A 72,089-nucleotide genomic window follows, 5' to 3' on the forward strand; every position below is an offset into this window, starting at 1 on the left:
GGTCATGGGAAAAGCAGATGTACAAAAAGTCTGCCATATGTGCCAAGGTTCCTACAGCCAACACTTCCCTGGCTCCACCATGATGACCACTCCCCTTTTCCTCCTCCTCCTCTATCTCTTACTCCTCATTCCACTTCCAGCCAATCCACATAGGACAGAGGGGACGAAGTTTGTGTAATAGCCTCTTTTGCGCTATCAGCCAGCTCCTGTTCCTCCTTCTCTTTTTCAGTCTCCACCTCCTCATTGTTACCCAATCCGCGCTGAGCAGATGAGATGAGGCTTGACTGGGTAACATCTCCCTGTCTCATGTTTTCCTTCATCTCCACCTTGTCCGCATGTGAAGCTTCATGTTTAATGCCAATCATCAGCGCGAGCAGGGGAAAATGATGAGAGTTGTATTCAAGCAATAACAATGACAGTAGGTGGCGGCTGATGGGATGATTAATCCCATCAGCCTTCACCTGTTGCAGCTAATAACAGTGAAAGCAGGAGCGGCTGATGTCAGTATTCCTCACCCGCCACCTGCTCTATAAATAAATTTAAAAAATGGTGTGGATTCCCCTGTATTTTTGACAACCAGCCTTATTAAAGCTGTCAGCTGGGGGTTGGTATTCTCAGACTGGTAAGGTGCCATGGATATTGACCCCCCAGCCTAAAAATAGCAGCCCGCAGCTGCCCAGAAAAGGCACATTTATTAGATTAGCGAATTCTGGTGCTTTGCCCGCTCTTCCCATTTGCCCTGTAGTGGTGGCAAGTGGGATTCATATTCGTGGGGTTGATGTCACCTTTGTATTGTCAAGTGACATCAAGCCCACGACTTAGTAATGGAGATGCATCTATAAGACACCCATCCATTACTAATCCTATAGTTATATTGTAAATACACAGCCACAATAAAGTCTTTCAATAGAAATAAAACAAAACACAGTTTTCAATTTTTATTTAAAAATAACAAACACAGTTATACCCACCTAATGTCTAATTCCATTGAATCCCTTTTCTCCTGTAATAAAACTGAAATAAAAAACAACAATATCCCTCAACTGTCCGTCATTCTGTCCCATGCTGTAATCCTTGTCTGGGGGATGAATAGTTTTCAACCTGGATGGTTGCACCCATCCTGGCTGAGAACTACTGGTGAATGAGCTGCTGCGAGTGCAGCATCATTGACCAGCGGTCACATTATCGTGATTACCATGAAAATGTTATTCTCACGTTGATCTACTCACTGAGCTGAACTGCTTACTGTACCGCTTCTTCCCTGGCCACCTTCCATGTGCTATTGATGCGGCACATGGGCGGGACACAGTTGCCACACATGTGCTGCAAGTGTTACACACACGGACACTCCGGTAGCGGTTTTACACGGCCGTCATGGTACAGTGCCTCATATTCAATTTTTTTAAATTTAATTCACTTCACAAAATTTTTAAATCCATACCAAAATGTGTCCTTTTTGGGTGGATTCTATGTTATTTTAACCCCTTTCTGCCATTGGACGTACTATTCCGTCCATGTGGGGTGGGCCCTAATTCCCAAGGATGGAACAGTACATCCAGCGCGATCGGCCGCGCTCACGGGGGGATGTCAGCCTATCGCAGCTGACATCCGGCACTATGTGCCAGTAGCGGTCACGGACCGCCCCCGGCACATTAACCCCCGCCACACCGCGATCAAACATGATCGCGGTGTGCCGGCGGTATAGGGAAGCATTGCGCAGGGAGGGGGCTCCCTGTGTGCTTCCCTGAGACCCCCGGAGCAACGCGATGTGATCATGTTGCTGCTAGGGTCTCTTACCTCCTATCCCTGCAGGCCCCGGATCCAAAATGGCCGCGGGGCTGCATCCGGGTCCTGCAGGGATTACTTCCGGGTGCAGACCAGGCTCTGTTAAGCCTGCAGCACTGGAACTCAGATCGGTGATCTGACAGAGTGCTGTGCAAACTGTCAGATCAGCGATCTGTGATGTCCCCCCTGGGACAAAGTAAAAAAGTTAAAAAAAAAAATTTCCACATGTGTAAAAAAAAAAAGAAAAAAAAAATCCTAAATAAAGAAAAAAAAATATTATTCCCATAAATACATATCTTTATCTAAATTAAAAAAAATAAAAAATCAAACAATAAAAGTACACATATGTAGTATCGCCGCGTCCGTAACGACCCCACCTATAAAACTATATCACTAGTTAACCCCTTCAGTGAACACTGTAAAAAAAAATAAAAAAAACGGGGCAAAAAACAACGCTTTATTCTCATACTGCTGAACAAAAAGTGGAATAACACGCGATCAAAAAGACAGATATAAATAACCATGGTACCGCTAAAAACGTCATCTTGTCCCGCAAAAAACGAGCCATGATACAGCATCATGAGCAAAAAAATAAAAAAGTTATAGTCCTCAGAATAAAGCAATGCCAAAATTATTATTTTTTCTATAAAATAGTTTTTATCGTATAAAAGCGCCAAAACATAAAAAAATTATATAAATGAGGTATCGCTGTAATTATACTGACCCGAAGAATAAAACTGCTTTATCAATTTTACCAAACGCGGAACGGTGTAAACGCCTCCCCCAAAAGAAATTAATGAATAGCTGGTTTTTGGTCATTCTGCCTCACAAAAATCGGAATAAAAAGCGATCAAAAAATCTCCTGTGCCTGAACATGTTACCAATAAAAACGTCAACTTGTCCCGCAAAAAACAAGACCTCACATGACTCTGTGGACTCAAATATGGAAAAATTATAGCTCTCAAAATGTGGTAATGCGAAATATATTTTTTGCAATAAAAAGCATCTTTCAGTGTGTGACGGCTGCCAATCATAAAAATCCGCTTAAAAAACCCACTATAAAAGTAAATCAAACCCCCCTTCATCACCCGCTTAGTTAGGGAAAAATAAAAAAATAAAAAAATGTATTTATTTCCATTTTCCCATTAGGGCTAGGGTTAGGGCTAGGGTTAGGGCTAGGGTTAGGGCTAGGGCTAAGGCTAGGGTTAGGGCTAGGGTTAGAATAGGGTTGGGGCTAGGGTTAAGGCTACAGTTAGGGTTGGGGCTAAAGCTAGGGTTAGGGTTGGGGCTAAAGTTAGGGTTACGGTTTGGATTACATTTACGGTTGGGAATAGGGTTGGGATTAGGGTTAGGGGTGTGTTTGGATTAGGGTTTCAGTTATAATTGGGGAGTTTCCACTGTTTAGGCACATCAGGGGCTCTCCAAATGCGACATGGCGTCCGATCTCAATTCCAGCCAATTCTGCGTTGAAAAAGTAAAACAGTGCTCCTTCCCTTCCGAGCTCTCCCGTGCGCCCAAATGGGTTTACCCCAACATATGGGGTATCAGCGTACTTGGAACACATTGGAGAACAACTTTTGGGGTCCAATTTCTCTTGTTACCCTTGGGAAAATACAAAACTGGGGGCTAAAAAATAATTTTTGTGGGAAAAAAAATATTTTTTATTTGCACGGCTCTGCGTTATAAACTGTAGTGAAACACTTGGGGGTTTAAAGCTCTCACAACACATCTAGATGAGTTCCTTAGGGGGTCTATTTTCCAAAATGGTGTCACTTGTGTTTTTTTTTTACTGTTTAGGTACATTAGGGGCTCTGCAAACGCAATGTGATGCCTGCAGACCATTCCATCTAAGTCTGCATTCCAAATGGCGGTCCATCCCTTCCGAGCCCTCCCATGCGCCCAAACGGTGGTTCCCCCCACATATGGGGTATCAGCGTACTCAGGACAAATTGGACAACAACTTTTGGGGTCCAATTTCTCCTGTTACCCTCGGAAAAATATAAAACTGGGGGCAAAAAAATAATTTTTGTGTGAAAAATTTTTTGTTTTATTTTTACGGCTCTGCATTATAAACTTCTGTGAAGCACTTGGTGGGTCAAAGTGCTCACCACTCCACTAGATAAGTTCCTTAGGAGGTCTACTTTCCAAAATGGTGTCACTTGTGGGAGGTTTCAATGTTTAGGCACATCAGGGGCTCTCCAAACGCAACATGGCGTCCCATCTCAATTCCAGTCAATTTTGCATTGAAAAGTCAAATGGCGCTCCTTCGCTTCCGAGCTCTGTCATGCGCCCAAACAGTGGTTTACCCCCACATATCGGGTATCAGCGTACTCAGCACAAATTGTACAACATCTTTTGTGGTCCATTTTCTCCTGTTACCCTTGGTAAAATAAAACAAATTGGAGCTGAAGTAAATTTTGTGTGAAAAAAAGTTAAATGTTCATTTTTATTTAAACATTCCAAAAATTCCTGTGAAACACCTGAAGGGTTAATAAACTTCTTGAATGTGGTTTTGAGCACCTTGAGGGGTGCAGTTTTTAGAATGGTGTCACACTTGGGTATTTTCTATCATATAGACCCCTCAAAATGACTTCAAATGAGATGTGGTCCCTAAATAAAAATGGTGTTGTAAAAATGAGAAATTGCTGGTCAACTTTTAAACCTTATAACTCCCTAGAAAAAAAAATTTTGGTTCCAAAATTGTGCTGATGTAAAGTAGACATGTGGGAAATGTTACTTATTAAGTATTTTGTGTGACATATCACTGTAATTTAATTGCATAAAAATTCAAAGTTGGAAAATTGCAAAATTTTCAAAATTTTTGCCAAATTTCTGTTTTTTTCACAAGTAAACGCAGGTAATATCAAAGAAATTTTACCACTATCATGAAGTACAATATGTCATGAGAAAACATTGTCAGAATCACCAGGATCCGTTGAAGCGTTCCAGAGTTATAACCTCATAAAGGGACAGTGGTCAGAATTGTAAAAATTGGCCTGGTCATTAACGTGCAAACCACCCTTGGGGGTGAAGGGGTTAAGTAGTTTCTCTATTCAATTTTTTTTGCAAGTCACTTGTCTTACTCTTACCCTTGGTCACCTTCCTTTTTCAGCCCCCTATACCACATTAGGACCATTTTACAGCCATTTTAAAGCACCAAAGTTTGGGTCCCAATTGACTTCTATGGGGCTTGGGGTCACGTTCAGATGCCAAACCGAACTTTGATCTATAGTTCGGCAGAACCTGAAGATCCCGAACATCTATGGGTTCACTCATCCCTAGACATAATGAGTTCACGTTTTACAGGCCAAGTGGGTGCTATCAGACAGTTTTCACATGGGGCGTGTACTTCTCCCTGTATGATGTATGATGCTGACCAATTATAAGCAGACAGCAACACTCAAAGGAATTAAGAAAATGCCCCACCATAGTTTAGAGCAGGTGTCTCAGTGATAGATGTAATGATACAGCTCTGATCTCCTGGTCTAACCTCCTGGAGGAATCAGTGTGTGTGGGGGGAGGGGGAAGCTGTGCAGCTGAGTTAAGTTGTGACACAATACATACCCTTGTATCAGCTCTAATGGTTACTGAGACTGTCAGTATCTCACTTATGTTTGCTGTGCTCATGCAACTTGCATTCGCTCTGCAGTGAGATCAGGACTGTCATTACACTTCACACAGGTACAGTCTACCCCTTCTGAACTACTCCTCTGTGAGATGTAATGAGACCCTGCTCTCCACTCACTGCAGAATGACTACAAGTTGAGCATCAAAAGTGATCAGCGCTGTCTTTTGGTAACCACATTTGAATCAAGAACAAGGTCTGGTAGTTTGCTTCCATAAGCATTTACTTGAAACAAAGGATAAAATGATTTTTTTAATAAAAACATTAGTTCCCACAGAACGCATTTGATCCTGGTTCTCACTTTTGATTTTTTTTGCCATGGGAGACTCCTGGAAGCGATTTGCCCATGACATTGATGCAGCCTATTCATTTGAATCTAAAACTGAAATGGGAGTTGTGCCTCAATTAGCATAACTACACCAGGTGAGAAGGATTTTCTTACTACTCACTTTTTACTGTTGGACACAAACTTACTACACACAGCTAAACTCAGCTGTGCTGCCTCTCCTCCTATAGTGTTGGTGTGCTCTTTTTCTGATGTGTTGCTACATGCTTATGATTGGTCAACTCTTACATAAAAAAGAAGTACACACCCCAGTGAAAAATATCTGGTAACAACTGTGGCACCCCAGAGTCTGGTTGCCATGGTGACATTGCCTCCCTCTAAGGAGTGATGTCATGCCTGGAGGCAAGAAGGAAGGTCCCCATGCCAGGTAACTGTCATGTTGGATGCTGTTCAGACCAGGTCGTCTGACAGACAGCGGTAGTTCCGCTTTTGACCACTATTTACTCATTGGCGTCTGCTAGATTTTGTCTAGCTTTTCCGGGGTTAATTTACCTGATCCTCGGATTGGAAGCTGGGCCATTTCCATGGCCTTTAAGTAGTTCTACTGATCATTGGGCGTTGCCGATTATAGCTTCTGTCTTGCGTTGTTATCTCGGTCTGGAGTGGAGAGCTGGTGGTTGGAGATTCGTTGCTGGTGGTGTATATTCCTTCGTCTTATTTACTCCTTCCTATATTTGTGTTTATTTTGCCCTGCACATTTATAGTGTATTCCTGAGTGTCTGCGGCGTGGTGTATATTTTCCTTTACCCTTGTCTGTGCTAACTGTGGGTATTTAAGTATTACCTCTTCACTGGGTGGTGAGTGGAGGTTTCAACCTAGGGCTGAGCTCAGGAGTTAGGGTGAGGTTCGAGGCCTGAACATGCACACCATCAGTGTAAACTTCAGGTAGAGGGTCAGTCAGGATTTCCCTAGTCTTAGGGAAATTGCAGGAGCCCGGGTTATTAGCTCTCGCTCACCAAGTCTCCCCCTGACAGTAACACAGTGTACATGTCAATTCCTGCTCCAGGCCAGAAAAGGGAGCTTCATTATAAATTCTGGCCTGCAGGTGGGGTTAGTGAGTCAGAAAGAAGTCTGCTGAGAGAGTAAATAGAGTTGTCATGGAAACAGGAGCCAGCTGGAGCTTGTGACAGGACAGTGAAAGAGAAGAGTTGGCAGTTGGTCTGTGGAGAGGGAAGGGACAGGAGCAGAGGCAAGAGCTAGGGGGAATAAAAACTGTGTATAGCTGACCCCAGAGCAGAGCGCTGATAAAAAGGGATGCCAGAATCCTTGGCTGGGCGGGTGCTGTACACCCTGACAGCTGAATCTGGAGGTCAGGGGACTGCAAGTTCCTTGGCCACACCAAACACCTGAAAGTACGGTAGCAGACCAACAGCCCAGGGCTGACAGTGAAAAGGACAGTGCCCGTGAAATAGGCTCACGCTGTCTGCCATACAGGTTAAAAATCATCACGCAAGAGAGGGCCACAGCTTAGCTACAAGCAGCAGGGAGCCTAAAAGAGAGTACAGAAGGAAAGTCCCCAACCCCACCTGGCAGGGTGGATCCCTGAAAGGTTCCACGCAAGCCAGACTCAATGTGTCATCTGTAATTGGTACCCCAGATTGCATCTACTTTCAAGTAAAAGGTAAATAAAACTGCACCTCTCTGTATCCTTCACTTATTCTCTGCACCCCAACGTTCACCACCATCTGAACAATCAAATATATTTGCCCTGGGGCCCCGCTCCGCCCATGGGAAGCTGAACCATCTTTGCTGTGTCACCACCAGCCCCACTGGACCTAAACCACAGTGTCGGCAACCCATTGCCGAACACCACGGGTGGGGTCATGATCAAACACTACATAATTATCCTCCATTTTATGACACGGCCAGGGCCACGGAAATGGATCACGGCCCCGTGACCTCCCCCATAGAACTGTTCGGTCCGATTCTGAGTACACCACGGCCCTGGCGGACGCATCAGAACCGCTTGGGCTGTAAAAAAAATTAACTCATTAAGTGCCAAATACTTTCTTTGGAGCCAAAATTACATTATAAGTCCTGTTCAAAATGACAAAATTTGGTGAATGGTCCTCTTTAACCCTTCACTGTAAATTTACAATAGCACATGGTTAACACTCAGGACAGTAAATTTACAATGGCGCTTGATTGTTATTTGGTTAAATTTAAAGAGCATTAGGGCACAAGCTAAATATAGTGGTGGCAATAAGCAGGTGTTCCAGGAGCCGAATAGCTATCCATTATCGAATTGCAATAAAATGTGCACAATGAAAATTATTAAAGAGAAATGTGTCTGTATGGTAATTTGATTATACAGTAAGAATAAAAAAAACCTTTCACTATCTGTAACATGAAAACACCAGGATATTTTCTACATAGTATAAGAAAATGTGACCAAATCCTTTATCAGATCTAGTGTCTGTCGAAACTGTAATAGAAGAAGCTTCACTATTACTCTTCCAGAACTGAACTCATCATCTTTCCCCCATCTCGGGTATCCCTCTACCTGATCTATCTATTATGGTAAATGGCATCACGCTCTCTCCCACACCTGAAATCCGCTGCTTTGGGGTAACTCTCGACCCTGCTCTGTCTTTCAAACCGCCTTCAACTCAAAAATATTGCCAAAATCCGTCCCTTCCTCAGCCCACAATCTACTAAAACTCTTGTGCATGCCCTCATCATCTCCCGCCTCGATTACTGCAACACCCTCCTCTGTGGCCGCCCCGCTAACTCTCTTGCACCGCTCCAGTCTGCCCTCAACTCTGCTGCCCGGCTAATCCACCTCTCTCCTTGCTACTCCCATTTCTCCCCTCTGCAAATGCCTCCGCTGGCTCCCAATTCCTACTTTCCTCCACACTTATTCGTTCCTCACACAACCGCCTCCAAGATTTCTCCCAAATATCCCCCTCCTCTGGAATTCCACGCCTCAACACGTCCAATTATCCACCACCCTCGGATCCTTGAGACGGAACCTGAAAACTTATCTCTCCAGGAAAGCCTACAGCCTGCAATAACCATTCTGCTGCCTCACCACCACCCGAGCTGCCGCCTCACCACCACCAGAGCTGCTGCCTCACCACCACCCGAGCTGCCGCTTCACCACCACCAGAGCTGCTGCATCACCACCACCAGAGCTGCTGCCTCACAACCACCAGAGCTGCCGCCTCACCACCACCAGAGCTGCCGCCTCACCACCAACAAAATTGCTGCCTCAGCAACACCAGAGCTGCCGCCTCACCACCAGAGCTGCCGCCTCACCATCACCAGAGCTGCCGTCTCACCACCACCAGAGCTGCCGCCTCACCACCAGAGCTGCCGCCTCACCATCACCAGAGCTGCCGTCTCACCACCACCAGAGCTGCCAGACCCCCGACCTTCTGTCTCTTCCCCATTATCCCGTAGAATGTAAGTCCACAAGGACAGGGTCCTCTCCCCTCTGTACCAGTCTGTCATTGTAAATTTATTTGCTGCAAGCGATATCTATAACTCTGTACGTAACCCCTTTCTCATGTACAGCACCATGGAATTAATGGAGCTATATAAATAAATAATAATAATAATAACCTTTCGCACAGTGATGTTGCAAATTAGCAGTTCACTGTTTCTATGGCATCACAGTCAGAAGTTGCAGACCTAGACAAACTTACATCTGTATGTGGTTTAAATGGTTAACGATAAAAATATCACTTATTTTTAATCTGGTGGTGAACATTGCTAATTTATTCTTTGAAACATTAGATTTGTTAACTTAATCGCATTTATTTCTCCATTTAAATAGGAAAGTATCCTACATTTTCTGAGCACTAGCCAATAAATGAACTTGATAGAAATGCATAAATCAGCTATTGTTACTAATTAAAGTGAACCTGTGATGTTAACAATCACTATTAAGTTTCAGATATGGGGCTAATCTGCAGGCTAAGAGCAAGCCGTGTGACAGTGAGAGCCCCACTGCCGGGAGGAAATTAACTTTATCCCTTTCAGAAGCCTCCGGCTTTCACTTATAGAGGCGACTGTAACTACGCCCCCAACACTGATTGACAGCCAGCTCAGCAGTACATCGGTACAGAACCCAGTGTCAGTCAGTGCCTGGTCGTGCCTACTGCCGTTGCTTACTATGTATTGAGAAGTGACAGAAGCTGCTCCGACTGTGCCTCTGTGACTAAAAGCCCTAGGATGCCAGGAGGAATAAAGTTAATTTCCTCCTGGTATCCAGGCTATAACTGGAGTGCCCGCATGGCTTTAGAATGCTATTAACCTGCAGATTAACCCCATATATCTGTCAATGTGACCTGGTGTCTGATTGGGGTAACAATGTCCTGTCAATGCTATGGAAGGCAATCTCTTTAGAAACATGCTAATTTTACCTGACCCCTTTTCACAATTTTTTTGCTGACAAATTCACCATACCTTTGAATATGTTATAGGTTAACCTTGATGGATTTATGTCTACCATCAATCATAAAAACTATAAAACTATGAATGGAAATGTGGCTGTGTTTGCTGCAGTTTATCCGAAAATATTTTCATATTTTTAATCACTGTATGTTTTTGCAAATAAACTGCAGTTTTACCCACAATCTTAGATGCCAATTAACCAATTTGAAAACTATGGCGCTTGGGTTTAAAAATGCACTATGGTGCTTGGGCTTTGGTTTCTGGCCATGTAGGGTTTGTGTTGAGACCACTACATGTGAACTCTCTCTCATAACAGTTATTATGTGGAATGTAAGATGATTGGTGAAAACAGGGCCCCTGTGGTGATATTGAGTTGACACGGCCTGGGGACAGAGGAAACAAAGTAATTTGATACTGCTCTTTTATACGATCTCAGCCTATGTTTTCATATAATCAGAAACTGGGTAGTTTGCTAAATAAAGGATGAGATGCCATACAGTTGTGCTCAAAAGTTTACATACCCTGGCCGAATTTTTGCTTTCATGGCCTTTTTTCAGAAAATATGAATAACACTAAAACTTTACTCCACTCATGGTTAGGCTGGTTTCACATTTGCGTTTTTTGCAGCTGCGTTTTAGCGCAAAAAAAGCATGCGGTTTTTTTCCTATATTTAACATTTAAAACGCATGCGTTTTTTTTGTATGCGTTTTGCCGCGTTTGACGATGCATGCGTCGTTTCTATGCTTGCGTTTGGTTGCAGAAATGCAACATGTAGTAATTTCTAGAGTCGTTGAATGCTTTTTTTTGCGGCAAAAAAAGTATTGCTGTCTATGTAAATGCATGCGTTTTTAAGCACATGCGTTTGGTTGCGTTTTAAATGCATGCGTTTCAATAGAAAAAAACAAGAATACACACTGATAAGCCACCCCCCACCATCAAGGTGATAAAGGGATCCAAACCCTAACCCTACCCCTAACCCTAACCCTAGGGATCCTAACCCTAACCCTAACCCTAACCCTAGGGATCCTAACCCTAACCCTAACCCTACCCCTAACCCTAACCCTAGGGATCCTAACCCTAACCCTAACCCTACCCCTAACCCTAACCCCAACCCTAGCTATTTCTATTTATAGTGGGTTTTCTAGATGATTTTGATGATTGGCAGCTGTCACACACTTCTCAGCATGCGTTTCAAAAACGCAAACGCAGGAAAAAACGCATGTAAACGCGTCAAAACGCCGTGTTTTTTTACCGCATGAGAAAACGCATGCGTCTAAAAAAACGCAGCGTTTTCACGCGTTTACATGCATTTTTTTCACCACCTGCGTTTGCGTTTTAAACGCTGCGTTTTTAAATGCAAATGTGAAACTAGCCTTAGTGGTTGGGTGAAGCCATTTATTGTCAAACTACTGTGTTTTCTCTTTTTATATCATAATGACAACCCAAAACATCCAAATGACCCTGATCACAAGTTTAAATACCCTGGTGATTTTGGCCTGATAACATACACAGAAGTTGAAACAAATGGGTTTGAATGGCTACTAAAGGTAACATCCTCACCTGTGACCTGTTTGCTTGTAATCAGTATATGTGCATAAAAGCTGAATTAGTTTCTGTGACAGACAGACTCTTGGATCTTTCATCCAGCCACTGACATTTCTGCATTGTGAGTCATTGGGAAAGCTAAAGATTTGTTAACGGATCTACTGGAACAGGTATTTGAACTGTATAAAACAGGGAAGGGATACAAAAAGATATCCAAGGAATTTATAATGCCAGTCAGCAGCATTCAAACAGTGATTAACAAATGGAAAATCAGGGGCTCTGTGAAAATAAAACCACGGTCCGGTAGACCAACAAAAATGTCGTCCACAATTGCCAGGAAAATGGTTCGGGATGCAAAGAAAAACCCACAAATAACATCAGCTGAAATACTGGACTCTCTGAAAACTAGCTGTGTGGCTGTTTCAAGATGCACAATAAGGAGGCACTTGAACAAAAATGGGCTGCATGGTCAAGTCACCAGAAGAAAACCATTACTGCGCAAATGCCACAAAGTATCTTGCCTACAATACACAAAACAGCACAGAGACAGGCCTCAAAACTTCTGGAACAAGGTAATTTGGAGGGATGAGACCAAAATTGAACTTTTTGGCCACAACCATAAATGTTACATTTGGAGAGGTCAACAAGGCCTATTATGAAAGGAACACCATTCCTACTGTAAAGCACAGAGATGGATCGCTGATGTTTTGGGGATGTGTGAGCTATAAAGGCACAGAAAACTTGGTCAAAGTTGAAGGAAAGATGAATGCAGCATGTTATTATCAAATACTGCAGGCAAATTTGCACTCATCATCCCGGAAGCTGCGCATGGGACGTACTTGGATATTCCAACAAGACAACGATCCAAAGCACAATTCCAAGTCGACCTGTCATTGGCTACAGCAGAACAAAGTGAAGGTTCTGGAGTGGCCATCTCAGTCTCCTGACCTCAATATCATTGAGCCACTCTGGGGAGATCTCAAGCGCGCAGTTCAAACTAGACAGCTCAGGAATTTACAGGAACTGGAGACTTTTTGTCAAGAAGAGTGGGCAGCTTTACCTTCTGAGAAAATAAAGAACCTCATCCACAACTAGCACAAAGTACTTCAAGCTATCATTGATGTTAGATGGGGCAATACACGGTATTAAGAAATGGGGTATGTGAATTTTTGATCAGGGTCATTTGGATGTTTTGGGTTCTCATTATGATTTAAAATGAGAAAACGCAGTAGTTTGACAATAAACGGCTTCACCCAACCACTATCCATGAGTGGAGAAAAAGTTTTAGTGTTATCATTCATATTATCTGAAAAAAGGCCAAGAAAGCAAAAATTCTGCTGGGGTATGTAAACTTCTGAGCACAACTGTATACTGCATCTGTCAGTACATCAGTTGTATCATGCTCAAATGGGGTTAGGGTCCCATTTCTGCAAAAATTCTGACTGGGGATTCACCTGTTCCACTATGGGCCAGTCTTCTTCTGGATTTGATGAATTGCCTATGAGTCAAAAACTTGTTTGACCAAAGTTAAAAAAGTCATCAGGATCCCACCTTTACTTCTTTATGTGCTGCTTAACCACACAACTTTTCACATATAAACTTAAAGGGGTTTGTATCGCTGCAGGTTTTGCTGCATCATTTCCGTAGAGGTCTGCAGTGAAACTGTCATGTGTTCAAGTGTCCTATATGCATTTGCAGGCAATGGTTGTAATTGTATGGCTAACAGTCTGGTCCAACACTTAAAGGGAATCTGTTAGCAGGTTTCTGCTATGTAATCTCAGAGCAGGAAGAGGGTAGGGTTGAGATACAGAATGCAGGGATGTGTCACTGATTAGGCTGTGTGCTGTTTCAATACAGTGAATGTTTATCATTAGGAGATTATCACTGGCGGGAGGGATAACAACTCCGGAGAGCCCTGACTCCGTCCCCTCCTGTCATAAGCAGCTCACTGTTAATAGTTAATAGACGATGTACATAGAGAACCTGGTGTGGGCAAGGGCAGCTTTCTGAGCTCTGCTACATGCTACATCTAAAAACTATGATTATGTCACAACTTTGGCTCCCAAAAAACTAACTGATTCACCATTGTAATCAGGGTCTCTTTTCCTACATCATGCTGCTCTCAGATGAGGTAGCAAAAAAGTGGTGACACATTCCCTTTAAAATAGGATGCCAGGATATCCTTAGGATAGAACATCAATATTAAATAGGTGAAGTTACACCACCAAGCACTTCCACCAATCAGCTGTTTGCAGTGCTGTTGGCATAGCTACGTACACTGTAGTGGCTGTTCTTAGTGCAACTCAGGTCCTGTTTACTTCATTAAGAGCTTGGTTGCTTTAGCCTTGAATAGCCACCAAACAGTGCATGGAGCTGTGGAACATTGCTTCTGATCATTGTTGGAGCTGCTAACAGACCACCACCAATCTTGTACTGATGAACTATTCAATGAATAGGTTATGAGAATAAAATAGCATTAAGCAACCTCTTAAATATTGGTATTACTTTCTGCACATACCCACCAGGCTTTAATCTGTAAATTGTAAGAAATTTTATCAGGCATGGACATTTACTGTTAAATACAGTTATTAATAAAAGCTGTAGCTGACCCCCAGCAAACCCATCAACAGAGGCTGTCTGTTCAGTTATGTAATGTTCAGTGGTTAGACTTGGAGTCTTCTTGCTCTTCCTGCACTTATTTTGTGTCATGCTAAAAGTTTTACATGACTGGGCGTCTTATAAACTAAGCCTTTGGCAAGTACCTCTATTCGTCTTTCCAAATTGCCAAAAACGTTGAAAGTACTAGAATTTAAGATTGAAAATAATGTTGCTATGGATACACATTTTGGACACCTACAATAAAAGAGTTTCAGCAATTCCGAAAACACATTCTTTTAAATGAAAATACAATTTCTAATTGTTAATCAAGGCTTACATTTAGCAAGTCATGAATTTTTGTAGAATAGCATTACTAAATAATCATAATAAATGAGGGAATCCATGGAAAATGTAAAGAGTAACTGTGGTTTTTATTTCATAAATCAATAGTATGCTTGAAAATAAGAAACTAATATATCTTATCTGAGCTATTTGCTTCTTTCTCCTCCAGGACTGATCAATCACTCAAAATTCTCAATTCCAATTTTTTAATTACTGAGATAGAAGATGACGGTTAGTACTGATAAGATTCTATGTAGTCATGAGGGGGGAAGGAAGAGGGCGGAGCTCTGCATTTTGCTCCTCCCTCTTTCACCCCCTCTTCATAGAATTTCAACAGTAGCAGCTGCAATCTCCTCTGTACAGTGACTTTTTCACAGTACACCCACAAATGTGAATATTTTTTTTTGCATTTTCTCTGATATACCAACACAAAAAGCAAGTATTTGTGAATTATAAAGGAAATGATGAATAGTTTTCTAATTATTTAAAATATATAAATCTGAAAAGTTTTATGTGCATTTGTACTCAGTCTGATAAATAAAATTAACCAATTGACCCCAGAAGTCCCATAATTAGTAAATTGAGTTCACTTGTGTTTAATTTATTATCAGTATAACTATAGAGCTGTTCTGTGAGGGCATCAGAGGTTTGTTTGAGAACATTAGGGATCAAACTACATCATGAAAACCATGGAACATGTCAGAAAGGTCAGGGATACAGTTGTGTGGAAAAGAGTAAAGCATGGCTAGGTTATACCATAATAACCCAAGCTCTGAAAATCTCATGGAGCACTGTTCACTCTATAATCCAGTAATGGAAGGAGTATAGTACAACTGACAACCTATCAAGACATAACTGTCCACCTAAACTGACCTCCCAAACAAGGGGAGCACTAAATAGAAAAGCAGCCAAGAGGCCCATGGTCACTCTGGAGGAGACTTAGAGATCCATGCGGCATGGGGCAGCATCACCAGGTCGGGGCACCCCTGCATGTTACATGAAAGTTTAGGTCCTGGCTGGGCGTGTAGACTTGTGCTGTGAGGACTTTATGTCTGTGCAGGCCACATGTAACCAGTGTTGTGGGCTTACAAGGCACATGGCAAAGTAAGAGCGCTTGATTATTGGATTGAACATTTGTCTGGAATAGATTGCGAATACTATGTTGCATTTCCAAAACCCTTGACATGCCAAACCAGCAGAAATCCCCCAAAATTTACCCCTGTCATGGTTATAGACAGGGTTCCCTGTCCTTTCGGGGTTAATTTGTATAGCCTCCTTTTGGTTTGGGGAGGGCTATATTTACCAGCCTTCATCTGGGGATCCTTGTCAGTGATACATCTGTTCTGGCTGTGTGTGTCTGACCCCCTGGTGTGCTTGCATACTGTGTAGTCCGTTTGCCTTCCTGTGTATGATCCGGTCCGTGTTCTCGTTCTGTGCATTGTTTGTGATTCCATGCTTACTGTCTGTTTCTGGCCCTGACCTTCAGCTTGGGACTCTTACTAACCTCCTGTCTGCCCCGTTTGTACTGCACTGCAATCTCAGGCTGCCTGACCTTTTGCTACGTCCTGACCACGCTCAGCGTTTCACTCTTTGGTACTTCATCGACCTTCTGGTTCAACTTCGGCATGTTCAGACTACTCTCCGGTTTCGCTCGTCACTGCCGCTACTCGGCGTCTGGCTCCGCCTCTGGCCCTTCCCCTGATGGTCACATGTTTCAGGTCCTGCGCTCCGACAGGTAAGCTCACCGCAGCGCTCCCCTCTCAAATCCCTGTCCTTCTATATCTCGATCACTGCAGTAGGGTTCTTGATACCTCCAGTTTTGAAACTACACCCCTCAAGGAATTCATATAGGGGTGTATTGCGCATTTGTAACCTACAGGTAATCCCCAAAACTTTATAACTTTTAGATGTGAAAACAAAAAATTAAAATTATTTCACTAAAATACTGTTTTAACATCAAATTTATAATTTACACAAGGAGTAATAGGAGAGAATAGACACCATAATTTGTTATGCAACTTTTACTGAACATGGCAGTACCCAGTTTGTGGTTTTTCACTATTGTTGAACTCAAGGCAGGGATTGGATGGGAAGGAGCACTACTTGGCTTTTAGAACACAGATTTTGTTTGAATAGATTATGGGCTCCATTAGCAGAGCACTGAGGTGCCATACCAGCAGAATTTCCCCCCCAAGTAACCCCATATTGGACACTTCACTGCTGAAAGAATTAATCTAGGGGTGTGGTGAAAATTTTGAACCCACAGGTGTCTCACCGAATTTTATAACATTGGGACATAGAAATACTGTATTTTGTGGACGGTAAGACCCACTGGACCATAAGACACACCACAAATTTTGGGGAGGAAAATAGAAAAAATATATTTTTTAATAAAATGGTGGTCCATCTTATAGTTCAAACTAATGCTAGATTACCAGGGGTGGCAGCAGTGGAGCGGAGTCACAGGAGGCATGTCACTGTTTAAGAAAGCTGGCGGCGGCAGGAGTGGGGCGATGCTGCAGGCCACAGTCTTAGAGGAAGGGTTGCCCCAGAAGTGCAAGGCTGCAGACACTCGGCTTCAACAAGATTTCATCGGTGAGGCATAAGCAGAGTCCCTGCTCTGCCCATTGATTTCCCAGCCGTGGGCTTTAGGAAAATGGCCTCCTGAGGCGGTGCATGCGCTGATTGAGATTTTGGATCTTCATTGAGCAGATGGCTTCCTGCAGCTGTGATCCTACCTCCCGTGACCATGCTCCACCACAACTGCCCCCCCTCTGTAAGCTACATTTGAACTATAAGATGCATCCGGGCAGCATGGTGGTGCAGTGGTTAGCACAGCAGCCTTGCAGCGCTGGGGTCCTGGGTTCAAACCCCACCAAGGACAACATCTGCAAAGAGTTTGTATGTTCTCTCCGTGTTTGCGTGGGTTTCCTCCGGGTACTCCGGTTTCCTCCCACATTCCAAAGACATACTGATAGGGAATTTAGATTGTGAGCCCCAACGGGGACAGTGGTGATAATGTGAGCAAACTGTAAAGCGCTGCGGAATATGTTAGCGCTGTATAAAAATAAAGATTATTATAAAGATTATTATGCACCCCCATTTTCCTCCAAAATGTTTTGGGGAAAACGTGCGTCTTATAATTTGAAAAATGCAGTATAACATTTTAGTGGTAAAAATGTAATTTTTCAGGGTTAATGGGTGAAATTAAACCCCACAATTTATTGCGCAATTTCTCCCAAATGTTGTGATACCCTATATGTTTTCAGAAACTACTGTTAGGCCACATGTCAGGGCTGAGAAGGAAGAAGCAATATTTGGCTTTTGGAGCACAGATTTTGCTAGAATAGATTGCATTTGCAGAGCCCGAAGGTACCAAAACAACAAAAAAAAAACGCAAATTGACCCCATTGTAGAAATTGCACCTCTCAATTAATTAATCTACAGCTGCAGTGACTATTTTGCAACATCCATGCCATGTTTTATTCTGGATAACTTCTAATATGCCAGTTTAGTGCCCATACATTGTGCCCCTATACAGTGTAGAGCCCCCATATATTTTGCCGAGCTTGTGCTTCTGGTGGCATGCACCCCGTAAATTTTTATTTTGTCTCTCCCTGATACCATAATGCTATATATGTGGCTGGTCAATGAAGCTTAGGCACGGTAGTACTCAGAAGGAGGGTGGACATTTGGATTTGGGAGCACAGATTTCACTGGATTTTATTTGAGGAGGTGTTGGATCCATGTCCTTTTCCAAAGTCTTTGTTCTACCAGTATCATGGGAACCCCTATATTTCCAGTGACAGATTACTGACCTGAGAGGGCACAGTTTTTTAGTTAGAGTTTTTATTAGTAACATTTTGGTGTACATACTGTAACTTTTTTTGATCTCTTTCAGTTTAAGACTAGGATCACATTCTTGTGTTCTAGGATGAGCATTTATGTTGGGGTTTCCATGCAAATCCTACAAAATGAGATTCAGACAAAATTCTCGACTAAGACCCTAAAGGATCCAATCACTATAATGAGGCAGATGGAGACATTTTGGACTCCGTTTTGTCTAAATTGCGGTTTTGGGGATTTTATACAGAAACCCTGATGTCAGCTCTCAACGGAGAACATAGGAAAATGTGACCCGAGCCTCATAAGGATTTTTGGGAGTTAAAATGAAGAAATAGACAGCAGTACAAGAATAGTTCTTATTTTTATTTTTGCACGGTTCACATTGCAGTGTAGGTGATAGACAGCTTTACTCTTCTGGTTGGTGCGATTACAGCGCTACCAGATTTATATTGGGTTTTTTATATTTTGCTATCACAAGGTAAAATGCTTAATTTAGAAAAAAAATAGTTATTTCATCATCATATTCTGAGGGCTGTATCTTCTTTTTTTGACGAATAGAGCTGTATGAGGGCTTATTTTTTGCTCAATGAGTTGAACTTTTTTTCATACCATTTTGAGATGCATAACATTTTTTGATCGAAATTTATTCAGATTTTTCAGACACAGAATGAACAAAAACTAGCAATTCAGTTATTGCTTTTAGATACAGTATATATATTTTTTTTTTTGCACGACTCGCTGTACTGTAGAAGTGATGAGATCAATTTGTTTGTCTGGTCAGCACATTTGCAGCAATACCAGATTTATCTATATTTTTTCATGCTTTGCTACTTTTAAAGACTAAAAACAAAATTTTACAGAAAAAAAATTGTTTTTGCATCACCGTATTCTGAAAGCTATAACTTTTTAATTTTTTTGCTGACTGAGCCATATATTGTGTGTACCGGCTGTCGTTAAAGGGTTAATAGTTATAAAATTTTCCAAGAAACAATAATGCATGAAGTACCCAAAAGCAGCTGCTGCTTAGGTTGTCAATGGATATTCATGTACGGTGAAGTAGTGTAGGCCCGGTTGTTATTCTTTGTATTATATACGTTATAATTACCATTTTTGCTATTTTTACTTATTGTACAGTTTTTTTTCCCCTTGTGCAGAATGTCAAAACATCACTAAGGTTATATTCCCACGATGAGCCTTTGGTGCGTCTTTGACAGAGTAGCTTTTCGGCTTCAAAAACGCAGCGTCTTATAGTTCCAGCGGTGACCTGCGGTGCGAGTTTCAAATCTGCAACATGTCAATTTCTCTTGCGTATACACTGAGTTTTCTGTATGGAATTTCCCCCATAGACTTGCATTAGGTGCGGAAAGTCTGCAGGTAAAAAAGCTCGTATGCGGCAGAAACACATCAAAAACCGCTTGTTATAATCTGCACCTAAGTGTTTCCAAGTTTTGTCAAATACCAGGAAATATCAATATCAAAGCAGCTTTTTTATAAAGCACGACACACCAACAAGAGACAAAAAATGCAGGGTCAAAAACGCAATAAAAACGCATGTTAAAAAAAACGCACACAAAAAACAGTTAAAAAACACTAGTAACTTATTTCACCTCATTTGTGCAGAAATGGTGCAAACATCAAAAACTCAACAAAAGCTCACCGTGGGAACATAGACTCATGGAAATGTGCTTTGTGCTTGTTGATCATGAAACATTGGCATTTGAATATCTAATGCAATTTAATTCAAAATATCCCAATAACTAGAGTAAAGACTCACTCACTCATTTGCAAATAAAAATACAGATCAAATACAGTGCCCAAAAAAAATATTCCGGTTTTGTATCCATATTGCATCCAATTTGCCTTATTTTGTCGAACTGTCCCTATTTGATCTGTGTTTGCTTGCTTTTTGATGAAAGTATTCACTGCTTTTTTTTCTAATGACTATGGTAAATGCATTACCATTATGGACCCATTTACATATGAAAATATCATGTGCTTAAAAAAAGTAAATAGAAAAATAATAATGTGATTAAAATCTTTTACAATTATTCACACTGTTTTATGTAAAATAAACAGTATAAAACACATATTTATATACACTAATAAGCTGTCCTTAAGCTAATTCGACCCACTGCACATTGAAAACACTAAAGACACAACACACATCAGAGGAGGACATATCATTGTTGCAACTTGTGCAGCCGCACAGAGGACCAAGAGGTAAGGGGGTAATTTTCATCTCTAAAACAGGTGGAATTGTGCCTCGTGTGAGAATCCCATCGTAAACCTCATACTGGCTGTCGGCTCTCCTGACTTCAGCTTGACAGCTACATAGAAATACATCATACAAGTCCTGGCAAAAATTATGGAATCACCGGCCTTGGAGGATGTTCATTCAGTTGTTTAATTTTGTAGAAAAAAAGCAGATCACAGACATGGCACAACACTAAAGTCATTTCAAATGCAACTTTCTGGATTTAAGAAACACTAAAAGAAATCAAGAACAAAAAATGTGGAAGTCAGTAATGGTTACTTTTTTAACCAAGCATAGGGAAAAAATTATGGAATCACTCATTTCTGAGGAAAAAATTATGGAATCATGAAAAACAAACAAAAAAACACTCCACCAAATCACTAGTATTTTGTTGCACAACGTCTGGCTTTTATAATAACTTGCAGTCTCTGAGGCATGGACTTAATGAGTGTAAGGCCGACGTCACACTGGCGAGTTTTACGGACGTATGAGCGCAGAAAATACACCCGTAAAATACGCATAACACACGGCCCAATGATTCTCTATGGCCCAGCTCCTATCAGCCGTATTTTACGGATCCGTATTATACGGTCTTCTACGGCCGTACAAAATCGCAGCATGCTGCGTTTGTCACCGTATTGCACAAAAAAATCGCCAATGAAAGTCTATGGGGGCGAGAAAAATACGGATTACACACGGACCAGCAGTGTGACTTGCGAGAAATACGCAGCGGTGTTCTATAGAAAAGCCGGTAATTCAATTGCCGGCTTTTCATTTCTCCTTCCCAAACCCGACAGGATATGAGACATGGTTTACATACAGTAAACCATCTCATATCCCTTTTTTTTTGCATATTCCACACTACTAATGTTAGTAGTGTGTATGTGCAAAATTTGGGCACTGTAGCTTGTAAAATAAAGGGTTAAATGGCGGAAAAAATTGGCGTGGGCTCCCACGCAATTTTCTCCGCCAGAGTGGTAAAGCCAGTGACTGAGGGCAGATATTAATAGCCTAGAGAGGGTCCATGGTTATTGGCCCCCCCTGGCTGATTTCTTTTAGTGTTTCTTAAAGACAGAAAGTTGCCATTTGAAATGACTTTAGTTTTGTGCCATGTCTGTGATCTGCTTTTTTTCTACAAAATTAAACAACTGAATGAACATCCTCCAAGGCCAGTGATTCCATAATTTTTGCCAGGGGTTGTACTATCGTGCTCAGGTCAGGAGAGGTGCCATGCCAGTGCGTGCAGTGTCATGTTATTCTTGCGCGAGAAATAAGGCAGTCATTCTCTACCCTTATTTTGAGCTATTGGGCTGCAAAGGGCCCATATATTGTTCTTACACAGGGGCTTCTGCTGTCTGTGTCTGCCAGTGACCCACATAGTCTGTCAGCAACTGCCACCCTTTTGTCATTCTGAAAATGCTTGTGAAAAATGACATTACATAAGCTTTTATTTTCCAAACATTTTTACAAGCATATTTGATGATGTGTTTATAATTTCTTACATTTGTTAGTTTTTTCTCCAGGTATTTTTCAAATCTTATGGAGATGTTGAGAAAAGCACAAAGAAAACCTCCATATCCAGAAAACTGGCCTTAAAAAATCTGTGAAATTGCCACCAATCAAGATTTAATTATATTTATCGAACTTCATTTTACTTAATAAACTTTAACATCCTGCAGCACAAATATTGCTAGAAAATATAATAAAAATACTACTGAAAAGCACTGTGAACAGTTCTATGCAGAAAATATGCTAGTAAAATCTTGAGGTATATCAGCTACCATGGCTGAAGGCAAGAACCTAGAAGCATTGTGTGTGGCCTTAGTGACAAATGAGAAAAATTTGTATATTTTAACTTTTAGGCCATGTTCACAAATTCAGTATTTGGTCAATATTTTACATCAGTATTTGTGAACCAAAACCAGGAGTGGGTGAGAAATACAGAAGTGGTGACGTGTTTCTATGATGCTACGTTCCCATAATGAGTTTTGGTGAGTTTTTTACATTGTGTATTTTCAAAAACATGCAAGTAACCTCTTTTACTTAATGGGTGCAGAAAATCTGCAACATCAAAAGCTCACCAAAAGCGCATTATGGGAATGTAGCAGATGAGTAATGATTGCAGCAGCCCCATACTTGCTGCTAGGAACCGGAGGTCCTATGCTTAGGGTGGAGTTTTGTGGGGAGCGGCACCATGCTCAAGAGCAATCTTTTTTTTCTCTCCTTCCCTCATTTAGACCACAAAACAAAATGGCATCTTTGTGGAGGAGGTTGTGTGCAAAAATGTGTATTATCATTTTTATTACGTAATTATAAATCGGCCTCAGAGCGTGCCACCAATTCAATCAGCTCCCTGCTCCAACATCGGCAGTGTGCATACAAGTCATTTTGACGTTGTTGCGCATATACTCTTTTTTTTACCAGTAGGGGTCATGATCATTGAAATATCACCTGCTCTCTAGGGCCAGCACCACTATAAATTGTGTCTGGATCTGATAAATTGGTGAAAACTATGATGGACCTGAGAGCTATTCCCTCTCTGCCACTACCTGACTTTGATAAGACACAATACATGCCATTTTTTTTTGGAGAGAGGGTAACGTATGCTGACAAGCAAAAGGATATCAATGTATTGAACTTTTGAGTTTCAGGCTCCATATTTCACCATCCACTTCTGCTTCAAACGTGAGACTACCATCATTTTATAGACAATCATCTTGGCTCTCTCATACATAAATTTGACTTGCGATTATTTTGCATATTAGTTATACAGTTTATTGTCATTTTACTGTGTTGTTACTGTTTTGCTCCTAAAAAACTAAATTTTAATTTTTATTATTTTGTAAATCCACCTTTGGGTTTCAACACTGCCTTAATCCTTCTGGGCATGCTCTTGATCAGATTGAAGCATTTCTTGACTGAAATGTGATTCCAGATCTTCACGTTCCCAAAGTTGGTCCATAATGGTTGACTCAATTGGGTTTGTATACAGCTTTTTCTTCAACTCTACCCTCTAGTGTTCAATTGAGTTGAGGCCTGCGGACTGTGGGGGCTATTCCAGCACCTCTACTTCATTGTCATTGAACCATTACCTTGCCAATCTCTACGTATGCTTCAGGTTGTTTTCCAGTTGGAGCACTATGTCATCCTTTTGTTACCCTTTTGCCTGTCACTGTATAACTTTATAGACCATAATAATACTATTAGAGACCACGCATCTAAGCAGCAAGATTTCATATTTAGTGGGAGACCAAGTCCAAATGTTGTAAATATATATCTACTAGATGGAGGCCTGATGTTATCGCATCGGGAGGGCAGTAATGTCATGATGGGGGCAGGCTTTGCAGCGTTGAGAATCTCTCCCCCCCATATGCTCCCCACCTATCCACTCTCTCTCTTTCCCTTTTGTGAGGTAAAATATTGTTTAAAAACAGTCAGTGAAATATTTTACCTGACAAAATGAATCCCCTGTGATCCCCTGCTGTAATGTCAGTATTGTCTTTTGCTTCCTCCCCTGCCAAGGAGATGTTGTATGCTCCGTACACAGTCAGACATAGACAATTTTTAAAATGAACTTTCGTTCATGGGAAAACCTCTTTAATGTGACCGGCTTCCTCTGCCTGTAGACACGTCACGCATCTGCCGCCGGGATCAGCAGAATGGTTCACTGCGCCTGAGCGCAATTTGCGCAGGTGCAGTAAATTATCCCTTCATCTGCTATAAGCATAGCAAACTGTTCACTGGTCTTGTTAACAGAAGTGTATCTAGAATTTCCGGCACCCGGGCAAGAATTCAGCTTGGTGCCCCCCCTTCCCAAGGACATATGCGATTTGCACACTTAGTCATGTACCCTCAAGCTCCTCTCCCTAATGCTCTCAATGTTCATTGAAGAACTGAGAGAAGCAGGAAGAGAAGCTCGCTGTCACAGGACCATAAGTATATGAGTGAAGTGTCCATGTGACGACTACTGGAACTGTTTCCTCATACATGTCCACCTTTCCCCTGTACTGTTTCCTCATACATGCTGCCCATCTTCCCCTTTGCTCTTCATTTGTGTCCTCAAATCTCCCCCACATATTAAATACCCCCATTCCCACTACAAATCTCCCCACACTACAAATGCGACTTCAATACCTGAACTGATTAGACCTCCTCTGTCCCTGTGTGTGTCACTCCAGGCTATGTTTCTGCTAATGTTCCCTGCTCTGCTTGTCTGCCTTCTGTCCTGATTCTTGCTGTTCCACATGCTAAGGCTACTTTCACACTAGCGTCGGCGTCGGCCCATCGCAGTGCATCGGTCCGACGTACCGACGCATACTGTGAAATCGCAGCGCAACGGGGGCAGCGGATGCAGTTTTACAACGCATCCGCTGCCCCATTGTGATGTCCGAGGAGGAGGTGGCAGAGTTCCGGCATGCGCGGTCAGAAATGGCGGACACGACGCACAAAAAAACATTACATGTAACTTTTCTTGTGCCGACGGTCCGCCAACACACGACGCAACCATTGCACGACGGTTGCGATGTGTGGCAATGCGTCGCTAATGTTAGTCTATGGGGAAAAAACGCATCCTGCAGACAACTTTTCAGGATGCGTTTTTTCACCTAAACGACGCATTGCGACGTGCGTCGTACGACGCAAGTGTGAAAGCAGCCACCGGGAAGTCCTGAACGCTGTGTGTTCAAATTTAGTTCACCGTGTCCTGTGACTTGGAAAATCGACCTCACCAGTTGAGCATGCAACATTTGTCTTACCATAAAGCAGTATTAACAGTAAGTTCAGAATCATTACAAAACAAATTTACATATTGCACTAAGCAACTAAACAATAGATGGTTACTATTGTCACATACAACAATGGCTGAATCAACAAACCGTCATTTCCCATTATGCCTGACATGTAGATTTCTAAATTACTGTACCTACTATACACTGAAGTGTGGTCCTGTCAAAGTGGCTTCAATTTCATTCATTGAGGTTCATCTACATAATAATGTACAGCTTCTTAATATTATAGATGTGACGACTTAAAGCGTGACAGTGGCAGAAGTAATATATGCATATAAAGGAAAAAAGAATTATGCAGTCCTATTACATGGTCAATAATAGATATTTGGATTCCTTTTTTTCTTAGATTTTAATACATGCATGTTTTTGTAATTTCAGCATACGAATTAACTGCAGAAGCACAAACCTCTGATGTAATAAAATGAAGTAGTAGTAGAGGATTGATATTTGAAAAGTTTTAATTTCTCTTTTTCTATATGCATATGCCACCTATAAACATGTCATATGAAGAGGGGCTATTTGCCCATTTTCAAATACCATTAGGAAACTCTGAGATTTTATAGGTGGTACCTTCAACCCTCAACCAGACTAGGAGCCCTGGAGTGCTTAGGACATACATGCATCTCATGTACAGCCAATGAATGGTAATGGGCACAATTTGATTCCCCCTTCAAGAACTGCAATAATAATAATAATAATCTTTCACTAACATTGACACTTTTAGGGGCATTTTATTTCTTATTTAAAGGAGTTGTCTACTACTGGACAACCCCATCTTAACAAATGTCTGATATAAAATAAAAAAAATACATCCTTGCCTCCAAAAACAGCGTAATTCCTCCAGTACTAGTGCTGTCTCTCCTGGCTGTTCTCTGATCGGTACCTTTCATTATGCCGTAGGAATAACAGCAATGGAGGTAAGTATATATATATATATATATATATATATACAGTATATATTATGTGTGGTGCCTTAGCTGTGGCACTTAAGATGTTTAGAAAAGGCTTTCCAGTAGTTAGCCATCCTTTTAAATGTATGTATTTTGGGAACAAAAATCATTTTTTCAATTGGGTCCACAAATGTTTTTTTCACCATTTAGCTTCTGTGTGGCACTGTCTATTGCTCATAGCAAAATGAGTTAACTGAGTATACTGTATATCAATGAGATTGGGAGAGTTTATAACAATTCTCTTTCATCATCTTAGCTGACTTATTAACACACAATTCAGCTCAACTTTAGTGATGAGCAGAACAAAAGTAGGAAGACAGATTCCCAGTTAACCGTTGTGATCTCATTGAGGTCACCGCAGTTCATCGGGCCACTCACAGTGAACTGTGCTCGCAGCTCATTGTGTCCTGCATCATGGCACCATTCATGTTGAAAATCAGATGTCGGAGAGATAGATTATGGTGTGGACTATATGGATTATCTTCACGTCTGACAGGTGAAGGATATGGTTGTTTTTTATCTTTGCTTTTTAACGGGACAAGGGCTTCAATGGATTAGATGTAAACAAGTATAACTGTATTTTTATTTTTAAATAAATATGTAAAACAGGGTGCTTTGTTTTATTTCAAATAAATGATTTTATTCTTGTTGTGTGCTTATTTCCAAACTTAGTATGGGGTTAGTAATGAGAGCGTCTTATAGACACCTCTCCATTATTAGCCCCTAGACTTGATGTCACCTGACAATACAAAGGTGAAGTCAACCCCATCCATATTACGTCACTTGCTACCGCCACAGTTCAAGTGGGAAGATCAAGTGTAACAAGTCTATCAGAGGTGGGCAAATTTTCCTGTGATAGTAATCTTGCAAAGTTATTTAGCATGAAAATATTATACCCCATTTATACTGCACCAGTTGTGCATCAAAAGAATACAGCCAGACTTGGTTGGTTAGCAATAGCATCGCATTATTGCTACTGCACTGTAACAAGTTCATCTGAGTTGTGGAAATGTTCCTGCGTTACTAATCCTTCAAAGTTTTCTCAACAGGGATATATTATACATAATTTAAAATGGGCAAGGTGTGTGGTTAGGGATAGGGAAATTACTGTAATACTGATAGTGAACACAGAGGCTGTGGGCAAGGTGAAACTGTGCCTGCTGCGGGAGCACAGCAAACACACACATCATGTCAACCAAGCTTACTGTCCCACTTTGTAGGGGAGCACGGAATACCACTCTTGAATCCAGATCAGTGTGAAAAGGTTGTTGGATGGATAGCAGATAATGCTTCCAGTCACTTTGCCAGCACAACCTTGTCTTCTATATGGTCCATTCTCAATAGCCATAATTCTGGACCATATAATACTCATCCTGATCCTCCATTCTCTCACCTTGGTGAGTGCTTGGAGACAAGTGATCCCACACTTGGACACGCTGAAGAGAAGTTCATATTTCCATTTATAGATTCTGGCCTCTCACCCAGGCTGTTTCAAGTGGGACATGAGGAGATCGCAGGTAGCAATGCCCAAATATTTGAGCAGCTACAGTCACAAAAAGGCGATGGTGTGAAAATGCAATAACTGTCACAAGAGGTGGATGATGATGAGACAAGGCGGGCAACTGTTCCCCAGAGAACCAATATGGGTGAATTGCCAGTCCAAGGGTTAGGTGTTCCCGAGTCTGGCGCTTTTTTAAAGACAGTCCAGTTAACTCAAAAAAAGGCCATTTGCAACATCTGCCTTGCCAAAATCAACAGAGGCAGCGCAACTACCAGCATTACCACCACCAGCATGCTCAGGCACATGACAGCAAAGCACCTAACTACTTGTACCGAATGCCAAGGTACAGAAAAAGTGTCTCCAAGTGACAACACTGCCCTTCCCCTGTTCTACATGCACTCCAATCTCGTTAATGATGCAGGAAAATATGTCTCCCACCCTGCACCTGTCATTGTGTACTTGCAAACTGTCAGCAACCACTTCCAAGTCTTTGTTCCAGCGCAGCATTCAGTTGTACATATCCCAGTCCTTGGAAGGCATGGCTAAATACCCAGCCACTTACCCACAAGACACAATACTAAACTACCACATTTCGAAACTGCTTTCTCTGGAAATGTTGCCATTTAAGCTTGTGGTACTCGGTCCCCAGCTGCCGCTATTTCTCCCGCTTTGCCGTTCCTGCCTTAAACAAACATGTGTCCCACAACATCAGTCATACCCTGATCAACGGTTTTAGGCTATGTTTCCACGGTCAGGAAACCTTCAAGATTTGACCGCAGCATGTCGATTTATCTTGCGTAGATGCTCCATCTCCGCAAGATAAATAACACAGTCTATAAATACGATGCGGTGATTCCAGATGTGTTCAATGAACACATCCGGAGTCACCATGTGTACAACAGGGGCGGCGCTTTGGGTGGAGCCGGGTATCCGCTGCATCCAAAGCGTAGGGAATCCCAAACGTGGAGACATAGCCTTACTGGGAAGGTTAACTTAACCACGAACATAGGTACAAGTGCTTGTGGCCAGGGATGCTACATTTTCCTGACAGCACACTGGGTGAACATTGCAGAAGCCAGAACCAAGTAAGACCCTGTGACGGAACACATGCTATGAACCCCCGAGGATTGTGGGCCCTGGTTCAATCAAGATTGCTCCCACCTTTTACAGCAGTTACTGCACCTCTTCACCCTCCATCTCCAAAATATCAACATCAGTGGTAAGCAGGAGGCACTCCAGCACTGCCTCAGCCAAGTGGCAACAGGCTCTGCTGAAGCTAATCTGCTTAGGTGACAAACCGCACCCAGCTGCAGAGTTGTTGAAAGGTGTAGCAGACCAGACTGATCTGTGACTCTTGCCCCTGAACCTAAAATCAGGCATGGTCATGTGTGACAATGGCCATAACCTGGTGAAAGCTCTGAAGTTTGACAGCACATACCATGCCTGGCCCACGTGCTTAACTTAGTGGTTCAGCAGTTTCTCAAAACCTACCAGATCTGCTTGAGTTACTTGTGAAAGTACTCTGCGTGTGTGCCCATTTCTACAAGTCAGCTACAACTGCCATTGACCTGGCAGTGCTGTAGTAGCATTTGCAACTTACAGCTCACCAACTCGTTTGCGATGTCACCATGCGTTAGAACTCAACGTTACATATTTTATCAAAGCTTTGTGAGCAGCAGAGGGCAGTAGTTGAATATCAGCTATGACATGCCTATTAGTATTCTGGTCAGCCTACGCACACAAGAGCTGATGAGTGGGCATAGATTGCTGACATCTGTGCGGTCCCCCAAAACTTTCAGTTATCGACTGATGGTGAGTGGTGATGAATAGTGTTGAGCATTCCGATACCGCAAGTATCGGGTATCGGCCGATACTTGCGGGTATCGGAATTCCGATACCGAGATCCGATACTTTTGTGGTATCGGGTATCGGTATCGAAACAACATTAATGTAAAAATGTGTAAAAGAGAGAATTAAAATAAAAAAATATTGCTATACTCACCTCTCCGACGCAGCCTGGACCTCAGCGAGGGAACCGGCAGCGTTGTTTGCTTAAAATTCGCGCTTTTCCTTCCTTACGTGAAGTCCCGGCTTGTGATTGGTCGCGTGCCGCCCATGTGGCCGCGACGCGACCAATCACAGCAAGCCGTGACGTAATTTCAGGTCCTTCAGGATTTTAAAATTACGTTCCGGCTTTGTGATTGGTCGCGTCGCGGTCACATGGGCGACGCGACCAATCACAAGCCGTGACGTCACGGGAGGCTGGACACGCGCGCATTTTAAAATGCGCGCTTGTCCTGCCTCCCGTGACGTCACGGCTTGTGATTGGTCGCGTCGCCCATGTGGCCGCGACGCGACCAATCACAGCAAGCCGTGACGTAATTTTAGGTCCTTCAGGATTTTAAAATTACGTTCCGGCTTTGTGATTGGTCGCGTCGCGGTCACATGGGCGACGCGACCAATCACAAGCCGTGACGTCACGGGAGGCAGGACAAGCGCGCATTTTAAAATGCGCGCATGTCCAGCCTCCCGTGACGTCACGGCTTGTGATTGGTCGCGTCGCCCATGTGACCGCGACGCGACCAATCACAAAGCCGGAACGTAATTTTAAAATCCTGAAGGACCTGAAATTACGTCACGGCTTGCTGTGATTGGTCGCGTCGCGGCCACATGGGCGGCACGCGACCAATCACAAGCCGGGACTTCACGTAAGGAAGGAAACGCGCGAATTTTAAGCAAACAATGCTGCCGGTTCCCTCGGTAAGCTCCAGGCTGCGTCGGAGAGGTGAGTATAGCAATATTTTTTATTTTAATTCTTTCTTTTACACATTAATATGGATCCCAGGGCCTGAAGGAGAGTTTCCTCTCCTTCAGACCCTGGGAACCATCAGGAATACCGTCCGATACTTGAGTCCCATTGACTTGTATTGGTATCGGGTATCGGTATCGGATTGGATCCGATACTTTCCCGGTATCGGCCGATACTTTCCGATACCGATACTTTCAAGTATCGGACGGTATCGCTCAACACTAGTGATGAAGCCATAATCAGCAAAACCATCTCGTTTCTCTGTCTACTGAAATGCTCGATGACCACGATTAAAGAGGAGGCTTTGCAGGCAGAGCAAGTTGAGATGGAGCAAGAAACTATACAGGGTGATGCTACACAGCCCAGCCTCATTTCATCTTCTCAACATGAATTAGATGTTAATGAGGAAGAGGAACAAGGAGTAGGAAGAGGAGCTGATTGCTTGCGCTACACCATCTTCATCCCATCTGTTCAGCGTGGATGACTTGAAGATGAGGAAGAGAGGGACTACAAGGAGGAGGACAAGGATGAGAGGAGAAGATGGACAGTTGTCCTCTTGGTGGGGACAGGGAAATCTTGGCTGTTGGCAGTCTGGTACATATGGCTGACTTTATGTTCTGTTTCCTTTCCCGTGACCATCGAGTTAATTAATGGTTGGTCACCCTTCTAGACAAATGCTACAAGGAGAACTTGCAATCTATCCTTCCAGTGGCAGAAACATCTTATAAAATGTTGCAGACCAGAAGGCGCTAGTTAAAGAATTATTTAAAAAATTCCCAACTGAAAATGCTGGCAGCAGTGGTCACAGTTTCTTGGTCAACCACAGAGTAGAGACAAGGGAGACATACACCAGAAGCAGCAGAGGCAGGGGAATACTCACAAAGGTCTAGGACATTTTTCTCAGACCCTTCCAGCTCACAGGCCCTGATGTGCGAGGAACTCTGACAAGGAGGGAAAACTTTTGGAAGATGCTGAAGGAGTACTTGACTGACCAAACCAGCAGCCTCCATGATTCCTCTGTGCCTTATAACTATTGAGTATCCAAGCTAGCTATGTGGCATGAATGTCTTTCTACACCTTGCAGGTCCAAGCGTGCCCTGCCTCCAGCATTTTGTGAGAGTGGCTTTTTAGTGCCGCCAGGGGTATTATAACTGATAGGCACATCCATCTGTCAACTGAATATGCTGACAGGCTTACACTTATCAAAGTGAACAAGGGCTGAATTGGCTCAGACTTCTCAACACCACCGGATCACAGCAGCGGAGCATAAACCCAAATCCAGTGTTTTTTTTAATGTCTATTTCCATGCACCCATTCCCACCCAAACATGAGTATATGCAGCGCCCCAGAGTCCTGGTCGTTGCAGTGCTGTGGCTTCGCCGCTAAGGGGAGCCATGGTACGTTCGATGGCACCGAAGGAGTTCCTCCAATCAGGTATCACAGACACCAATATGTTTCACAGCTGGGCCTCCGGGGGGAGCTAAGGGTGCTATTCATTAGGCCACTCCCCACCATAGTGGGTAAACTGGGGGTCAGGCAGGAAGTTAGATGAGAACGCTGACGGGATTGAACGGAGCAACACCCTGTGGCAGGGGGTGTTGTGAAGGGAGAGACTGTAGGGTCTCTGCCAGGGGTGGGATCCTGGCAGAGGCTTGGCATTGAAAGAACGTAACGGGTCCGCGCAGGCTCCTGGAAGCGGCGGGACTCAAGAAAGGACTAGAAGCGAGATAGATTGTGCTGAGTGAGAAACGAGATCAAGCAGAAGGAGAATACCAGCAGGGGTTTTGTTGAAAGAGGCAGCACCCTGCTGAGGCGCAATACCGGTGGCCGGAACGCCGAGGGAGTGGATTAGAATACAGCTTCAAGCCATACTCCAAACAGCGGCAGGACAGTCGGTCTCAGGCGGGCTGTCTACCACATATCACCTATGAAGTCTTGGGGGGCAATTGCGGGAGAGGGGCGACTCTAGGGTCCCGGAAGAACTCCAGGCCTACCTGACAAACGGGTGCCATTCCAACCTGAATACAGGGAAGGGGTGGATTACAGAGGAACATCAAATCGAGTTGTGAGGGAACTTAAGAAACAGACACAACCGTTGTGGGGTTACTTTCCGTGAGCACAGCAGGGAAGGACTACAACACATAGCGCTAGAAGGAAGGCACAGATTTCCACCTGAGAGGAGAACTCTGGAGGTGCCATTGGACCGGCCGGACTTGCGTAGCCTGGTGAACCGTGTTCTGGACTGAGGACTCAGAGATCTCCAGTAAAGAGGTAAAGAGACTGCAACCTGGTGTCCTCGTTATTTACCGCGACTTACACCCCACAACCGCACAGCTCCATCGCTACCATTACTACCACCTATTACACCGGACGTCCCCCACTGACGGACAGGGCCACGGACCGGGTCTAGCCACCGTGACAACCCCGAGACTGAGAACTAGAGGCCCGGCTCCGGGTACCCCTCGGCCCTGCGGCGGTGCGGGGGCGCCGCATATACGCTTCAAGATTTCAACTTTTTTGTGTTGTCCTCCTCCTTCTCCTCCTCCTCCACCATCATATCAACAGGGTGATCATGCTACCCTCACTATGAATTTTTTTAAGGGTGTTTATGATGCTCACATAACGAAATTTGAGAGGCCTACCTCTAACATTCTTTAATATATATATATATACCTCCAGCGGTAAATCTTTTTCAGCCCATTCACTTAGTGCATGCGCATTACCAGTCTATGAGACCCACTTCTTAGTAATATATAAAATGCTTTGCTGAGGCTCCACCTTCTAGCTAAGGGAATGTTTTTGGAAACCAAAAGATAAGGTGGCTTCTATTAGTATATGATCCAGTGCCTTGTTGTGGGCTCTCAGGTGATCATCACATAGAGAGTTCCCCACTGCATACAGGATTTCACAGCTGGGACAGGAGACTTTGTACAGTAAGTAGAGAAGATCCTGGTCTCCTCCATATCCAGCTGAGTAGATGCAAAACGCTCCACTATATTCCACAGCAGGGTTGATGAAATACCAGTCCTTGATGCTGCTATGTTAAAGTTATAGCTTTTTTCAGAGCTAATTCAAATATATTATTTTTTCTAATAATACTGCTCTTATCTGCAATTCGTGTTGAGTGAGGTGTCACACCAGGTATAGCATATTATTGGCCTCTAGTCAGGAAATATTGTCTTATAGTCCTTGCTGCTGCAACCTAACAAAAAAAATCAAGGCACAGTTATATGAAAAAGTTTGGGCACCCCTATTAATCTTAAGCTTAATGTTTTATCAAAAAAATTTTTTGCAACAGCTATTTCAGTTTCATATATCTAATAAATGTTGGACACAGTAATGTTTCTGCCTTGAAATGAGGTTTATTGTACTAACAGAAAATGTGCAATCTGCATTCAAACAAAATTTGACAGGTGCATAAGTATGGGCACCCTTATCATTTTCTTGTTTTAAATACTCCTACCTACTTTTTACTGACTTACTAAAGCACTTTTTTGGCTTTGTAACCTCATTGAGCTTTGAACTTCATAGCTAGGTGTATGCAATCATGAGAAAAGCTACTTAAAGTAGCCACTTGCAAGTTGTTCTCCTGTTTGAATCTCCTCTGAAGAGTGGCATCATGGGCTCCTCAAAACAACTGTCAAATGATCTGAAAACAAAGATTATTCAACATAGTTGTTCAGGGGAAGGATACAAAAAGCTGTCTCAGAGATTTAACCTGTCAGTTTCCACTGTGAGGAACATAGTAAGGAAATGGAAGAACACAAGTACAGTGTTATGACCCCAGTGGACAGGGTCTCAGAGGAACGTGTAAGTCTGCAAGATACAAAAATCCAGCTCATAGGGCTGTGGTAACTGGGTTGACCAAATAGCTACTCCTAACGCCAACACTAGAAGTAGCCGGGGATCATGCCTACGGTGATCGCTAGATGACTCGCGCCAGCCGGAGAATCTAACTACCCCTAGGAGAAGAAAACAAAGACCTCTCTTGCCTCCAGAGAAAGGGACCCCAAAGCAAGATACAAGCCCCCCACAAATAATAACGGTGAGGTAAGAGGAAATGACAAACACAGAAATGAACCAGGTTCAGCAAAGAGAGGCCAGCTTACTAATAGCAGAATATAGCAAGATAACTTATCTGGTCAACAAAAACCCTATAAAAATCCACGCTGGAGATTCAAGAACCCCCGAACCGTCTAACGGTCCGGGGGGAGAACACCAGCCCCCTAGAGCTTCCAGCAAAGGTCAGGATACAGATAGGAACAAGCTGGACAAAAATACCAAACAAAACAAAAGCAAAAAGCAAAGAAGCAGACTTAGCTTGAAAAACAGGAACCAGGATAAGAGGACAAGAGCACAACAGATTAGCTCTGATTTAAACGATGCCAGGCATTGAACTGAAGGTCCAGGGAGCTTATATAGCAACGCCCCTGAACTAATGGCCCAGGTGAGGATATAGGAAAAGACAGACGCTCCAGAGTCAAATCACTAATGACCACTAGAGGGAGCAAAAAGCAAAATCACAACAGTACCCCCCCCCCTTAGTGAGGGGTCACCGAACCCTCACCACGACCACCAGGGCGATCAGGATGAGCGGCGTGAAAGGCACGAACTAAATCGGCCACATGAACATCAGAGGCGACCACCCAGGAATTATCTTCCTGACCATAGCCCTTCCACTTGACCAGGTACTGAAGCCTCCGCCTGGAGAGACGAGAATCCAAAATCTTCTCCACCACGTACTCCAACTCGCCCTCAACCAACACCGGAGCAGGAGGCTCAGCAGAAGGAACCACAGGCACAACGTACCGCCGCAACAAGGACCTATGAAACACGTTGTGGATAGCAAACGACACAGGTAGATCCAGGCGAAAGGATACAGGATTAAGAATTTCCAATATCTTGTAAGGACCAATAAAACGAGGTTTAAATTTGGGAGAGGAAACCTTCATAGGAACAAAGCGGGAAGAAAGCCACACCAAATCCCCAACACGTAGTCGGGGACCCACACCGCGGCGGCGGTTGGCAAAGCGCTGAGCCCTCTCCTGTGACAACTTCAAGTTGTCCACCACAAGATTCCAGATCCGCTGCAACCTATCCACCACAGAATCCACCCCAGGGCAGTCAGAAGGTTCCACATGACCCGAAGAAAAACGAGGGTGGAAACCAGAGTTGCAGAAAAACGGCGAAACCAAGGTGGCGGAACTAGCCCGATTATTAAGGGCAAACTCAGCTAACGGCAAGAAGGTCACCCAATCGTCCTGATCAGCAGAGACAAAACACCTCAAATAAGCCTCCAAAGTCTGATTAGTTCGCTCCGTCTGTCCATTAGTCTGAGGATGGAAAGCAGACGAAAACGACAAGTCAATGCCCATCGTACTACAAAAGGATCGCCAGAATCTGGAAACGAACTGGGATCCTCTGTCTGACACAATATTCTCAGGGATGCCGTGCAAACGAACCACGTTCTGGAAAAACACAGGAACCAGATCGGAAGAGGAAGGCAGTTTAGGCAAAGGAACCAAATGGACCATCTTGGAGAAGCGATCACATATCACCCAGATAACAGACATGCCCTGAGACACCGGAAGATCAGAAATGAAATCCATGGAGATATGTGTCCAAGGTCTCTTAGGGACAGGCAAGGGCAAGAGCAACCCGCTGGCACGAGAACAGCAAGGCTTAGCTCGAGCACAAGTCCCACAGGACTGTACAAATGACCGCACATCCCTAGACAAGGAAGGCCACCAAAAGGATCTGGACACCAGATCTCTGGTGCCAAAAATTCCTGGGTGACCTGCCAACACCGAGGAATGAACCTCGGAAATGACTCTGCTGGTCCACTTATCAGGCACAAACAGTCTGTCAGGTGGACAAGAATCAGGCCTATCAGCCTGAAATCTCTGCAACACACGTCGCAGATCAGGAGAAATAGCTGACAAGATAATACCATCCTTAAGAATACCAACAGGTTCAGCGACTCCAGGAGCATCAGGCACAAAGCTCCTGGAAAGAGCATCGGCCTTCACATTCTTTGAACCTGGTAAATACGAGACAACAAAGTCAAATCGGGAGAAAAACAATGACCAGCGGGCCTGTCTAGGATTCAGGCGTTTAGCAGACTCGAGATACATCAGATTTTTGTGATCAGTCAAGACCACCACACGATGCTTAGCACCCTCGAGCCAATGACGCCACTCCTCAAATGCCCATTTCATGGCCAACAACTCCCGATTGCCCACATCATAATTTCGCTCCGCAGGCGAAAACTTCCTAGAGAAAAAGGCGCAAGGTCTCATAACAGAGCAACCAGGGCCTCTCTGAGACAAAACGGCCCCTGCTCCAATCTCTGAAGCATCCACCTCAACTTGAAAGGGAAGCGAGACATCAGGCTGGCACAAAACAGGCGCCGAAGTAAACCGACGTTTCAACTCCTGGAAAGCCTCCACGGCAGCAGGAGCCCAATTAACCACATCGGAGCCCTTCTTGGTCATATCCGTCAAAGGTTTCACAATGCTAGAAAAGTTAGCGATAAAACGATGGTAGAAGTTAGCGAAACCCAAGAACTTCTGAAGACTCTTAACTGACGAGGGCTGAGTCCAATCAAGAATAGCTCGGACCTTGACTGGGTCCATCTCCACAGCAGAAGGGGAAAAAATGAACCCCAAAAAGGGAACCTTCTGTACACCAAAAAGACATTTTGAGCCCTTGACAAACAAAGAATTTTCACGCAAAATTTTAAAGACCATCCTGACCTGCTCCACATGCGAGTCCCAATTATCAGAAAAAAACAGAATATCATCCAGATAAACGATCAGAAATTTATCCAGATAGTTCCGGAAAATGTCATGCATAAAGGACTGAAAAACTGAAGGGGCATTAGAGAGCCCAAAAGGCATCACCAAGTACTCAAAATGACCTTCGGGCGTATTGAATGCGGTTTTCCATTCATCCCCTTGCTTAATGCGCACAAGGTTGTACGCACCACGAAGGTCTATCTTGGTAAACCACTTGGCACCTTTAATCCGGGCAAACAAGTCAGACAACAGCGGCAAAGGATACTGAAATTTGACAGTGATCTTATTTAAAAGCCGATAGTCAATACAAGGCCTCAAAGATCCGTCCTTTTTAGCCACAAAAAAGAATCCCGCACCAAGAGGGAAGAAGACGGACGGATGTGTCCTTTCTCCAGAGACTCCTTGATATATGAACGCATAGCGGTATGTTCAGGTATCGACAGATTAAACAGTCTTCCCTTAGGAAATTTACTGCCTGGAATCAAATCTATTGCACAGTCACATTCCCTATGAGGAGGCAATGCACTGGACCTGGACTCGCTAAAGACATCCTGATAATCAGACAAGTACTCCGGAACTTCCGAAGGCGTAGAAGAAGCAATAGACACAGGCAGGGAATCCTCATGAATACCACGACAGCCCCAACTAGACACTGACATAGCCTTCCAGTCAAGGACTGGATTATGGGTCTGTAACCATGGCAGCCCCAAAACAACCAAATCATGCATTTTATGTAGAACGAGAAAACGTATCACCTCGCGGTGTTCAGGAGTCATGCACATGGTAACCTGTGTCCAATACTGCGGCTTATTTTCTGCCAATGGCGTAGCATCAATATCAGCCAATGCCGGATCTCCTGGCGCCAACGAAAAAGCCCAATCCTGAGGGTCACCCCGTAAGAATGAAATAACAATTTTTACTTGTTGAGCAGAATCTCCAGACGAACAAGGTTTCAGGGACAAAAATAATTTACAATTATTCCTGAAATTCCTAAACTTAAATCGGTCTCCTGAACACAGTTCAGGAATCGGAATCTTGGGTTCAGACCTAGGATTTCTGGTAACATAATCTTGTATGCCCTGCACACGAGCGGCAAGCTGGTCCACACTTGTAATCAAGGTCTGGACATTCATGTCTGCAGCAAGCTTAAGCCACTCTGAGGTAAAGGGGAAAAGAAAAAAAAAAATGAGAGAGGGAAAAAAAAAACTCAAAATTTTCTTTCTTATAATCCCACTTCTGCAATGCATTAAACATTTAATACGGGCCTGGCATACTGTTATGACCCCAGTGGACAGGGTCTCAGAGGAACGTGTAAGTCTGCAAGATACAAAAATCCAGCTCATAGGGCTGTGGTAACTGGGTTGACCAAATAGCTACTCCTAACGCCAACACTAGAAGTAGCCGGGGATCATGCCTACGGTGATCGCTAGATGACTCGCGCCAGCCGGAGAATCTAACTACCCCTAGGAGAAGAAAACAAAGACCTCTCTTGCCTCCAGAGAAAGGGACCCCAAAGCAAGATACAAGCCCCCCACAAATAATAACGGTGAGGTAAGAGGAAATGACAAACACAGAAATGAACCAGGTTCAGCAAAGAGAGGCCAGCTTACTAATAGCAGAATATAGCAAGATAACTTATCTGGTCAACAAAAACCCTATAAAAATCCACGCTGGAGATTCAAGAACCCCCGAACCGTCTAACGGTCTGGGGGAAGAACACCAGCCCCCTAGAGCTTCCAGCAAAGGTCAGGATACAGATAGGAACAAGCTGGACAAAAATACCAAACAAAACAAAAGCAAAAAGCAAAGAAGCAGACTTAGCTTGAAAAACAGGAACCAGGATAAGAGGACAAGAGCACAACAGATTAGCTCTGATTTAAACGATGCCAGGCATTGAACTGAAGGTCCAGGGAGCTTATATAGCAACGCCCCTGAACTAACGGCCCAGGTGAGGATATAGGAAAAGACAGACGCTCCAGAGTCAAATCACTAATGACCACTAGAGGGAGCAAAAAGCAAAATCACAACAGTACAGTTCTTGTTAAGGCCAGAAGTGGCAGACCAAGAAAAACATCAGAAAGGCAGAGAAGAAGAATGGTGAGATCAGTCAAGGACAATCCTCAGACCACCTCCAGAGAGCTGCAGCATCAACTTGCTGCAGATGGTGTCACTGTGCATCGGTCAACTATACAACGCACTTTGCACAAGGAGAAGCTGTATGGGAGAGTGATGCGAAAGAAGCCGTTTCTGCAAGCACGCCACAAACAGAGTCGGCTGAGGTATGCAAAAGCACATTTGGAGAAGCCAATTTCTTTTTGGAAGAAGGTCCTGTGGACTGATGAAACCAAGATTGAGTTGTTTGGTAATACAAAAAGGCATTATGCATGGCGGCAAAAAAACACAGTGCTTTGTATAGTTGACCGATGCACAGTGACACCATCTGCAGCAAGTTGATGCTGCAGCTCTCTGGAGGTGGTCTGAGGATTGTCCTTGACTGATCTCACCATTCTTCTTCTCTGCCTTTCTGATGTTTTTCTTGGCCAGCCACTTCTGGCCTTAACAAGAACTGTACCTGTGTTCTTCCATTTCCTTACTATGTTCCTCACAGTGGAAATTGACAGGTTAAATCTCTGAGACAGCTTTTTGTATCCTTCCCCTGAACAACTATGTTGAATAATCTTTGTTTTCAGATCATTTGACAGTTGTTTTGAGGAGCCCATGATGTCACTCTTCAGAGGAGATTCAAACAGGAGAACAACTTGCAAGTGGCTACTTTAAGTAGCTTTTCTCATGATTGCATACACCTAGCTATGAAGTTCAAAGCTCAATGAGGTTACAAAACAAAAAAAAGTGCTTTAGTAAGTCAGTAAAAAGTAGGTAGGAGTATTTAAAACAAGAAAATGATAAGGGTGCCCATACTTATGCACCTGTCAAATTTTGTTTGAATGCATTTTCTGTTAGTACAATAAACCTCATTTCAAGGCAGAAACATTACTGTGTCCAACAGTTATTAGATATATGAAACTGAAATAGCTGTTGCAAAAAAAAACAATTTTTATAAAACATTAAGCTTAAGATTAATAGGGGTGCCCAAACTTTTTCATACAAGTGTAAATGTTAGAAAAAATAACACTTTCTTACTTTTTTAAGTAAGAGCACGGTGAGGATAGAAAGAAAAGCAATATTGAATTGTGTGTATAAAACAAATATTGTTTAATGTTCATTCAAAAAGTCATTACAAAAATGAAGAAAAGTAACTTCATAGCACACAAAAATAAGTATTAGAAGAGAAAACAAGCATTCACTGGTCTTACATATGGTCTTGAGGTATGATGTGGTCTGTGTTGGAGATTCTCATAGTATGAGGATCTCCCTGAACAGGAGATAGATTGGCTTATATACTATTTTAACCCATAGACTTCATTGGTTTCTATTTTTCCTATCTCATAACCACATATGGTGATCTGCCGCTATGTTTGTAGCTTCTACCATATTAGAAGAACACTAGTAACTTGCGCACTATGCATATTAGTTATTTTTACATTACCTCATTTTGAAATGCTTAAGCATATAGGCTGTGAGCTTTAAGAACAATTTACTATCTCCAAATAGCCACATATTGACAGTTCTGACAAAAGCCATATACAGTAGTTCTGACAGAGAACAGATGTATCTAGCAAGGACCTCAAAATAACTCAGTCATCCACTAAACAGAGTCTCTGCTTGCTAGTTAGACTCTACATATGTTAAGTTATCTATATTTTTTATTATTGTTATATTAATATTTTACAATAACATCTATCCTATTCCCTATTAATACTGCTGTTAGCTGCTTTTAGTGTAGGACTTGGGATAATCTGCTGGAAATGAGTGTTCACTCTGGTCACATACATCTCTTTCACAGTCCATAACTTAATTTCTCTTTTTCGTACACTCATTTGTCAGATTCATGTTTTTTTACGTTGATCTGTACTGCTGCCACGTTCAAGAAAAAAATATTTCAGGTCTGATTCAAATGCCTTCTATATTTTGCAATCATACTGCTCTAATCTGCAATTTGTGTAGGGTGAGCTGTCGCAGTAGGGATAGCGTATTGCAGGCATCCAGTCAGGGACTATTGCCTTATAAACTATAATCCTTGCTGCTGCAACCTAAAAAAAAATTTGAAGGTGATCTGTACTCAGTAATTTGCCAAAGCAGGAAAAATTAACTGATTTAATGTGTCCATTCGCAGTTTCTTGTATCATCTGTATATAAGAGGTAGTAGTTGGAGACTTTACGCTACTGGAGCTGGAATTACCACTTCTGACCTCTGCAGTGCTTTGTTTCCATCCATTTCTGGGTGCTTCTTGAAGTATGTTTGGGGTCTTTATACTGCTGGAAGACCCATGACCTAGGATGCAAATCCAGCTTTCTGACACTGGGCACTACATTGTAAACCAAAATCATTTGGGAATCTTCACATTTCATGATGCCTTGCACACAGTTAAGGCACCCAGTGCCAGATGCAGCAAAATAGCCCCGAAATATCTTTGGACCGCCACCATATTTGACTGTAACTACTGTGTTATTTTATTTGTCAGCCTTATTCTATTTACAGTAAACATAATGATGTGCTTTACAAACAAGTTCTATCTTGGTCTCATCTGTTCACAAGACCCATGATAGTCTTCTAAAAATTGTGAGGTCCGCATACTGGCCCTCCAAGTTTCACACTTTACAGTATTAATGTGAAAAAGAAAATTTGCCAACCTCAGATGTAAAAATTATATTTCAGTAGCAATATATGGCTATGCAAAGCATAGCCGGTGGCTGGCCCTACAAAAATGCTTAGTGAGGGATGGCTGCTGGCCCTCAAAAACTGTTGTGTGAGGGCTAGCTGATGGCCCTCTAAAATTAGAGTGAGGGCTGCATGATGGCCCTCTTACAATACTGAGGGCCACATGCTGGGCCTATAACAATAGTGAGGGATGACTTGTGACCTTCTAACAATAGTAAGGGCCGCCTGATGGCCCTTTACAAATTGAGAGGGCAGCCTGATGGCCCTAAAAAAAAACTTTGTGTCTTTCAAAGTACCTCTTTCATAAATTAAACAGGATCTGTCTGATCATGTCTCACACAACATGGGCCGATAAGGTATTAAAATGTTAAAATTACATTTCCTGGTGAATATTTTTTTCACCATTGAAAGAAATGAAAACGTGCAAAGATGCAGCAAAAACACTACATGTGAACATAGCCCAAAGTGTGGAGGAGCATTTTTTTATCTTATTTATTTTGCCTTATATGCAAGTCATTATCTTGGAAAGAATGTTTACATTTTTTCCAGTAAAATTTTATCTTCAGTTTTGTATGTTTTATTGTCAGTCCATAAAAGTGGTGTAATAATCTGTCAATATTGTTCCCAGCAGCAACCTGGGATTTTGAGATGCTTCCCCATGCTGTTCCCATGCCATTTCAGCGATGCTTCCAACGATTTGAGCAATTTTTAGACCTTTCTAAACATTTGGGAGAGGGTGGGGGCGCCAGAAAAATGCTGGAGCCTCGAGTTTCCCGTAGACTTCCGTTATATTCGTTACTTGGGTTGAGCAACCGAGCATTACAATTTGCTTGACTCGAGTAAAGAGCACCCGAGCATTTTAGTGCTCATTCATCACTAATGCCAACCAAAACTAGGATATACTGAGAGATAAGTGGATCGATTCATGCAACCATGGTCCTCGGTCAAAGTCACTGCACTCCGGTTGTGGCCAGGAGTTAATTTTCTGACCTTCTGGGTTCTTTGGCTTGGCATTTGAATAACTGGCATGGCATGTCATTACCTGTGTGATTTAAGGCGCACATGCATTGATGCACCAGCACAGCAAATCATACGATGACATCAGGAAATTTGCACAGCTCCTGTCCACAGTCAGAGATCACTGACCTGGACTGAGGACCGCGGTTGCAATAAGCGATCTGCTCATCTCTAGGTACAACACACAACAGAATACTTTTATTGGCTATTTTTTTATTAGACTTACTGCTAAATTTAATTTAAATGGGAATAAAGGACTGATCTCCCTTTTTGGTGACATTGATAAAGATGACATCTCCTTAAGTTGTCTATTGGTGCTGGAGAAAGAACTTTCTTGTTTTGTGGTTAAAATGCGACATCTCAGATGTTGCTACTGTTAAATGACATCTCTGGGGACGCCTGCTGTATTGTGCAGGTGTTGTTTTTTTTAGGCTGTTTATTTTCATCGTTAATATGTATTCAAATAAAAAACCGTCATGCCCAAAATATCATTGCAAACAATTGTGGAATATGTAGTACATATGTGTGTGCACGCATGTGAGAAACCCGGCTATGCCACCTAGAGACAGAGACTAATTCTACTGTCTTATTTGTCATAAAGGAATTCTTTGATAGAACTTGAATGCTTTCTCATAGAAAAAGTAGTGTATTCCAGGAGTGATAAAAACCAGCCAATTATTCCAACACATTGAAGCAAATGTGTCAACAGAAAATGACTTATTTTTAAATCAGGTTTGCTGCTAAATATGTTTTTTTGCAAATGTTTTCATACTTTTTTCCTTGGTATCAATATTTGTATTATCTAATTAAATTAGTAATTTTGCAATATTCACACTGACCACTGGTAATATTTTAAACTCTAGCTTCTTGACTTTTTAGGAAAAGTTCACAGTAGTTTCCTCATCCTCCCATGTAGAATCAGTGCAAGTGCCGACGTGCGTATTTTCATTTGGATGTTATGTCGGATCGCACTTGTAGCAATGCTAGTCTATGGAGCTGTGCACATGTTATAGTCTTCCTTTGGACTGCATCAGTCTAAAGAAAAAATTGCTGCATGTCCAAGTTTAATCCGATATTCAGATTGCACTCAGCCATGCAAGTCAATTAGTCCATCAAAAACATCGAACTGTACTCCGATGACATCTAAATGCAGTCCACGGACTGACAAAATGGAGAAGATGCAGGCATTTTTTCCACCATCTTCTCCTCATCCAAGAGAATCGGATAACACTATATTCACACATTAATAAAACTCTGATTAGAGTTCTTTTGGATGAGAGAATACACAGTCGTCTACACCTAGCTTTACAATAACAGGCAAAACTTCGATACACAGCAGATAACATAGGATTCACCATTCACAAAAGGTGATGTCACAGTTCCCCGGTCCACCTCCCTTCACAATGACATGTGCGCCCGCTCATTAGATACGTCAATACAAAAGATAAGGGATACATCAGTCTATTGCTGTTAAGGTACCGTCACATTAAGCGACGCTGCAGCGATAGCGACAGCGATGCCGATCGCTGCAGCGTCGCTGTTTGGTCGCTGGAGAGCTGTCACACAGACAGCTCTCCAGCGACCAACGATGCCGGGTAACCAGGGTAAGCATCGGGTTGCTAAGCGCAGGGCCGCGCTTAGTAACCCGATGTTTACCCTGGTTACCAGCGTAAAAGTTAAAAAAACAAACAGCACATACTCACCAGCGCGTCCCCCAGCCTCTGCTTCCTGACACTGACTGAGCTCCGGCCCTAACAGCACAGCGGTGACGTCACCGCTGTGCTTTCACTTTCAGTTGAGGGCCGGCGCTCAGTCAGTGTCAGGAAGCAGAGGCTGGGGGACGCGCTGGTGAGTATGTGCTGTTTGTTTTTTTAACTTTTACGCTGGTAACCAGGGTAAACATCGGGTTACTAAGCGCGGCCCTGCGAGCGTAACCCGATGTTTACCCTGGTTACCAGTGTAAAATATCGCTGGTATCCTTGCTTTTGCTGTCAAACACGGCGATACACGGCGACCTAGCGACCAAATAAAGTGCAGACCTTCTAGCAGCGACCAGCAATTTCACAGCGGGATCCAGATCGCTGCTGCGTGTCAAATACAGCGATATCGCTATCCAGGTCGCTGCAACGTCACGGATCGCTGGCGATATCGCCTAGTGTGACGGTACCTTAAATGTACATGTGCATTTTTGTGAAAGAACAGGAAGTTAGAGTTTAAAATAACCTCAGGATCTGGAGTAAAATTTGCTAGATTTATAATTTTTATTTTTAACAAACAAAATAAAAAGCCTTGGCAAAAAAAAAACATTTAATACAAAAAACAGATTTTAACAATAGGTCATTTTCTAATGACACATTCCCTTTAAGAAACCCAAAATATACAATCCAAGGTAGAGGTTCAATCAGCAAGTTAGCAATGCGTAATGCCACATACTGAGCACAATATATACTTGTGCCAGGGACACTTGGCCAGGCTAATGAAATAATGAGCTAATGGTAGAGGCTCCTATCGGTGATCCACACTGCATGATAAGAAGAAAACTAATGAGTAATACAAACACAATCTAAACAATTGCTTCCAGAATTTGGTTCCGAGAAAGGTTTGTTCATATATAGATGAATTGCTGCAGAACATGTCCCCAGCAATTCCACGTGAATCTACAGGAAATCCTCAGCCTTCAATCTGCTCCAAATTGTGTGGATTAGGCGACTTTAGTAGCGACCACGTCCCAGCGTAATACAAGGTAATGGGGTCGCACCATGACCACATGGGTCGTGCCATTGCGCCATGGGACATTTGCTGCTTGCTTGTCTCGGTTGAAGTACCATCAGGGTCATTCACTTGTTGCACTCGCACCTAGAAAACTTTGGCTGCACAACCTGTCATGGCCAAAGTCGCCATCTTTACGACACAGATCTGCTGGTAGATTTCAACTACATAAAACTGCAAAGCACAATAAAAAACAAACAAAAAACACTAGACTTGACTACCATGGTAATGCAAGATTTCTGAGATGCCATGCCAGTCCCGGCATACCTGGCCAGCCTCCTGAAATAACAACCAGACATAGGCTGCACTAGTCACACGGAATGAGACATCATCACAGGAGGCAGCTGTACTTCTTGTGGCGGGCACCAAAGAATCAGTGCCATGGGACTCAGTAGTGAGCATCTTTTTTTTTTTTTTACTTAAAGTGAGAAATTTCCTACAGATCCAAGGAAAATACAAAACTGAGATTTGCAGGTGGGCATTGACTTCATTATTGACTTCTTCATTGAACTCAACCTATTATAATACTGTAGGAAACATAGATGAGATTTCCTCTTTCGGGATCACCGCTGTATGAACCAGAACACAGACACACTCTATGTACAGTATATACTGTAGCTGCTCAGAATCTGTTGGACTTTAGTAGCTCATATTAAAGGGAACCAATCAGCAGGTTTTTGTACCACAAACTAATACCACCTATGTTAAATCGCTGCAATGCTGAATAAACCAATACATTTGTATGGAGGAAGACCGGGCTGTGGGTACCTGCTTGCCGGGTCCGGAACTGTTAAAGTTGCTCTCCTGTTTCCCAGGGAAAGAAATGAGGAGCAGGACCCACCTGATGACCCGGGGAGGCGGAGTTACATTAAAAGAAAAGCGCTTGCAGCAGCAGGGAGTTTGGCGCCAACCCGTAGCAGCGCTCAGTCAGGCGAGTGGCACCCTCCATAACCCTGAGTACCGGCACCGCTACAGGCCGCATTGGTTGGGCCCTACCATCAGCAGAGGGACCGCTGCACTGAGAGCTGCCGTGCACTCAGTGACTTCCGGAGATAGAAGTGCCGAGCGCTCTGCAACCACCACAAAGAGAGCTGCTGTGCGTTCTGCAGTAGCCGGAGAGAGTAACATTGTGCGCTCAACCACTGTGAGTACTGCACACGTGAGAAGGCAGGAGAACCGAGTCCCAGATGGACTCCTGCGGCCTTCCCTGCCACTTGCTCCGCAACCGTTTCCGTTGAATTCCAAAGGTGCTGCGGCCTTGTTTGCTCCGGCCGCACGTGTTTATGGACTAGGGGCTCAGCGGATGGTGCCGAAGACTGACCACTGCCTCCAGAAGATGGACCACCGTTACCAGCAGGACCTTCCTGGACAAGCACCACACCAGCCGTTGTTGGTGCTACATACTTCCAAGTGTTCTCTGCAGCCTGAGGAACTTCTGACACGAAGAACTGCCATTACCTTATACATTAACTCTGCATATCCTCTGCAATAGAACTGTTTGTTTCTTGTTTTAAACCTTCATCTCCCTATGAGGAGTTTACCCTTTGTTAATTAAAACGGTTAAAATTGTTAACCCTTGCTCTGCCTTCTGTCTCTCACTGCATCACACAAACTGCTTACACCTTCCTATAGCAATGTTTTCATTTCAGAGAAAGCCCGAGTCCAATTTTTAGGCTAATTAACCTGCCTGTGAGGGGACTTGGCCCTGCTTTTACAGCTCTCGGGCTGTTTTCTTGGTTTCTCCATTTTCCGCTGGCCTCCTGTCAGACTGACAAGTCATTCTTCTCTTAATGACCTGCTCCCCTTCCCCAAGACCTCTTGCAAGCCTCTTCATTCCTATGCGCAGGAAGATCCAGAGGACATTGAAAAGACCGGACTATTCATCAGACTTGTAATGCTCCTGGGAATGACTACCTCATTGGCATATTAATTCAAACCATGATTTCTGAGTAAGGACATGTGCACACATTAAATATTTGTTGCAGAAATTTCAGCACCAATTCTGCAACTCTTGGTAGGAAAAAAGCAGTGTGAGATTGTTATGCTTTTGACAAGTTTTTCACATGCATTTTTGCTGCAAATATTTCCACACTCATTAGTATGGGTGAAATCTGCAAAGAGAAATTAAGCAACGTGTGCATAAGACTTTAGGATTCTCATTGCAGGTATTAGGAAATCCACCAGGCTTTTGTAATAAATCTGCTCAGAAAAAAATGGGTAGAAAAAAGGCTAAATAAAGGTGAAAGGGAATCTGTCAGCACATTTGGCCTATCTAAACTATTATTATGGGCATACAGGTTATAGACTACAAGAGAAAATGGCAGAGAAGCTGCAGCGATCCATCCTGCTTTCTGCCGGCGCTTCCTGTCTCGCACAGCAGTCAGCAGCACGGCTGAATGACATCATTATTCAGCGCCACAGCTGTGCCAGAGAGAGGAAGCTACCGGCGATGGTGATGCTGCAGCTGTGGGAGAGCATGCGGAGTGGGGAGAGGTGCTGTGTGTGTACGTACGTGTGTGTGTGTGTGTGTGTGTATGTAGTGATGAGTAGTGGTGTGTGTGCATGCATGTGTAGCTCTGTGGGCTAACGCGCAGAAAGGTGAATGGTGCTGTGTATGACTGTGTGTGTGTAGGTGGAGGAGAGGTGTTGTGAACTATACTTCTTGGCTCCCTCTTGTGGTCACTAGTGGTTGGTACTTGGATTGTCTTTCCCCAGGTTGGTACTCACCTGGTTCGTTAGGCCTGGGGTGTTGCTATTTAAACTTCCTGGATTCTCAGTCCAGTGCCTGGCATCGTTGTAATCAGTTCATTTCTGTTTGCTCCTGTCTTCAGGTCCTGGTTCCTTGCAATATAAGCTAAGTCCTGCTTTCTTATTTTTGTTTATTTGCATTGTTCTTATTTTTGTCCAGCTTGTACAATATGTGATTCCTGATTTTGCTGGAAGCTCTAGGGGGCTGATATTCTCCCCCCTCACCGTTAGTCGGTTCGGGGGTTCTTGGATATTCAGCGTGGATATTTTGCAGGGTTTTTTGCAGACCGTATAAGTCATCTTACTATCTTCTGCTATTAGTCAGTGGGCCTCTCTTTGCTAAAATCTAGTTCATTCTTACGTTTGTCTTTTCTTCTCACCTCACCGTTATTATTTGTTGGGGGCTTGTACTATAACTTTGGGGTCTTTCTTCTTGAGGCAAGAGAGGTCTTATTTTCCCTGACAGGGTTAGTTAGTTCTCCGGCTGGTGCGAGATGTCTAGGATCAACGTAGGTACGTTCCCCGGCTACTGTTAGTTGGTTGTGCTAGGATCAGATATACGGTCAGCCTAGTTACCACTTCCCTATGAGCTGGTATTTATGTTTGCAGACTTTGCTGTAATCTCTCAGATCCTCTGCCATTGGGATCATAACAGTATGCCAGGCCCAGTGAATAGTTAATGCATTGCAGAAGCGGGATTAAAAGAAAAGAAGTTCTGAGTTTTTTTTGTTTTTTTTTTCTTTCTTCCTTCCCCTTTTTCTCTGAGTGGCTTGAAGCTTTGCTGCAGACATGAATGTTCAGACCTTGATTACTAGTGTGGATCAGCTTGCTGCACGAGTGCAGGGCATTCAGGATTTTGTTGTTAGCAGTCCTATGTCAGAGCCTAAGATACCTATTCCTGAGCTGTTCTCTGGAGATCGATTTAAATTCAGGAATTTTAGGAATAATTGTAAATTGTTTCTATCTTTGAAACCTCGTTCGTCTGGAGATTCAGCTCAGCAAGTTAAAATTGTTATCTCCTTCTTGCGTGGCGACCCTCAGGATTGGGCTTTCTCGTTGGCGCCAGGAGATCCGGCTGTTGTGAATTTGGATTCTGGGCTCCCCCGGTGGCTACTGGTGGAATTGAACTGGTGTCTTCATCTTCTCTGTTCACCTGTTCCCATCAAGATGTGGGAGTCGCTATATAACCTTGCTGCTCTGTTAGTTGCTTGCCGGTCAACAATGTTATCAGAAGCCTCTCTGTGCTTGTTCCTGCTCCTAGACAACTACTAGATAAGTTGGACTCTTGTCCATGTTTGTTTTTGCATTTTTGTTCCAGTTCACAGCTGTAGTTTCGTTACTGTGTCTGGAAAGCTCTTGTGAACAGGAATTGCCACTCTGGTGTTATGAGTTAATGCCAGAGTTTTAAAGTAATTTCTGGATGGTGTTTTGATAGGGTTTTCAGCTGACCATGAAAGTGTCCTTTCTGTCTTCTGCTATGTAGTAAGTGGACCTCAAATTTGCTAAACCTATTTTCATACTACGTTTGTTATTTCATCTTATTCACCGCCAATACATGTGGGGGGCCTCTGTCTCCTTTCGGGGTATTTCTCTAGAGGTGAGCTAGGACTAATATTTTCCTCTGCTAGCATTATTTAGTCCTCCGGCTGGTGCTGGGCATCTAGAATCAACGTAGGCATGCTACCCGGCCACTGCTAGTTGTGCGTTAGGTTTAGTTCATGGTCAGCTCAGTTCCCATCTTCCAAGAGCTAGTTCCTATATATGCTGATGCTATGTTCTCTTGCCATTGAGAACATGACAGTTTGACCGGCCCACTAAAGGGTTAAAATCCTTGGCTGAGAAAGGAGAGAAATAAGAAGTCTGCTGAGATATTTTTTTTTTTTTTTTTTTTTCTCCTTCTAATCTTTGAATGGCTCTGTGTCCACCTGTTTGTAATGGATCTTCAGAGTGTAACTGCAGGTTTGAATAATCTCGCCACGAAGGTACAAAATTTGCAAGACTTTGTTTGTCATGCACCTGTATCTGAGCCGAGAATTCCTTTGCCGGAATTTTTCTCGGGGAATAGATCTGGGTTTCAGAATTTTCGAAATAATTGCAAATTATTTTTGTCCCTGAAATTTCGCTCTGCCGGAGACCCTGCACAGCAGGTCAGGATTGTGATTTCCTTGCTCCGGGGCGACCCTCAAGACTGGGCTTTTTCATTGACACCAGGGGATCCTGCGTTGCTCAATGTGGATGCGTTTTTTCTGGCCTTGGGGTTGCTTTATGACGAACCTCATTTGGAGCTTCAGGCAGAAAAAACTTTGATGTCCCTATCTCAGGGGCAAGATGAAGCGGAAATTTACTGCCAAAGATTCCGTAAATGGTCTGTGCTTACTCAGTGGAATGAGTGCGCCCTGGCGGCGACTTTCAGAGAGGGTCTCTCTGATGCCATTAAGGATGTTATGGTGGGGTTCCCTGTGCCTGCGGGTCTGAATGAGTCCATGACAATGGCTATTCAGATCGATAGGCGTTTGCGGGAGCGCAAACCAGTGCACCATCTGGCGGTGTCCACTGAGAAGTCGCCAGAGAGTATGCAGTGTGATAGAATTCTGTCCCGAAGCGAGCGGCAGAATTTTAGACGGAAAAATGGGTTGTGTTTCTATTGTGGTGATTCTACTCATGTTATATCAGCATGCTCTAAGCGCACTAAAAAGCTTGATAAATCTGTTTCCATTTGCACCTTACCGTCTAATTTTATTCTATCTGTGACCCTTATTTGCTCTTTGTCATCTATTACCACGGACGCCTATGTCGACTCTGGCGCCGCTTTGAGTCTTATGGATTGGTCCTTTGCCAAACGCTGTGGGTATGATTTAGAGCCTTTGGAGACTCCTATTCCTCTGAAGGGGATTGACTCCACCCCATTGGCTAATAATAAACCACAATACTGGACACAAGTAACTATGCGTATTAATCCGGATCACCAGGAGATTATTCGCTTTCTGGTGCTGTATAATCTACATGATGATTTGGTGCTAGGATTGCCTTGGCTGCAATCTCACAACCCAGTCCTCGACTGGAGAGCTATGTCTGTGTTGAGCTGGGGATGTAAGGGGGCTCATGGGGATGTACCTGTGGTTTCCATTTCATCATCTATTCCCTCTGAAATTCCTGAGTTCCTGTCTGACTATCGTGACGTCTTTGAAGAATCCAAGCTTGGTTCGTTACCTCCGCACCGAGAGTGCGATTGTGCCATAGATTTAATCCCGGGTAGTAAATACCCAAAGGGTCGTTTGTTTAATCTGTCTGTGCCTGAACATGCTGCTATGCGAGAATATATAAAGGAGTCCTTGGAAAAGGGACATATTCGTCCATCGTCATCTCCCTTAGGAGCCGTTTTTTTCTTTGTGTCAAAAAAAGACGGCTCTTTGAGACCATGTATCGATTATCGGCTTTTGAACAAAATCACTGTTAAATATCAATACCCATTGCCGTTGCTGACTGATTTGTTTGCTCGCATAAAGGGGGCCAAGTGGTTCTCTAAGATTGACCTTCGTGGGGCGTATAATTTGGTGCGAATCAGGCAGGGGGATGAGTGGAAAACCGCATTTAATACGCCCGAGGGCCACTTTGAGTATTTAGTGATGCCTTTTGGTCTTTCAAATGCTCCGTCAGTTTTCCAGTCCTTTATGCATGATATTTTTCGCGATTATTTGGATAAATTTATGATTGTGTATCTGGATGATATTCTGATTTTTTCGGATGACTGGGACTCTCATGTCCAGCAAGTCAGGAGGGTTTTCCAGGTTTTGCGGTCTAATTCTTTGTGTGTGAAGGGTTCTAAGTGTGTTTTTGGGGTACAGAGGATTTCCTTTTTGGGATATATTTTTTCTCCCTCTTCCATTGAAATGGATCCTGTCAAGGTTCAAGCTATTTGTGATTGGACGCAGCCCTCTTCTCTTAAGAGTCTTCAGAAATTTTTGGGCTTTGCTAACTTTTATCGTCGATTTATTGCTGGTTTTTCGGATATTGCTAAGCCATTGACCGATTTGACTAAGAAGGGTGCTGATGTTGCTGATTGGTCCCCTGACGCTGTGGAGGCCTTTCGGGAGCTTAAGCGCCGTTTTTCCTCTGCCCCTGTGTTGCGTCAGCCTGATGTTGCTCTACCTTTTCAGGTTGAGGTCGACGCTTCTGAGATCGGAGCTGGGGCAGTGTTGTCGCAGAAAAGTTCTGACTGCTCCGTGATGAGGCCTTGTGCCTTCTTTTCCCGTAAATTTTCGCCCGCTGAGCGGAATTATGATGTTGGGAATCGGGAGCTTTTGGCCATGAAGTGGGCTTTTGAGGAGTGGCGCCATTGGCTTGAGGGGGCCAGACATCAGGTGGTGGTATTGACTGACCACAAAAATTTGATTTATCTTGAGACCGCCAGGCGCCTGAATCCTAGACAGGCGCGCTGGTCATTATTTTTCTCTCGGTTTAATTTTGTGGTGTCATACCTACCGGGTTCTAAGAATGTTAAGGCGGATGCCCTTTCTAGGAGTTTTGAGCCTGACTCGCCTGGTAACTCTGAGCCCACAGGTATCCTTAAGGATGGAGTGGTATTGTCAGCCGTTTCTCCAGACCTGCGGAGGGCCTTGCAGGAGTTTCAGGCGGATAGACCGGATCGTTGCCCACCTGATAAACTGTTTGTTCCTGATGATTGGACCAGTAGAGTCATCTCTGAGGTTCATTCTTCTGCGTTGGCAGGTCATCCTGGCATTTTTGGTACCAGGGATTTGGTGGCAAGGTCCTTCTGGTGGCCTTCCCTGTCACGAGATGTGCGAGGCTTTGTGCAGTCTTGTGACGTTTGTGCTCGGGCCAAGCCTTGTTGTTCTTGGGCTAGTGGATTATTGTTGCCCTTGCCTATTCCTAAGAGGCCTTGGACGCACATCTCGATGGATTTTATTTCAGATCTGCCTGTTTCTCAGAAGATGTCTGTCATCTGGGTGGTGTGTGACCGTTTCTCTAAGATGGTCCATTTGGTTCCTCTGCCCAAGTTGCCTTCTTCTTCCGAGTTGGTTCCTCTGTTTTTTCAAAATGTTGTTCGTTTGCATGGTATTCCTGAGAATATCATTTCTGACAGAGGGACCCAATTCGTGTCTAGATTTTGGCGGGCATTCTGTGCTAGGATGGGCATAGATTTATCTTTTTCGTCCGCTTTCCATCCTCAGACGAATGGCCAGACCGAGCGGACTAATCAGACCCTGGAGACATATCTGAGGTGTTTTGTGTCTGCTGACCAGGATGATTGGGTTGCTTTTTTGCCATTGGCAGAGTTCGCTCTCAATAATCGGGCCAGCTCTGCCACTTTGGTGTCCCCGTTTTTCTGTAATTCGGGGTTTCATCCTCGATTTTCCTCTGGTCAGGTGGAATCTTCGGATTGTCCTGGAGTGGATGCTGTGGTGGAGAGATTGCATCAGATCTGGGGGCAGGTGGTGGACAATTTGAGGTTGTCCCAGGAGAAGACTCAGCTTTTTGCCAACCGCCACCGTCGTGTTGGTCCTCGGCTTTGTGTTGGGGATTTGGTGTGGTTGTCTTCTCGTTTTGTCCCTATGAGGGTCTCTTCTCCTAAGTTTAAGCCTCGGTTCATCGGCCCGTATAAGATATTGGAGATTCTTAACCCTGTTTCCTTCCGTTTGGACCTCCCTGCATCCTTTTCTATTCATAACGTTTTTCATCGGTCATTATTGCGCAGGTATGAGGTACCGGTTGTGCCTTCCGTTGAGCCTCCTGCTCCGGTGTTGGTTGAGGGTGAGTTGGAGTACGTTGTGGAGAAAATCTTAGACTCTCGTGTTTCCAGACGGAGACTCCAGTATCTGGTCAAGTGGAAGGGATACGGCCAGGAGGATAATTCTTGGGTGAATGCATCTGATGTTCATGCCTCTGATTTGGTTCGTGCCTTTCATAGGGCCCATCCTGATCGCCCTGGTGGTTCTGGTGAGGGTTCGGTGCCCCCTCCTTGAGGGGGGGGTACTGTTGTGAATTTGGATTCTGGGCTCCCCCGGTGGCTACTGGTGGAATTGAACTGGTGTCTTCATCTTCTCTGTTCACCTGTTCCCATCAAGATGTGGGAGTCGCTATATAACCTTGCTGCTCTGTTAGTTGCTTGCCGGTCAACAATGTTATCAGAAGCCTCTCTGTGCTTGTTCCTGCTCCTAGACAACTACTAGATAAGTTGGACTCTTGTCCATGTTTGTTTTTGCATTTTTGTTCCAGTTCACAGCTGTAGTTTCGTTACTGTGTCTGGAAAGCTCTTGTGAACAGGAATTGCCACTCTGGTGTTATGAGTTAATGCCAGAGTTTTAAAGTAATTTCTGGATGGTGTTTTGATAGGGTTTTCAGCTGACCATGAAAGTGTCCTTTCTGTCTTCTGCTATGTAGTAAGTGGACCTCAAATTTGCTAAACCTATTTTCATACTACGTTTGTTATTTCATCTTATTCACCGCCAATACATGTGGGGGGCCTCTGTCTCCTTTCGGGGTATTTCTCTAGAGGTGAGCTAGGACTAATATTTTCCTCTGCTAGCATTATTTAGTCCTCCGGCTGGTGCTGGGCATCTAGAATCAACGTAGGCATGCTACCCGGCCACTGCTAGTTGTGCGTTAGGTTTAGTTCATGGTCAGCTCAGTTCCCATCTTCCAAGAGCTAGTTCCTATATATGCTGATGCTATGTTCTCTTGCCATTGAGAACATGACATCCGGCATTGGCAAATATTGATGCATTTTTTCTGGCGCTCGGATTGCGGAGGAGCCTAATCTTGAAATTCAGGCAGAAAAAGCTTTACTGGCTATCTCTCAGGGCCAAGATGAAGCTGAAGTGTATTGCCAAAAATTTCGGAAATGGTCCGTGCTTACTCAATGGAATGAGTGTGCTCTGGCCGCAAATTTCAGAAATGGCCTTTCTGAAGCTATTAAGAATGTGATGGTGGGTTTCTCCATTCCTACAAGTCTGAATGATTCTATGGCGCTGGCTATTCAGATTGATCGGCATTTGCGGGAGCGCAAATCCGCTAATCTTCTGGCGGTGTTGTCTGAACAGACACCTGTCTCAATGCAATGTTATAGAATCCTGACTAGAACTGAACGACAAAATCATAGACGTCAGAATGGGCTGTGTTTTTACTGTGGTGATTCTACACATGTTATATCAGCATGCTCTAAACGCCTAACAAAGGTTGTCAGTCCTGTCACCATTGGTAATTTGCAGCCTAAATTTATTTTGTCTGTGACCTTAATTTGCTCATTGTCTTCCTACCCTGTTATGGCGTTTGTGGATTCAGGTGCTGCCCTGAGTCTTATGGACTTGTCGTTTGCGAAGCGCTGTGGTTTTGTCCTGGAGCCTTTAAAAATTCCTATTCCTCTTAGAGGAATTGATGCTACGCCACTGGCGGAAAATAAACCGCAGTATTGGACACAAGTGACCATGTGCATGACTCCTGAACATCGGGAGGTGATTCGTTTTCTTGTTCTGCATAAAATGAATGATTTGGTCGTTTTAGGTCTGCCATGGTTACAGACCCATAATCCAGTTTTGGATTGGAAGGCTATGTCTGTGTCGAGTTGGGGTTGTCAGGGAATTCATTGCGATTCTCCGCGGTGTCTATTGCTTCCTCTACTCCTTCAGAAGTTCCTGAGTATTTGTGTGACTATCAGGATGTATTCAGTGAGTCCAGGTCCAGTGCTCTTCCTCCTCATAGGGACTGTGACTGCGCTATAGATTTGATTCCTGGTAGTAAATTTCCTAAGGGACGATTATTTAATTTGTCTGTACCCGAGCATGCCGCAATGCGTTCTTATGTCAAGGAGTCTTTGGAGAAGGGGCATATTCGTCCATCCTCTTCCCCTCTTGGTGCGGGATTCTTTTTTGTGGCCAAGAAAGACGGGTCTTTGAGACCTTGTATAGACTATCGGCTTCTGAATAAAATCACTGTTAAATTTCAGTATCCTTTGCCACTATTGTCGGACTTGTTTGCTCGGATTAAGGGTGCCAAGTGGTTCACCAAGATAGATCTTCGTGGTGCGTACAACCTTGTGCGCATTAGGCAGGGAGATGAATGGAAAACTGCATTTAATACGCCCGAAGGTCATTTCGAGTACTTGGTGATGCCCTTTGGGCTCTCTAATGCTCCTTCAGTGTTTCAGTCCTTTATGCATGATATCTTCCGGAAGTATCTAGATAAATTTATGATTGTTTATCTGGATGATATTCTGTTTTTTTCTGATGATTGGGATTCTCATGTAAAGCAGGTCAGGATGGTGTTTCAGGTTTTGCGTGATAATGCTTTGTTTGTGAAGGGCTCAAAGTGTCTCTTTGGAGTGCAGAAGGTTTCCTTTTTGGGTTTTATTTTCTCCCCTTCTGCTGTGGAGATGGACCCAGTTAAGGTCCGAGCTATTCATGATTGGACTCAACCCACGTCTGTTAAGAGTCTTCAGAAGTTCTTGGGGTTTGCTAATTTCTACCGTCGTTTTATCGCTAACTTTTCTAGCGTTGTTAAACCTTTGACGGATATGACCAAGAAAGGTTCTGATGTGGCTAATTGGGCTCCTGCAGCCTTGGAGGCCTTCCAGGAGCTGAAGCGCCGGTTTACTTCGGCGCCTGTTTTGTGCCAGCCTGATGTCTCACTTCCCTTTCAGGTTGAAGTGGATGCTTCTGAGATCGGCGCTGGGGCTGTTTTGTCGCAGAGAGGCTCTGGTTGCTCTGTGATGAGACCATGTGCTTTTTTCTCTAGGAAGTTTTCGCCTGCTGAGTGGAACTATGATGTTGGTAATCGGGAGTTGTTGGCCATGAAGTGGGCATTTGAGGAGTGGCGTCATTGGCTTGAGGGTGCTAAGCATCGTGTGGTGGTCTTGACTGATCACAAAAATCTGATGTATCTCGAGTCTGCTAAGCGCCTGAATCCTAGACAGGCTCGTTGGTCATTGTTTTTCTCTCGTTTTGACTTTGTGGTCTCGTACCTGCCTGGGTCGAAGAATGTGAAGGCTGATGCTCTTTCTAGGAGCTTTGTGCCTGACTCTCCTGGAGTCTCGGAGCCAGCTGGTATTCTTAAAGAGGGAGTAATCGTGTCGGCCATATCTCCTGATTTGCGACGTGTGTTGCAGAGATTTCAGGCTGGTAGACCTGACTCTTGTCCACCCGACAGACTGTTTGTTCCTGATAGATGGACCAGCAGAGTTGTTTCCGAGGTTCATTCCTCGGTGTTGGCAGGGCATCCGGGGATTTTTGGTACCCGAGATTTGGTGGCCAGGTCCTTTTGGTGGCCTTCCTTGTCACGGGATGTGCGGTCATTTGTGCAGTCCTGTGGGACTTGTGCTCGGGCTAAGCCTTGTTGTTCTCGTGCTAGCGGGTTGCTTTTGCCCTTGCCCGTCCCGAAGAGGCCTTGGACACACATTTCCATGGATTTCATTTCTGATCTTCCGGTGTCTCAAGGAATGTCTGTCATCTGGGTGGTGTGTGATCGTTTTTCCAAGATGGTCAATTTGGTGCCCTTGCCTAAGTTGCCTTCCTCTTCCGATCTGGTTCCTTTGTTTTTTCAGAATGTGGTTCGTTTACACGGCATTCCTGAGAATATCGTGTCCGACAGAGGATCCCAGTTTGTGTCCAGATTCTGGCGATCTTTTTGTGCTAAAATGGGCATTGATTTGTCGTTTTCATCTGCCTTTCATCCTCAGACTAATGGCCAAATGGAGCGAACTAATCAGACACTGGAGGCTTATTTGAGATGTTTTGTTTCTGCGGACCAGGATGATTGGGTGACCTTCTTGCCATTGGCTGAGTTTGCCCTTAATAATCGGGCTAGTTCCGCTACTTTGGTTTCGCCATTTTTCTGCAACTCTGGTTTTCATCCTCGTTTTTCCTCGGGTCATGTTGAGCCTTCTGACTGTCCTGGGGTGGATTCCGTGGTGGATAGGTTGCAGCGGATTTGGAATCATGTGGTGGACAACTTGAAGTTGTCACAGGAGAAGGCTCAGCGTTTTGCCAACCGCCGCCGCGGTGTGGTCCCCGACTTCGTGTGGGGGAGTTGGTTTGGTTATCTTCTCGGTATGTCCCTCTGAAGGTTTCCTCTCCTAAGTTTAAGCCTCGCTTTATTGGTCCTTATAAAATTTTGGAAGTTCTTAATCCAGTATAATTTCGTTTGGATCTTCCGGTGTCGTTTGCCATTCACAACGTGTTCCATAGGTCTTTGTTGCGGCGGTACGTTGTGCCTGTGGTTCCTGCTGTTGAGCCTCCTGCTCCGGTGTTGGTTGAGGGCGAGTTGGAGTACGTGGTGGAGAAGATCTTGGATTCTCGTCTCTCTAGACGGAGGCTTCAGTATCTGGTCAAATGGAAGGGCTATGGTCAGGAGGATAATTCCTGGGTGGTCGCTTCTGATGTTCATGCGGCCGATTTGGTTCATGCCTTCCACGCTGCTCATCCTGATCGCCCTGGTGGTCTTGGTGAGGGTTCGGTGACCCCTCCTTAAAGGGGGGGTACTGTTGTGAACTATACTTCTTGGCTCCCTCTTGTGGTCACTAGTGGTTGGTACTTGGATTGTCTTTCCCCAGGTTGGTACTCACCTGGTTCGCTAGGCCTGGGGTGTTGCTATTTAAACTTCCTGGATTCTCAGTCCAGTGCCTGGCATCGTTGTAATCAGTTCATTTCTGTTTGCTCCTGTCTTCAGGTCCTGGTTCCTTGCAATATAAGCTAAGTCCTGCTTTCTTATTTTTGTTTATTTGCATTGTTCTTATTTTTGTCCAGCTTGTACAATATGTGATTCCTGATTTCGCTGGAAGCTCTAGGGGGCTGATATTCTCCCCCCTCACCGTTAGTCGGTTCGGGGGTTCTTGGATATTCAGCGTGGATATTTTGCAGGGTTTTTTGCTGACCGTATAAGTCATCTTACTATCTTCTGCTATTAGTCAGTGGGCCTCTCTTTGCTAAAATCTAGTTCATTCTTACATTTGTCTTTTCTTCTTACCTCACCGTTATTATTTGTTGGGGGCTTGTACTATAACTTTGGGGTCTTTCTTCTTGAGGCAAGAGAGGTCTTATTTTCCCTGACAGGGTTAGTTAGTTCTCCGGCTGGTGCGAGACGTCTAGGATCAACGTAGGTACGTTCCCCGGCTACTGTTAGTTGGTTGTGCTAGGATCAGATATACGGTCAGCCTAGTTACCACTTCCCTATGAGCTGGTATTTATGTTTGCAGACTTTGCTGTAATCTCTGAGATCCTCTGCCATTGGGATCATAACAGAGAGGGCAATGAAGGGGTGATGGAGAGGGCCATGAAGGGGTGGTGGGGGAGAAAACAATGATGGGGGTGGTGGAAAGGACATTGATGGGGTGGTGGAAAGCGTAATAATGAGGATGGTGGGGGAGGAGGAAATGATGGAGGTGGTGGAATGGGCAATGATGGGGGTTGTGAGGAAAAGGCAATGATGGTGGTAGTTGAAAGGGCAATGATTGTGGAAAGGGCAATGATGGGGGTGGTGGGGGAGAAGTAAATGATGGAGGTGGAATGGGTAATGATGGGTTGGTGGGGGAGAAGGCAATGAAAGAGGTGGTGGAAAGGGCAATGATGGGGGTGGTGGGGGAGAAGGCAATGATGGAGGTGGTGAAGAGGGCAATGATGGGGGTGGGGGAGAGGACAATAATGAGATGAGGGGGAGGAGGACAATGAGAGGTGTAGGGGATTGGGATGGGCAGGGGGAGGTGGAGGAAGATGTTATTATTGCTTATTATGTCTAACACAGTCCCTTAGTATATATATGTACTCACTTATTATGTATAGCACAGTCCCTTAGTATATAATGTACTCACTTATTATGTATAGCGCCTTCCCTCAGTAAACAGTGTAGTCGCTTTTTATGTATAGCAACGTCCCTTAGTATATAGTGTACTCACTTATTATGTCTAAAACAGTCCTTTAGCATGTAGTGTACTTACTTATTATGTATAACACAGTCAATTAGTGTTTATAGTGTACTCACTTATTATGTATAACACCATCCTTAGTTACAGTTTCCTTTTTTGTTATGTATAACATTGTCCTTTATTACGTATCATCCTCTCTAGTTATGTATGATGCTGCTTTCCCTTATTATATAGCTTCATCTGCTGTTATGTAAAGTGCTGTCTCTTACAAAGTGTATTCTTGTTATTTTTGTTATTCACAGCACCCTCTTTTATTACATAGTCCCCTCTCTTGTTAAATATGAAATGACTGCGAAAGGAAGCTTTCCCATGCTCCATCAGCCATCATTGCATTATACAGCTAACAAGACTGGGCGGTATGTAATAAAAAACAGGGCTCTATATAATCCAGGGACAGAGCTGTACATAACAAGAGACGGCACTGTATAATAAAGGATGACAATATGCATATTAAAGGAGACTATGTAATATATACATGCATGTGTGTGGCTATATATATACACTATATATGTATGTATATATATATATTTAACCTTCCTCTAGTGTTAGGGTCGTGACCGACCCGTTTTAGGTTTTAAATGCATACAAATTCTACATACATTTGTTTATTGCATCAAGACTTTTTGACTTTTTCAGGAACTAATTTTTAAACAAAATACAATAAACTAAAACTATTTTACTGAATTGTAAAATGCTCTTATTAAAATTATAACATGTGTGTTGGGGTCAATTTCGACCCAGGTCTAATATAAGAGTAAAAAAACAATAATAAGTCCCAAAACTGAACTCATAAACACAATATAAACCAACAGCCCACAGCCAGCTCTACCTCCAGCAACTTGAGTTAGGGACATGTCCAGGCATGTATGGCCAAATCAGCTTAGAGTTGGTACTTTGCAGAATATACATCTCCAGTTTACACATGCAACAATGAGGAGAAGATTTGATGTAAGCCAAATTCTGGATTATATCTTAGATGATAATGAATCAGAGGACACACAGCAGCAAACTGATACAGATGAACAGGTTTCTGAGGAGGAAGATAATGTGGAGTATCAACCGGAAGACACAGACAGTTCTGATCAGTCTGATGAGGAGGTCACTGGTGCTGAAGCTGCTCCCGCTGAAAGATTCAAATCCAAAAGTGGCAAGATCAGTTGGAGCTCAGTACCTCCAGATGTACATGGCAGGGCAGATGCTGCAAATGTCATAAAAATGACCCCTGGGATCACTTGCTGGAGTGTACAAATCCTGCAATGAGGCCACTGATAGTCTCTGGGACGCATCGACAGGCAGGAATATTTTCCGGGCAACAATGTCACTTCAAAAGTTTCAAATGATATCAAGAGTCCTCAGATTTGACAACAGAGACACCAGAACAAAATCTGACAAACTTGCTCCCATCAGGGATGTTTGGGAGAAATGGGTGCAGCTCCTTCCACTGATGTTCAACCCAGGGCCAGAGGTGACAGTAGACGAATGTTTTCTCCCTTTCTGTGGAAAATGCCCCTTCCGGCAATACATGCCAAGTAAGCCAGGCAAATACAGCATAAAAATCTGGGCAGCCTGTGTTGCAAAAACTAGCTATGCATGGAATCTACAGATTTACACATGCAAGTCTGCAAGCGGCATCCCTGAAAAAAAACAAGGAAAATGTGTAGTCCTCGATATGACTACTAGACTGCAGGGTCACAACATTACTTGTGACAATTTTTTTTACCAGCTATGACCTTGGACAAGAACTTCTCAGGAGGAAAATCACCATGGTGGGCACAGTGAAAAAAAACAAACCTGAGCTGCCCGCTGAATTGTTGCAGATGAAGGACAGGGCTCCATTTTCCTCAAAGTTTGTTTTTACAGACACCACCACTGCTGTTTCATTCTGCCCCAAAAAACGACGGAATGTGGTACTGATTTCCACACTTCACAAAGATGCAGCTGTGTCATCATGAAGTGACAAAAAGCCCAGAATCATCCTGGACTATAACAAAAACAAAGGAGGAGTGGACAACCTGGACAAGCTGTCTGCCACCTACACTTGCCAGCGAATGACTAGGAGATGGCCAATGGTTGTATTTTACAACATCCTTGATGTGTCAGCATGCAATTCATTTGTGTTGTGGACCCACATTCACCAAGGATGGAATTCAAAGAAAAAAAACAAGCGGAGGATGTTTCTTGAGGAACTAGGAAGATCCCTTGTCAAGGCGCACATTGACCAAAGGGAACGAGTGCCCCGAGACCCAGCCAGTGCAGCCTTGGTCCGACAACTCCAGAGCTCAACAAGTGCTTCGTCCACACCCACAGCAACACAAAGAGCATCATCACCAGCATCCTCCTCAACCAGCCCTGCCTCAACATCAACCACAACAGCCACAACCCCAGTGAGACCACCTGATTCTAAAAGAAAGAGGTGTCAGGTCTGCCCTAGCAATAAGGACAGAAAGGCAAACACATCGTGCTTCGCCTGCAAAAAATACCTCTGCAAAGAACACCTCTGCAAAGAACACACAAAAAGTGTCACTTTTTGCCACACATACATCTAAATACTAATGCATCTAAAAACTAGTACTTGATTTCTTTTGATTTGATTTGCTTGTTTGTTTGTTTGACCTAGAAAAGCTACTTTTTATTATTATTATTATTGCTATTAATGTTAATATAATTTTCATCTTTTATTTGTATTAAAGTTCTATAAAAAAAAAAAAATCTGTTTTTTGCCTTTTTCATAAAGTAGTTAGATATGGGTCAAATTTGACCCGTAACACCATAGATGTTACTAGAGTTAATAATATAAAATATATATATGTATATTTTTTTTACATTTAAGAAATGTGTTCTAAAACCCCTCAGTAATAGTCAGGTAATATAACAAACTTTTTTAAGTTTATCTTATTCTCTTGAGGTTCATTTGACAATATTTTTATATTGAAAATGAAGGGTATGCTCTCAAATGAAAGGCCCAGGGGGCCACAACAAAAATATTAAAATCAGTCCTTCCATGGATGAGAAACCCTAACAAGGTAACTAAGAGGTAAGAAACAAATTGAATCATAAATAACTGTTTTTAGGGTATCCTAGGGGTGATTTAAGACACGGGTCAAAACCGACCCGTTAACATAAGAAAGAGTAACAGAAAGCTAACACTAGAGGAAGGATATATATATATATATATATATATATATATACATACTAGACTGTGGCCCGATTCTAACGCATCGGGTATTTTAGAATATGCATGTCCCCGTAGTATATGGACAATGATAATTCCAGAATTCGCAGCAGACTGTGCCCGTCGCTGATTGGTCGAGGCAACCTTTATGACATCATCGTCGCCATGGCAACCATTATGACATCTACGTCGATACTGTGCCCATCGCTGATTGGCGGCCTCGACCAATCAGAGACGCGGGATTTCCATTATGACATCATCGTCGCCATGCTGTGCCCGTCGCTGATTCAGAGATGCGGGATTTGTACATCGATACTGTGCCCGTCGCTGATTGGTCGAGGCCCAGGCGGCCTCGACCAATCAGCGAATGAATAAACGGGACAGACAGACAGACGGAAAAATCCTTAGACAATTATATATATAGATATATATACAACCTCTGGCAAAAATTAAGAGACCACTGCAAAATGTTCAGTTTGTCTGATGTTTCTCTTTATAGGTATATTTTTGAGTAAAATGTAAATTGATCTTTTATTTTATAAACTTCTGATAACATGTCCCTGAATTTCCAAGCAATACATTTTGTATTTTTTTCTGACAAAGAAAAATGGTCAAATTTAAAAAAAAAACCAGTGCGTTCAGAGTCAGACCTCAAATAATGCAAAGAAAACAAGTTCATAATCATTTAGAAGCAACAATACTTTTGTCTTAACTCAGGAAGAGTTCAGAAATCAATATTTTGTGGAATAACCGTGATTTTTAATCACATCTCTCATGCGTCTTGGCATGCTTTCCACCAGTCTTTCACACTGCTTCTGGCGCAAAAATTTAAGCAGTTCTTCTTTGTTTGATGGCTTGTGACTATCCATTATCCTTGATAAAGATCTGTATAGCGCTGTCCTCACTTTTTTACATTGTTTGGACTTTGTGCCAAGAGGGGCTCCTTGGATATGACGTGCGCTTTCAGTATGGGTAAAGTTAACCCCTTGTCCACAAGAGGTACTGTGAACTACCAGTTAGTTGAATATATCCATCATCCTCTTGATTACATTCCAGAGGTTTTCAATGGGGTTCAGGTCTGGTAATTTGGGCTGCACATGACAGGGTTTTGATGTGGTGGTCTCTTAATTTTTGCCAGAGCTGTATATATATATATATATATATATATATATATATATATATATATATATATATATATATACAGTGGGGCAAAAAAGTATTTAGTCAGTCAGCAATAGTGCAAGTTCCACCACTTAAAAAGATGAGAGGCGTCTGTAATTTACATCATAGGTAGACCTCAACTATGGGAGACAAGCTGAGAAAAAAAAATCCAGAAAATCACATTGTCTGTTTTTTTTATCATTTTCTTTGCATATTATGGTGGCAAATAAGTATTTGGTCAGAAACAAAATTTCATCAATACTTTGTAATACATCCTTTGTTGGCAATGACAGAGGTCAAACGTTTTCTGTAAGTCTTCACAAGGTTGCCACACACTGTTGTTGGTATGTTGGCCCATTCCTCCATGCAGATCTCCTCTAGAGCAGTGATGTTTTTGGCTTTTCGCTTGGCAACACGGACTTTCAACTCCCTCCAAAGGTTTTCTATAGGGTTGAGATCTGGAGACTGGCTAGGCCACTCCAGGACCTTGAAATGCTTCTTACTAAGCCACTCCTTCGTTGCCCTGGGGGTGTGCTTTGGATCATTGTCATGTTGAAAGACCCAGCCACATTTCATCTTCAATGCCCTTGCTGATGGAAGGAGGTTTGCACTCAAAATCTCACGATACATGGCCCCATTCACGCGCATTTTTAAAATTACGTTCCGGCTTGTGATTGGTTGCGTGCCGCCCATGTGACCGCGACGCGACCAATCACAGCAAGCCGTGACGTAATTTCAGGTCCTGATGCCTATTTCTGCATTGAGGACCTGAAATTACGTCACAGCTTGCTGTGATTGGTCGCGTCGCGGCCACATGGGCGGCACGCGACCAATCACAAGCCGTGATGTCACGGAAGGAAGTAAAAGCGCGCATTTTAAGCAAAGAAGGCTCCCGGTTCCCTCGGTGAGGTCCAGGCTGCGTCGGAGAGGTGAGTATAGCAATATTTTTTATTTTAATTCTTAATTTTACACATTAATGTTGTTTCGATACCGATACCCGATACCACAAAAGTATCGGATCTCGGTATCGGAATTCCGATACCCGCAAGTATCGGCCGATACCCGATACTTGCGGTATCGGAATGCTCAACACTAGTTGTATTAGTGCAGCGGTGGGACAAGTGCTCTCACCTGCCAGTTCCCTACTTAGGGATAGGTGCAGGGCAAGGGAGGGACTAGGTATCCTGGTCGGCGACAGGTTGAAAGAACCTGTATAGGGACGGTAGTAAGAGCAGGGCTTAACCTCAGGTGAGTGCAGGAGGTGTCCATTCCCCGTTCCCTACCGATGGGGCCCACCATTGTTAAAGTGTCCCCGGTGTACCCTTGTTTGCTTAGCCATTTTGTGACCAACCACTCGTCGGGTCGTGTCACGCTAGGACAGTCATTTCATGACAATAAGCTTCAAGAGGTAGTCACCGGGAATGGTCTTCCAACAATCTTGAAGGAGTTCCCAGAGATGCTTAGCACTTTTTGGCCCTTTTGCCTTCACTCTGGAGTCCAGCTCACCCCAAACCATCTCGATTGGGTTCAGGTCTGGTGACTGTGGAGGCCAGGTCATCTGGCGTAGCACCCCATCACTCTCCTTCTTGGTCAAATAGCCCTTGTACAGCCTGGAGGTGTGCTTGGGGTCATTGTCCTGTTGATAAATAAATGATGGTCCAACTAAAGGCAAATCAGATGGAATAGCATGCCGCTGCAAGATGCTGTGGTAGCCATGCTGGTTCAGTATGCCTTCAATTTTGAATAAATCCCCAACTATGTCACCAGCAAAGCACCCCTGCACCATCACACCTCCTCCTCCATGCTTCATGGTGGGAACCAGGCATGTAGAGTTCATTCGTTCACCTTTTCTGCGTCGCACAAAGACACGGTGGTTGGAACCAAAGATCTCAAATTTGGACTCATCAGACCAAAGCACAGATTTCCACTTGTCTAATGTCCATTCCTTGTGTTCTTTAGCCCAAACAAGTCTCTTCTGCTTGTTGCCTGTCCTTAGCAGTGGTTTCCAAGCAGCTATTTTACCATGAAGGCCTGCTGCACAAAGTCTCCTCTTAACAGTTGTTGTAGAGATGTGTCTGCTGCTATAACTCTGTGTGGCATTGACCTGGTCTCTAATCTGAGCTGCTGTTAACCTGCGATTTCTGAGGTTGGCGACTCTGATAAACTTATCCTCAGAAGCAGAGGTGACTCTTGGTCTTCCTTACCTGGGGTGGTCCTCATGTGAGCCAGTTTCTTTGTAGCGCTTGATGGTTTTTGCCACTGCACTTGGTGACACTTTCAAAGTTTTCCCAATTTTTCGGACTGACTGACTTTCATTTCTTAAAGTAATGATGGCCACTCATTTTTCTTTACTTAGCTGCTTTTTTCTTGCCATAATACAAATTCTAACAGTCTATTCAGTAGGACTATCAGTTGTGTATCCACCAGACTTCTGCACAACACAACTGATGGTCCCAATCCCATTTATAAGGCAAGAAATCCCACTTATTAAACCTGACAGGGCACACCTGTGAAGTGAAAACCATTCCCGGTGACTTCCTGTTGAAGCTCATCAAGAGAATGCCAAGAGTGTGCAAAGCAGTCATCAAAGCAAAAGGTGGCTACTTTGAAGAACCTATAATATAAGACATAATTTCAGTTGTTTCACACTTTTTTATTAAGTATATAATTCCACATGTGTTAATTCATAGTTTTGATGCCTTCAGTGTGAATGTACAATTTTAATTGTCATGAAAATACAGAAAAATCTTTAAATGAGAAGGTGTGTCCAAACTTTTGGTCTGTACTGTATATATGTATGCATGTATGTATGTAGCTTTGTTGCCATAAAAGAAGGAGGGCCCAGACGCATTTCTTGCACAAAGGCCCCAAGCTGTCAGTGTACGCCCCTGAGACTGTTTATCAGAGTGATGCCTGTATGCCTCATATCAGATAGCTTGTTATTAAATCATCTTTTATCATTTTATATAAATGCCCTCTTCCAGGCTCTGGGGAAGACCTTGTCAGGTAGATAACTCTGCCTCCAGAGCTTATTTTACATGAAGTGGAAGTTACCAGTGTGAGACAAGTAACTAACACAGAACAAGAGAAAATAAATTTGTCTGCTTGCAAACACATTTTTTGCTTCTCTCACAGCTCTCCTACAGCCATGTTTGCCTGTGAGATGAAAGCTGAAGATGAAAGGAACCTGCAGATGTGCCAGGTGCAATCACACACAGCTTAGCAGTGAGATCAGGAGAGAAGAGAGCGGCCATCACTCTGGTAACCCTTATGTAAAATAAGCTCTGGAGGCAGAGTAAGGTGGGTGGATAGGAGACAGTTTACATCAAAACAGCAGATATGGAAAGCTATTTTGACATTCTGCAAATAAATTCAAGCAGAAGCGATTAAAAAACCAACAGGTTGAATGTATGCAATAATTGTGAAGATGATATCAAAGAAGCTGTCTTATGACAACATGTAACTTGACCTGTTGAGATGTTTTTTATTGAAAAAGCTTTTTCAATAAATGCAACCTCCTAAATGTTGCAAATTCAACAAATGACCATTTTCAGTTCTTTACAACCTATAAAATGTTTGGAAACTCTGTTGTGCATAATAATTTAAAACCGTGCATTTTTTAGATTTTTTTTTTTGTTTTAAAAAATATATACTTTTATCATTGGAAGGTTTGTCCAATAAAATATGATTCATACCTTGATGGTTGATGATATCAACTTTATACTGATTCATTTGCATCAACCATTTAGGAAAATGAGAGAAAAATAACATTTGCAAAATAATATCCCTGATATCTGTACATCCTATTTGAGCAAACCCCTAAAAGTATTTTCATTGTAGAGTAAAAAAAGATTTACTGTATCAATTGTGTCTAATATGGCATCAATTTTGGACAAGATGAAAATTACTCAACGTTTATCAAAGTGGTATACATGGTAAGATTGATGATCACTGACTAGGCTGCTTAGATATTTTTCTCTAGTTGACACCAAAAATATTTGGAACAATTCACAATTTCTGCTGTGTAGAAGAGTTGAATGTTTTGAGTGCATAAACTATAACAAACTAAAAGTAAAAATCTCTGCAAATATAGATAATATATCCTTAATAAAACGTCCAGATAGCTCACGTGACAGACATTAACATGGTAAAGCAGTATAATATAATAAACTATGGGTGAGCAAACCTTAAACAATGGAAAATAGTAGCACAGGGAATGTATCTATAAGTATAAGAAGAGTAGCTGTAAGGCAGGTGCAGAATGGTCACACACCAGAAAGTCAGGAGAATGCATTTCTATCTGTTATTAAGGGAATAACATATCAGGAAATGGTGTAAGCGAGGGTTAAATCCTGGCAGATTATACGAGGTAAGAGGTCATCACACAGATTCTAGGTACTGCCCTGGAGAGACCTAGAAATGACAGCCTGTAGGTCCCAATGGTCATCACTGACAGTTTCCAGGAGCTCGATGTCTGACCTTAAATTCTGAAGCTTTCATACATTTAGAGAAATTCACACAAAAAATGCTCTTCTAGTATTATAAATGCAAAAAAATGTAGCACACCAGAATCTGACATTGTATCAAAGCCATTATTTTTTTTTTTCTAAACTCATTGTGATATCATCCGTACCTGTCTTTTTTCATAGGACTGCAAACTCCTTGTGCATTAATAAAATACACAAATTATGAAGTTCTTAAAGCTCGTTTAGTTCTGCTACAATTGTACCTACTGTAGCAAAGTGACACTGACAGTAATTTTATGCTGACTGCAACTACGTATTTAAAATCTCATGATAATAAATGTGACATAATAATAATAATAATAATAATAATAATAGCCACCACAATACGGGCATCTTATGAGTTTGGTGGAAAGTGAACAACAACTACATAATAAACAACCTACTATTCCTAAAAAAAGGGTTAACCAGTAGTCAGTAAGCACATTCCTTTGATAGGAAATGGGGGAAACAGAACAATAGGCCAGGATGGATGACGCATGAAGGGAGAAAGGAAATGAATGTGAAGAAAGGGCTTGCAGACACAGAAGAAGAAGAATACCATGAGAAATCAGCTAGAAAACCCAAGTTATCCATAAAAAATAATGAATGGGTGGCAGCAGTAACATTAATGCACAGCTCATCGTGTTCCTCTCTGACGTGATAAAGTCGTGTGTCAGCGGCTAAGAAAATGTTGCCCCAGACGATTGTGACAAGAGTATCGGTGCTGATAAGAGATGTTTTATCAATGGACTTTACTGTAGGAACAAGCTACTCATGAATGAGAGGAAATGCTTTAAATCAGCTTGTAGGAAGTACAAAACAGTCATCCATTTACCGCCGTTTGTGCGAAGGGCCGTGTTTATAACAAAGAGATGTAGCCATGTATGGAGGGTACTATTATTATGCTGAAATGTGCAAAACAAGGCTCCGCGGTTATATCAACATATCTGGGACATAGTCAATGTTACAAACGTCAGGAAGAGGTCAGTAGATACACTTGGTGTATCAGAATGGAAAGTTTCCAGTCAATAATAAGAATGAGAGAATTTGTTGAAATTCAAATTCGGCAGATTCTTTAGAATTAGGACAGGAAATTAAATTTGCATCAAGTTTATTTATGTGATGCATATCACATGTGCACTTTTTTGTGTTTTGAGGCCTCTCCAGAGCCAAGACCATAATAACCATAATAGATCATAGTAGGCCATAATAAACAAGCAAAATAAAAAAAATTACTCATCTGGCTTCCACCTTCACTCTGATCTGGTCTTCGTCAGTCCTAGCAGCTTCTTCTTCATCTGATGCAGTGTATTACTCTTCTTCTGGCATCTATGGCGCTGATGTTGATGTTGCAGGACCTATTATAAAGACTCACACGGACGATACCTGGAACCAGAGGAAGACACTGCTTTGGATCAAAGAAGAACACCAGATGAAGGCAAGGCTTTGCAGTAAGATAGACGAGGGTTAGGTGAGAGTGATTTTCTCTTCCCTTTACAAAATAACAAAATGTTGACCAGGGGGACACCATTTATCTGCCACCTGCACGAAAAGAATAACAAAAAATTTGGATTTGTATTAATTTGATTTTTTTGTTTTGTAAACTTCAAGGGAAATTCGAAATGTTTGAAACGGACTCAATCTTCTCCATTAAATTAAAATAATATTTCTTATTTAATTCAGGTTAAAACCACGTCTTCATTGCTAATACCACTTGTGGATTTTGAGTTGATTGGCTCTAGCACATCCTGAGAGTGCAATAGCAGGAAACCACTTAAAACATATATGCATGGTACACGGATAGTATGGTATAAAACACAACTTAGGACGCACACTTATTTCATCTCAATGTGGATTTTGTGCCCCCTTCAAGGTGTATTGTACTACTGCCAAGTTCATTATGTTTATAATTTTTATTCAAAATTGTATCAAAAGTTAAAACTAAAGTTTCAAACAAAAGGAACTTAAACATGCACATATTACATTTATATCAATGGCACACCATATTTTTCAGACTAAGACTCATTTTTTTTCCTCAAAAATTTTGGAGGAAAGGGGGGGGTTCGTCTTATAGTCTGGATTTACCTTATCTTATAGTCTGGCTGTGAACGGGGGGCCAGCAGTGGCGGAGCAGCGGGTTACAGGAGGCAGGAGCCGGTGGCTGCAGCTAGCAATGTGCCCGCTGCTAAAGAAAATTAATACTCACTGCTGTCCATGCCTATAGTCCCTCCCACCTCTATGCATTGAAGCTGGCACCGAGACGTTGGAGTTACTAGGAGTGGAGAGCAATGGATATTCATTCTGTTTAATAGCGGGCACACATGATCACCCAGCCGATGCAGGTATCTGGCTGGTGCGGCTAACAGTGTGTCCTCTATTAAACAGTCCCGTGCATAGCGAGCAGTGAATATTCCAGCAGCTG

This window comes from Ranitomeya variabilis, chromosome 3, assembly GCF_051348905.1.
Source record: "Ranitomeya variabilis isolate aRanVar5 chromosome 3, aRanVar5.hap1, whole genome shotgun sequence".
In the NCBI taxonomy this organism is placed as follows: Eukaryota; Metazoa; Chordata; class Amphibia; order Anura; family Dendrobatidae; genus Ranitomeya; species Ranitomeya variabilis.